Source organism: Aotus nancymaae, unplaced genomic scaffold (assembly GCF_030222135.1).
Source record: "Aotus nancymaae isolate 86718 unplaced genomic scaffold, 86718_ANA_hifiasm-v0.15.2.pri h1tg000046l, whole genome shotgun sequence".
Lineage (NCBI taxonomy): Eukaryota > Metazoa > Chordata > Mammalia > Primates > Aotidae > Aotus > Aotus nancymaae.
Window position 1 is genome coordinate 17,190,952 of NW_026988460.1, and position 72,089 is coordinate 17,263,040.

Here is a 72,089-nt window from a genome sequence, read left to right on the forward strand (position 1 = left end):
CTCATTAGAGACCAGGGGGCAATGACTGTGCGGATGGAATCTAACGTCTTTTCAGGGTGACTTCAATGCAGCAAAGCTCTTGCTGAGACACTTAACAATGAAATTGGGCATTGGGGAGGCAATGCCCCCTCTGAAATTAGAGGTCAGGAGATTTGGATTTCATTTCCAACCGTCCGCCCCTCAGTCAGCCACTCACATTCAAGTGACAAGCCTTAGGCCAGTCACTTTCTGTATCTGTTTCTCGACTTTTGCACAGCGGTTTCCGTGGGACGTAAGGCCCACTGGGAAATGATCCCTTTTCCAGCTCAGTGCCTGGGATTTTGAGCATACTTGTCAACGTGGACTTAGATACACCTATGATTTTCGACTAACTCTATTACCTCTGCTAGAAATTAACACAGAAATTTCACCGTTGATTGACAAGAATGAGAATCAGTTCTAAAGAGTCAAAATACCACCAAATCCTGTCTCACTGAAAGAATGCTCAACGCAAGTGGACACAGTTCCCCCATTCTAACGTCAAAACCTAGGCACCTAGAGGCAAGTTTTTCAAATTACACAGCTAAAACTGTCCCCGCTTTAAGTGCTGTAGCACTTAAAGCGGGGACAGTTTTAGCTGTGTATTTTCCAAAGGTTGTGTGCTCTACAGATACAAAGCTACTTTTGCTGTTATCTTTGGTCCGCAGGAGGAATGGGAGTCCTTTGCAGAGAGCATGGGAGACCCATGAGTCCTTTGCAGTCCTCTTTTCTGCCTCTGAGGGTGAAATGAGAGTGTGAAGCGCTTTGGTAGGTAGCCATTCTCCCAGTTCGGCTCGTGGCGCAGCATCGCTGCAGTCCTCCCTGTGTGGCTACATTCACCATGAGCCATGTCTGAAAGAATTGATCGCATTTCACGTGCTAGCATGCTTGTGAATTTGTTTGACTGTGCTGTTGTTTTAATGAGACCACCGATGACAATTCTGGAACCTGATAGCGCTGCCTAACTGCATTCTATGTAATAATGCGTGGGCTTGAGGAGGAGGCAGGTTTGGGGGAGAAGGAGGGAGGATGCACGTGTGAATTAGGGAAAGGCCTCTCCTTCTTTGGAGCATGGATGGGTTCAGTGCCCTCCTCATACTACTAAGTCTTTGGCTTGACACTACCAGTTGTGTGTCTAAAGTTTCTGTGTGTGTGTTTGTATGTGTGTGTCTGTCTCCAGGGCTGAGCTAGACCTCCACCTTCCTGTGGCAGCATGTTACTCAGAACCTTGCATAAATCGCAGCCCTCCTAAAAACACAATACATGTATATTCTTAGAAAGTTTTCTTAATGATTGGTGACAGAGAGGTGATCTAAAGGAGCTCACTTTCCGTTTCCCACTAAGGCCAGCTCCTCTTTGCTGAAGAGGGTCCTTGACTCTTACTTTGTAGCAGGAACTCCTAAGTATACCGACCCTTTTCAAAAGTTACAGGCTGAAAGTCAAGATCTCTCAGGTTAAACCCAATGTTGCACCTTTAACCGGGCAAATTCTCATTAGAGACCAGGGGGCAATGACTGTGCGGATGGAATCTAACGTCTTTTCAGGGTGACTTCAATGCAGCAAAGCTCTTGCTGAGACACTTAACTCTGAAATTGGGCATTGGGGAGGCACTGCCCCCTCTGAAATTAGAGGTCAGGAGATTTGGATTTCATTTCCAACCGTCCGCCCCTCAGTCAGACACTCACATTCAAGTGACAAGCCTTAGGCCAGTCACTTTCTGTATCTGTTTCTCGACTTTTGCACAGCGGTTTCCGTGGGACGTAAGGCCCACTGGGAAATGATCCCTTTTTCAGCTCAGTGCCTGGGATTTTGAGCATACTTGTCAACGTGGACTTAGATACACCTATGATTTTGGACTAACTCTATTACCTCTGCTAGAAATTAACACAGAAATTTCACCGTTGATTGACAAGAATGAGAATCAGTTCTAAAGAGTCAAAATACCACCAAATCCTGTCTCACTGAAAGAATGCTCAACGCAAGTGGACACAGTTCCCCCATTCTAACGTCATCACCTAGGCACCTAGAGGCAAGTTTTTCAAATTACACAGCTAAAACTGTCCCCGCTTTAAGTGCTGTAAAGCACTTAAAGCGGGGACAGTTTTAGCTGTGTATTTTCCAAAGGTTGTGTGCTCTACAGATACAAAGCACGTTTGCTGTTACCGTTGGTCCGCAGGAGGAATGGGAGTCCTTTGCAGAGAGCATGGGAGACCCATGAGTCCTTTGCAGTCCTCTTTTCGGCCTCTGAGGGTGAAATGAGAGTGTGAAGCGCTTTGGTAGGTAGCCATTCTCCCAGTTCGGCTCGTGGCGCAGCATCGCTGCAGTCCTCCTTGTGTGGCTACATTCACCATGAGCCATGTCTGAAAGAATTGATCGCATTTCACGTGCTAGCATGCTTGTGAATTTGTTTGACTGTGCTGTTGTTTTAATGAGACCACCGATGACAATTCTGGAACCTGATAGCGCTGCCTAACTGCATTCTATGTAATAATGCGTGGGCTTGAGGAGGAGGCAGGTTTGGGGGAGAAGGAGGGAGGATGCACGTGTGAATTAGGGAAAGGCCTCTCCTTCTTTGGAGCATGGATGGGTTCAGTGCCCTCCTCATACTACTAAGTCTTTGGCTTGACACTACCAGTTGTGTGTCTAAAGTTTCTGTGTGTGTGTTTGTATGTGTGTGTCTGTCTCCAGGGCTGAGCCGGACCTCCACCTTCCTGTGGCAGCATGTTACTCAGAACCTTGCATAAATCGCAGCCCTCCTAAAAACACAATACATGTATGTTCTTAGAAAGTTTTCTTAATGATTGGTGACAGAGAGGTGATCTAAAGGAGCTCACTTTCCGTTTCCCACTAAGGCCAGCTCCTCTTTGCTGAAGAGGGTCCTTGACTCTTACTTTGTAGCAGGAACTCCTAAGTATACCGACCCTTTTCAAAAGTTACAGGACGAAAGTCAAGATCTCTCAGGTTAAACCCAATGTTGCAACTTTAACCGGGCAAATTCTCATTAGAGACCAGGGGGCAATGACTGTGCGGATGGAATCTAACGTCTTTTCAGGGTGACTTCAATGCAGCAAAGCTCTTGCTGAGACACTTAACTCTGAAATTGGGCATTGGGGAGGCACTGCCCCCTCTGAAATTAGAGGTCAGGAGATTTGGATTTCATTTCCAACCGTCCGCCCCTCAGTCAGACACTCACATTCAAGTGACAAGCCTTAGGCCAGTCACTTTCTGTATCTGTTTCTCGACTTTTGCACAGCGGTTTCCGTGGGACGTAAGGCCCACTGGGAAATGATCCCTTTTTCAGCTCAGTGCCTGGGATTTTGAGCATACTTGTCAACGTGGACTTAGATACACCTATGATTTTGGACTAACTCTATTACCTCTGCTAGAAATTAACACAGAAATTAAACCGTTGATTGACAAGAATGAGAATCAGTTCTAAAGAGTCAAAATACCACCAAATCCTGTCTCACTGAAAGAATGCTCAACGCAAGTGGACACAGTTCCCCCATTCTAACGTCAAAACCTAGGCACCTAGAGGCAAGTTTTTCAAATTACACAGCTAAAACTGTCCCCGCTTTAAGTGCTGTAGCACTTAAAGCGGGGACAGTTTTAGCTGTGTATTTTCCAAAGGTTGTGTGCTCTACAGATACAAAGCACGTTTGCTGTTACCGTTGGTCCGCAGGAGGAATGGGAGTCCTTTGCAGAGAGCATGGGAGACCCATGAGTCCTTTGCAGTCCTCTTTTCTGCCTCTGAGGGTGAAATGAGAGTGTGAAGCGCTTTGGTAGGTAGCCATTCTCCCAGTTCGGCTCATGGCGCAGCATCGCTGCAGTCCTCCTTGTGTGGCTACATTCACCATGAGCCATGTCTGAAAGAATTGATCGCATTTCACGTGCTAGCATGCTTGTGAATTTGTTTGACTGTGCTGTTGTTTTAATGAGACCACCGATGACAATTCTGGAACCTGATAGCGCTGCCTAACTGCATTCTATGTAATAATGCGTGGGCTTGAGGAGGAGGCAGGTTTGGGGGAGAAGGAGGGAGGATGCACGTGTGAATTAGGGAAAGGCCTCTCCTTCTTTGGAGCATGGATGGGTTCAGTGCCCTCCTCATACTACTAAGTCTTTGGCTTGACACTACCAGTTGTGTGTCTAAAGTTTCTGTGTGTGTGTTTGTATGTGTGTGTCTGTCTCCAGGGCTGAGCCGGACCTCCACCTTCCTGTGGCAGCATGTTACTCAGAACCTTGCATAAATCGCAGCCCTCCTAAAAACACAATACATGTATGTTCTTAGAAAGTTTTCTTAATGATTGGTGACAGAGAGGTGATCTAAAGGAGCTCACTTTCCGTTTCCCACTAAGGCCAGCTCCTCTTTGCTGAAGAGGGTCCTTGTCTCTTACTTTGTAGCAGGAACTCCTAAGTATACCGACCCTTTTCAAAAGTTACAGGCTGAAAGTCAAGATCTCTCAGGTTAAACCCAATGATGCAACTTTAACCGGGCAAATTCTCATTAGAGACCAGGGGGCAATGACTGTGCGGATGGAATCTAACGTCTTTTCAGGGTGACTTCAATGCAGCAAAGCTCTTGCTGAGACACTTAACTCTGAAATTGGGCATTGGGGAGGCAATGCCCCCTCTGAAATTAGAGGTCAGGAGATTTGGATTTCATTTCCAACCGTCCGCCCCTCAGTCAGCCACTCACATTCAAGTGACAAGCCTTAGGCCAGTCACTTTCTGTATCTGTTTCTCGACTTTTGCACAGCGGTTTCCGTGGGACGTAAGGCCCACTGGGAAATGATCCCTTTTTCAGCTCAGTGCCTGGGATTTTGAGCATACTTGTCAACGTGGACTTAGATACACCTATGATTTTGGACTAACTCTATTACCTCTGCTAGAAATTAACACAGAAATTTCACCGTTGATTGACAAGAATGAGAATCAGTTCTAAAGAGTCAAAATACCACCAAATCCTGTCTCACTGAAAGAATGCTCAACGCAAGTGGACACAGTTCCCCCATTCTAACGTCATCACCTAGGCACCTAGAGGCAAGTTTTTCAAATTACACAGCTAAAACTGTCCCCGCTTTAAGTGCTGTAAAGCACTTAAAGCGGGGACAGTTTTAGCTGTGTATTTTCCAAAGGTTGTGTGCTCTACAGATACAAAGCACGTTTGCTGTTACCGTTGGTCCGCAGGAGGAATGGGAGTCCTTTGCAGAGAGCATGGGAGACCCATGAGTCCTTTGCAGTCCTCTTTTCGGCCTCTGAGGGTGAAATGAGAGTGTGAAGCGCTTTGGTAGGTAGCCATTCTCCCAGTTCGGCTCGTGGCGCAGCATCGCTGCAGTCCTCCTTGTGTGGCTACATTCACCATGAGCCATGTCTGAAAGAATTGATCGCATTTCACGTGCTAGCATGCTTGTGAATTTGTTTGACTGTGCTGTTGTTTTAATGAGACCACCGATGACAATTCTGGAACCTGATAGCGCTGCCTAACTGCATTCTATGTAATAATGCGTGGGCTTGAGGAGGAGGCAGGTTTGGGGGAGAAGGAGGGAGGATGCACGTGTGAATTAGGGAAAGGCCTCTCCTTCTTTGGAGCATGGATGGGTTCAGTGCCCTCCTCATACTACTAAGTCTTTGGCTTGACACTACCAGTTGTGTGTCTAAAGTTTCTGTGTGTGTGTTTGTATGTGTGTGTCTGTCTCCAGGGCTGAGCCGGACCTCCACCTTCCTGTGGCAGTATGTTACTCAGAACCTTGCATAAATCGCAGCCCTCCTAAAAACACAATACATGTATGTTCTTAGAAAGTTTTCTTAATGATTGGTGACAGAGAGGTGATCTAAAGGAGCTCACTTTCCGTTTCCCACTAAGGCCAGCTCCTCTTTGCTGAAGAGGGTCCTTGACTCTTACTTTGTAGCAGGAACTCCTAAGTATACCGACCCTTTTCAAAAGTTACAGGACGAAAGTCAAGATCTCTCAGGTTAAACCCAATGTTGCAACTTTAACCGGGCAAATTCTCATTAGAGACCAGGGGGCAATGACTGTGCGGATGGAATCTAACGTCTTTTCAGGGTGACTTCAATGCAGCAAAGCTCTTGCTGAGACACTTAACTCTGAAATTGGGCATTGGGGAGGCACTGCCCCCTCTGAAATTAGAGGTCAGGAGATTTGGATTTCATTTCCAACCGTCCGCCCCTCAGTCAGCCACTCACATTCAAGTGACAAGCCTTAGGCCAGTCACTTTCTGTATCTGTTTCTCGACTTTTGCACAGCGGTTTCCGTGGGACGTAAGGCCCACTGGGAAATGATCCCTTTTTCAGCTCAGTGCCTGGGATTTTGAGCATACTTGTCAACGTGGACTTAGATACACCTATGATTTTGGACTAACTCTATTACCTCTGCTAGAAATTAACACAGAAATTTCACCGTTGATTGACAAGAATGAGAATCAGTTCTAAAGAGTCAAAATACCACCAAATCCTGTCTCACTGAAAGAATGCTCAACGCAAGTGGACACAGTTCCCCCATTCTAACGTCAAAACCTAGGCACCTAGAGGCAAGTTTTTCAAATTACACAGCTAAAACTGTCCCCGCTTTAAGTGCTGTAGCACTTAAAGCGGGGACAGTTTTAGCTGTGTATTTTCCAAAGGTTGTGTGCTCTACAGATACAAAGCACGTTTGCTGTTACCGTTGGTCCGCAGGAGGAATGGGAGTCCTTTGCAGAGAGCATGGGAGACCCATGAGTCCTTTGCAGTCCTCTTTTCTGCCTCTGAGGGTGAAATGAGAGTGTGAAGCGCTTTGGTAGGTAGCCATTCTCCCAGTTCGGCTCATGGCGCAGCATCGCTGCAGTCCTCCTTGTGTGGCTACATTCACCATGAGCCATGTCTGAAAGAATTGATCGCATTTCACGTGCTAGCATGCTTGTGAATTTGTTTGACTGTGCTGTTGTTTTAATGAGACCACCGATGACAATTCTGGAACCTGATAGCGCTGCCTAACTGCATTCTATGTAATAATGCGTGGGCTTGAGGAGGAGGCAGGTTTGGGGGAGAAGGAGGGAGGATGCACGTGTGAATTAGGGAAAGGCCTCTCCTTCTTTGGAGCATGGATGGGTTCAGTGCCCTCCTCATACTACTAAGTCTTTGGCTTGACACTACCAGTTGTGTGTCTAAAGTTTCTGTGTGTGTGTTTGTATGTGTGTGTCTGTCTCCAGGGCTGAGCCGGACCTCCACCTTCCTGTGGCAGCATGTTACTCAGAACCTTGCATAAATCGCAGCCCTCCTAAAAACACAATACATGTATGTTCTTAGAAAGTTTTCTTAATGATTGGTGACAGAGAGGTGATCTAAAGGAGCTCACTTTCCGTTTCCCACTAAGGCCAGCTCCTCTTTGCTGAAGAGGGTCCTTGTCTCTTACTTTGTAGCAGGAACTCCTAAGTATACCGACCCTTTTCAAAAGTTACAGGCTGAAAGTCAAGATCTCTCAGGTTAAACCCAATGATGCAACTTTAACCGGGCAAATTCTCATTAGAGACCAGGGGGCAATGACTGTGCGGATGGAATCTAACGTCTTTTCAGGGTGACTTCAATGCAGCAAAGCTCTTGCTGAGACACTTAACTCTGAAATTGGGCATTGGGGAGGCAATGCCCCCTCTGAAATTAGAGGTCAGGAGATTTGGATTTCATTTCCAACCGTCCGCCCCTCAGTCAGCCACTCACATTCAAGTGACAAGCCTTAGGCCAGTCACTTTCTGTATCTGTTTCTCGACTTTTGCACAGCGGTTTCCGTGGGACGTAAGGCCCACTGGGAAATGATCCCTTTTTCAGCTCAGTGCCTGGGATTTTGAGCATACTTGTCAACGTGGACTTAGATACACCTATGATTTTGGACTAACTCTATTACCTCTGCTAGAAATTAACACAGAAATTTCACCGTTGATTGACAAGAATGAGAATCAGTTCTAAAGAGTCAAAATACCACCAAATCCTGTCTCACTGAAAGAATGCTCAACGCAAGTGGACACAGTTCCCCCATTCTAACGTCAAAACCTAGGCACCTAGAGGCAAGTTTTTCAAATTACACAGCTAAAAGTGTCCCCGCTTTAAGTGCTGTAAAGCACTTAAAGCGGGGACAGTTTTAGCTGTGTATTTTCCAAAGGTTGTGTGCTCTACAGATACAAAGCACGTTTGCTGTTACCGTTGGTCCGCAGGAGGAATGGGAGTCCTTTGCAGAGAGCATGGGAGACCCATGAGTCCTTTGCAGTCCTCTTTTCGGCCTCTGAGGGTGAAATGAGAGTGTGAAACGCTTTGGTAGGTAGCCATTCTCCCAGTTCGGCTCGTGGCGCAGCATCGCTGCAGTCCTCCTTGTGTGGCTACATTCACCATGAGCCATGTCTGAAAGAATTGATCGCATTTCACGTGCTAGCATGCTTGTGAATTTGTTTGACTGTGCTGTTGTTTTAATGAGACCACCGATGACAATTCTGGAACCTGATAGCGCTGCCTAACTGCATTCTATGTAATAATGCGTGGGCTTGAGGAGGAGGCAGGTTTGGGGGAGAAGGAGGGAGGATGCACGTGTGAATTAGGGAAAGGCCTCTCCTTCTTTGGAGCATGGATGGGTTCAGTGCCCTCCTCATACTACTAAGTCTTTGGCTTGACACTACCAGTTGTGTGTCTAAAGTTTCTGTGTGTGTGTTTGTATGTGTGTGTCTGTCTCCAGGGCTGAGCCGGACCTCCACCTTCCTGTGGCAGTATGTTACTCAGAACCTTGCATAAATCGCAGCCCTCCTAAAAACACAATACATGTATGTTCTTAGAAAGTTTTCTTAATGATTGGTGACAGAGAGGTGATCTAAAGGAGCTCACTTTCCGTTTCCCACTAAGGCCAGCTCCTCTTTGCTGAAGAGGGTCCTTGACTCTTACTTTGTAGCAGGAACTCCTAAGTATACCGACCCTTTTCAAAAGTTACAGGACGAAAGTCAAGATCTCTCAGGTTAAACCCAATGTTGCAACTTTAACCGGGCAAATTCTCATTAGAGACCAGGGGGCAATGACTGTGCGGATGGAATCTAACGTCTTTTCAGGGTGACTTCAATGCAGCAAAGCTCTTGCTGAGACACTTAACTCTGAAATTGGGCATTGGGGAGGCAATGCCCCCTCTGAAATTAGAGGTCAGGAGATTTGGATTTCATTTCCAACCGTCCGCCCCTCAGTCAGCCACTCACATTCAAGTGACAAGCCTTAGGCCAGTCACTTTCTGTATCTGTTTCTCGACTTTTGCACAGCGGTTTCCGTGGGACGTAACGCCCACTGGGAAATGATCCCTTTTTCAGCTCAGTGCCTGGGATTTTGAGCATACTTGTCAACGTGGACTTAGATACACCTATGATTTTGGACTAACTCTATTACCTCTGCTAGAAATTAACACAGAAATTTCACCGTTGATTGACAAGAATGAGAATCAGTTCTAAAGAGTCAAAATACAACCAAATCCTGTCTCACTGAAAGAATGCTCAACGCAAGTGGACACAGTTCCCCCATTCTAACGTCAAAACCTAGGCACCTAGAGGCAAGTTTTTCAAATTACACAGCTAAAACTGTCCCCGCTTTAAGTGCTGTAGCACTTAAAGCGGGGACAGTTTTAGCTGTGTATTTTCCAAAGGTTGTGTGCTCTACAGATACAAAGCACGTTTGCTGTTACCGTTGGTCCGCAGGAGGAATGGGAGTCCTTTGCAGAGAGCATGGGAGACCCATGAGTCCTTTGCAGTCCTCTTTTCGGCCTCTGAGGGTGAAATGAGAGTGTGAAGCGCTTTGGTAGGTAGCCATTCTCCCAGTTCGGCTCGTGGCGCAGCATCGCTGCAGTCCTCCTTGTGTGGCTACATTCACCATGAGCCATGTCTGAAAGAATTGATCGCATTTCACGTGCTAGCATGCTTGTGAATTTGTTTGACTGTGCTGTTGTTTTAATGAGACCACCGATGACAATTCTGGAACCTGATAGCGCTGCCTAACTGCATTCTATGTAATAATGCGTGGGCTTGAGGAGGAGGCAGGTTTGGGGGAGAAGGAGGGAGGATGCACGTGTGAATTAGGGAAAGGCCTCTCCTTCTTTGGAGCATGGATGGGTTCAGTGCCCTCCTCATACTACTAAGTCTTTGGCTTGACACTACCAGTTGTGTGTCTAAAGTTTCTGTGTGTGTGTTTGTATGTGTGTGTCTGTCTCCAGGGCTGAGCCGGACCTCCACCTTCCTGTGGCAGCATGTTACTCAGAACCTTGCATAAATCGCAGCCCTCCTAAAAACACAATACATGTATGTTCTTAGAAAGTTTTCTTAATGATTGGTGACAGAGAGGTGATCTAAAGGAGCTCACTTTCCGTTTCCCACTAAGGCCAGCTCCTCTTTGCTGAAGAGGGTCCTTGTCTCTTACTTTGTAGCAGGAACTCCTAAGTATACTGACCCTTTTCAAAAGTTACAGGCTGAAAGTCAAGATCTCTCAGGTTAAACCCAATGATGCAACTTTAACCGGGCAAATTCTCATTAGAGACCAGGGGGCAATGACTGTGCGGATGGAATCTAACGTCTTTTCAGGGTGACTTCAATGCAGCAAAGCTCTTGCTGAGACACTTAACTCTGAAATTGGGCATTGGGGAGGCAATGCCCCCTCTGAAATTAGAGGTCAGGAGATTTGGATTTCATTTCCAACCGTCCGCCCCTCAGTCAGCCACTCACATTCAAGTGACAAGCCTTAGGCCAGTCACTTTCTGTATCTGTTTCTCGACTTTTGCACAGCGGTTTCCGTGGGACGTAAGGCCCACTGGGAAATGATCCCTTTTCCAGCTCAGTGCCTGGGATTTTGAGCATACTTGTCAACGTGGACTTAGATACACCTATGATTTTGGACTAACTCTATTACCTCTGCTAGAAATTAACACAGAAATTTCACCGTTGATTGACAAGAATGAGAATCAGTTCTAAAGAGTCAAAATACAACCAAATCCTGTCTCACTGAAAGAATGCTCAACGCAAGTGGACACAGTTCCCCCATTCTAACGTCATCACCTAGGCACCTAGAGGCAAGTTTTTCAAATTACACAGCTAAAACTGTCCCCGCTTTAAGTGCTGTAAAGCACTTAAAGCGGGGACAGTTTTAGCTGTGTATTTTCCAAAGGTTGTGTGCTCTACAGATACAAAGCACGTTTGCTGTTACCGTTGGTCCGCAGGAGGAATGGGAGTCCTTTGCAGAGAGCATGGGAGACCCATGAGTCCTTTGCAGTCCTCTTTTCGGCCTCTGAGGGTGAAATGAGAGAGTGAAGCGCTTTGGTAGGTAGCCATTCTCCCAGTTCGGCTCGTGGCGCAGCATCGCTGCAGTCCTCCTTGTGTGGCTACATTCACCATGAGCCATGTCTGAAAGAATTGATCGCATTTCACGTGCTAGCATGCTTGTGAATTTGTTTGACTGTGCTGTTGTTTTAATGAGACCACCGATGACAATTCTGGAACCTGATAGCGCTGCCTAACTGCATTCTATGTAATAATGCGTGGGCTTGAGGAGGAGGCAGGTTTGGGGGAGAAGGAGGGAGGATGCACGTGTGAATTAGGGAAAGGCCTCTCCTTCTTTGGAGCATGGATGGGTTCAGTGCCCTCCTCATACTACTAAGTCTTTGGCTTGACACTACCAGTTGTGTGTCTAAAGTTTCTGTGTGTGTGTTTGTATGTGTGTGTCTGTCTCCAGGGCTGAGCCGGACCTCCACCTTCCTGTGGCAGCATGTTACTCAGAACCTTGCATAAATCGCAGCCCTCCTAAAAACACAATACATGTATGTTCTTAGAAAGTTTTCTTAATGATTGGTGACAGAGAGGTGATCTAAAGGATCTCACTTTCCGTTTCCCACTAAGGCCAGCTCCTCTTTGCTGAAGAGGGTCCTTGACTCTTACTTTGTAGCAGGAACTCCTAAGTATACCGACCCTTTTCAAAAGTTACAGGCTGAAAGTCAAGATCTCTCAGGTTAAACCCAATGTTGCACCTTTAACCGGGCAAATTCTCATTAGAGACCAGGGGGCAATGACTGTGCGGATGGAATCTAACGTCTTTTCAGGGTGACTTCAATGCAGCAAAGCTCTTGCTGAGACACTTAACTCTGAAATTGGGCATTGGGGAGGCACTGCCCCCTCTGAAATTAGAGGTCAGGAGATTTGGATTTCATTTCCAACCGTCCGCCCCTCAGTCAGACACTCACATTCAAGTGACAAGCCTTAGGCCAGTCACTTTCTGTATCTGTTTCTCGACTTTTGCACAGCGGTTTCCGTGGGACGTAAGGCCCACTGGGAAATGATCCCTTTTTCAGCTCAGTGCCTGGGATTTTGAGCATACTTGTCAACGTGGACTTAGATACACCTATGATTTTGGACTAACTCTATTACCTCTGCTAGAAATTAACACAGAAATTTCACCGTTGATTGACAAGAATGAGAATCAGTTCTAAAAAGTCAAAATACCACCAAATCCTGTCTCACTGAAAGAATGCTCAACGCAAGTGGACACAGTTCCCCCATTCTAACGTCAAAACCTAGGCACCTAGAGTCAAGTTTTTCAAATTACACAGCTAAAACTGTCCCCGCTTTAAACTTAAAGCGGGGACAGTTTTAGCTGTGTATTTTCCAAAGGTTGTGTGCTCTACAGATACAAAGCTACTTTTGCTGTTATCTTTGGTCCGCAGGAGGAATGGGAGTCCTTTGCAGAGAGCATGGGAGACCCATGAGTCCTTTGCAGTCCTCTTTTCGGCCTCTGAGGGTGAAATGAGAGTGTGAAGCGCTTTGGTAGGTAGCCATTCTCCCAGTTCGGCTCGTGGCGCAGCATCGCTGCAGTCCTCCTTGTGTGGCTACATTCACCATGAGCCATGTCTGAAAGAATTGATCGCATTTCACGTGCTAGCATGCTTGTGAATTTGTTTGACTGTGCTGTTGTTTTAATGAGACCACCGTTGACAATTCTGGAACCTGATAGCGCTGCCTAACTGCATTCTATGTAATAATGCGTGGGCTTGAGGAGGAGGCAGGTTTGGGGGAGAAGGAGGGAGAATGCACTTGTGAATTAGGGAAAGGCCTCTCCTTCTTTGGAGCATGGATGGGTTCAGTGCCCTCCTCATACTACTAAGTCTTTGGCTTGACACTACCAGTTGTGTGTCTAAAGTTTCTGTGTGTGTGTTTGTATGTGTGTGTCTGTCTCCAGGGCTGAGCAGGACCACCACCTTCCTGTGGCAGCATGTTACTCAGAAACTTGCATAAATCGCAGCCCTCCTAAAAACACAATACATGTATGTTCTTAGAAAGTTTTCTTAATGATTGGTGACAGAGAGGTGATCTAAAGGAGCTCACTTTCCGTTTCCCACTAAGGCCAGCTCCTCTTTGCTGAAGAGGGTCCTTGTCTCTTACTTTGTAGCAGGAACTCCTAAGTATACCGACCCTTTTCAAAAGTTACAGGCTGAAAGTCAAGATCTCTCAGGTTAAACCCAATGATGCAACTTTAACCGGGCAAATTCTCATTAGAGACCAGGGGGCAATGACTGTGCGGATGGAATCTAACGTCTTTTCAGGGTGACTTCAATGCAGCAAAGCTCTTGCTGAGACACTTAACTCTGAAATTGGGCATTGGGGAGGCACTGCCCCCTCTGAAATTAGAGGTCAGGAGATTTGGATTTCATTTCCAACCGTCCGCCCCTCAGTCAGCCACTCACATTCAAGTGACAAGCCTTAGGCCAGTCACTTTCTGTATCTGTTTCTCGACTTTTGCACAGCGGTTTCCGTGGGACGTAAGGCCCACTGGGAAATGATCCCTTTTCCAGCCCAGTGCCTGGGATTTTGAGCATACTTGTCAACGTGGACTTAGATACACCTATGATTTTGGACTAACTCTATTACCTCTGCTAGAAATTAACACAGAAATTTCACCGTGATTGACAAGAATGAGAATCAGTTCTAAAGAGTCAAAATACAACCAAATCCTGTCTCACTGAAAGAATGCTCAACGCAAGTGGACACAGTTCCCCCATTCTAACGTCATCACCTAGGCACCTAGAGGCAAGTTTTTCAAATTACACAGCTAAAACTGTCCCCGCTTTAAGTGCTGTAAAGCACTTAAAGCGGGGACAGTTTTAGCTGTGTATTTTCCAAAGGTTGTGTGCTCTACAGATACAAAGCTACTTTTGCTGTTATCTTTGGTCCGCAGGAGGAATGGGAGTCCTTTGCAGAGAGCATGGGAGACCCATGAGTCCTTTGCAGTCCTCTTTTCTGCCTCTGAGGGTGAAATGAGAGTGTGAAGCGCTTTGGTAGGTAGCCATTCTCCCAGTTCGGCTCGTGGCGCAGCATCGCTGCAGTCCTCCTTGTGTGGCTACATTCACCATGAGCCATGTCTGAAAGAATTGATCGCATTTCACGTGCTAGCATGCTTGTGAATTTGTTTGACTGTGCTGTTGTTTTAATGAGACCACCGTTGACAATTCTGGAACCTGATAGCGCTGCCTAACTGCATTCTATGTAATAATGCGTGGGCTTGTGGAGGAGGCAGGTTTGGGGGAGAAGGAGGGAGGATGCACGTGTGAATTAGGGAAAGGCCTCTCCTTCTTTGGAGCATGGATGGGTTCAGTGCCCTCCTCATACTACTAAGTCTTTGGCTTGACACTACCAGTTGTGTGTCTAAAGTTTCTGTGTGTGTGTTTGTATGTGTGTGTCTGTCTCCAGGGCTGAGCAGGACCACCACCTTCCTGTGGCAGCATGTTACTCAGAAACTTGCATAAATCGCAGCCCTCCTAAAAACACAATACATGTATGTTCTTAGAAAGTTTTCTTAATGATTGGTGACAGAGAGGTGATCTAAAGGAGCTCACTTTCCGTTTCCCACTAAGGCCAGCTCCTCTTTGCTGAAGAGGGTCCTTGACTCTTACTTTGTAGCAGGAACTCCTAAGTATACCGACCCTTTTCAAGAGTTACAGGCTGAAAGTCAAGATCTCTCAGGTTAAACCCAATGATGCAACTTTAACCGGGCAAATTCTCATTAGAGACCAGGGGGCAATGACTGTGCGGATGGAATCTAACGTCTTTTCAGGGTGACTTCAATGCAGCAAAGCTCTTGCTGAGACACTTAACTCTGAAATTGGGCATTGGGGAGGCAATGCCCCCTCTGAAATTAGAGGTCAGGAGATTTGGATTTCATTTCCAACCGTCCGCCCCTCAGTCAGCCACTCACATTCAAGTGACAAGCCTTAGGCCAGTCACTTTCTGTATCTGTTTCTCGACTTTTGCACAGCGGTTTCCGTGGGACGTAAGGCCCACTGGGAAATGATCCCTTTTCCAGCTCAGTGCCTGGGATTTTGAGCATACTTGTCAACGTGGACTTAGATACACCTATGATTTTGGACTAACTCTATTACCTCTGCTAGAAATTAACACAGAAATTTCACCGTTGATTGACAAGAATGAGAATCAGTTCTAAAGAGTCAAAATACAACCAAATCCTGTCTCACTGAAAGAATGCTCAACGCAAGTGGACACAGTTCCCCCATTCTAACGTCATCACCTAGGCACCTAGAGGCAAGTTTTTCAAATTACACAGCTAAAACTGTCCCCGCTTTAAGTGCTGTAAAGCACTTAAAGCGGGGACAGTTTTAGCTGTGTATTTTCCAAAGGTTGTGTGCTCTACAGATACAAAGCACGTTTGCTGTTACCGTTGGTCCGCAGGAGGAATGGGAGTCCTTTGCAGAGAGCATGGGAGACCCATGAGTCCTTTGCAGTCCTCTTTTCGGCCTCTGAGGGTGAAATGAGAGTGTGAAGCGCTTTGGTAGGTAGCCATTCTCCCAGTTCGGCTCGTGGCGCAGCATCGCTGCAGTCCTCCTTGTGTGGCTACATTCACCATGAGCCATGTCTGAAAGAATTGATCGCATTTCACGTGCTAGCATGCTTGTGAATTTGTTTGACTGTGCTGTTGTTTTAATGAGACCACCGATGACAATTCTGGAACCTGATAGCGCTGCCTAACTGCATTCTATGTAATAATGCGTGGGCTTGAGGAGGAGGCAGGTTTGGGGGAGAAGGAGGGAGGATGCACGTGTGAATTAGGGAAAGGCCTCTCCTTCTTTGGAGCATGGATGGGTTCAGTGCCCTCCTCATACTACTAAGTCTTTGGCTTGACACTACCAGTTGTGTGTCTAAAGTTTCTGTGTGTGTGTTTGTATGTGTGTGTCTGTCTCCAGGGCTGAGCCGGACCTCCACCTTCCTGTGGCAGCATGTTACTCAGAACCTTGCATAAATCGCAGCCCTCCTAAAAACACAATACATGTATGTTCTTAGAAAGTTTTCTTAATGATTGGTGACAGAGAGGTGATCTAAAGGAGCTCACTTTCCGTTTCCCACTAAGGCCAGCTCCTCTTTGCTGAAGAGGGTCCTTGACTCTTACTTTGTAGCAGGAACTCCTAAGTATACCGACCCTTTTCAAAAGTTACAGGACGAAAGTCAAGATCTCTCAGGTTAAACCCAATGTTGCAACTTTAACCGGGCAAATTCTCATTAGAGACCAGGGGGCAATGACTGTGCGGATGGAATCTAACGTCTTTTCAGGGTGACTTCAATGCAGCAAAGCTCTTGCTGAGACACTTAACTCTGAAATTGGGCATTGGGGAGGCACTGCCCCCTCTGAAATTAGAGGTCAGGAGATTTGGATTTCATTTCCAACCGTCCGCCCCTCAGTCAGCCACTCACATTCAAGTGACAAGCCTTAGGCCAGTCACTTTCTGTATCTGTTTCTCGACTTTTGCACAGCGGTTTCCGTGGGACGTAAGGCCCACTGGGAAATGATCCCTTTTTCAGCTCAGTGCCTGGGATTTTGAGCATACTTGTCAACGTGGACTTAGATACACCTATGATTTTGGACTAACTCTATTACCTCTGCTAGAAATTAACACAGAAATTTCACCGTTGATTGACAAGAATGAGAATCAGTTCTAAAGAGTCAAAATACCACCAAATCCTGTCTCACTGAAAGAATGCTCAACGCAAGTGGACACAGTTCCCCCATTCTAACGTCAAAACCTAGGCACCTAGAGGCAAGTTTTTCAAATTACACAGCTAAAACTGTCCCCGCTTTAAGTGCTGTAGCACTTAAAGCGGGGACAGTTTTAGCTGTGTATTTTCCAAAGGTTGTGTGCTCTACAGATACAAAGCACGTTTGCTGTTACCGTTGGTCCGCAGGAGGAATGGGAGTCCTTTGCAGAGAGCATGGGAGACCCATGAGTCCTTTGCAGTCCTCTTTTCGGCCTCTGAGGGTGAAATGAGAGTGTGAAGCGCTTTGGTAGGTAGCCATTCTCCCAGTTCGGCTCGTGGCGCAGCATCGCTGCAGTCCTCCTTGTGTGGCTACATTCACCATGAGCCATGTCTGAAAGAATTGATCGCATTTCACGTGCTAGCATGCTTGTGAATTTGTTTGACTGTGCTGTTGTTTTAATGAGACCACCGATGACAATTCTGGAACCTGATAGCGCTGCCTAACTGCATTCTATGTAATAATGCGTGGGCTTGAGGAGGAGGCAGGTTTGGGGGAGAAGGAGGGAGGATGCACGTGTGAATTAGGGAAAGGCCTCTCCTTCTTTGGAGCATGGATGGGTTCAGTGCCCTCCTCATACTACTAAGTCTTTGGCTTGACACTACCAGTTGTGTGTCTAAAGTTTCTGTGTGTGTGTTTGTATGTGTGTGTCTGTCTCCAGGGCTGAGCCGGACCTCCACCTTCCTGTGGCAGCATGTTACTCAGAACCTTGCATAAATCGCAGCCCTCCTAAAAACACAATACATGTATGTTCTTAGAAAGTTTTCTTAATGATTGGTGACAGAGAGGTGATCTAAAGGAGCTCACTTTCCGTTTCCCACTAAGGCCAGCTCCTCTTTGCTGAAGAGGGTCCTTGTCTCTTACTTTGTAGCAGGAACTCCTAAGTATACCGACCCTTTTCAAAAGTTACAGGCTGAAAGTCAAGATCTCTCAGGTTAAACCCAATGATGCAACTTTAACCGGGCAAATTCTCATTAGAGACCAGGGGGCAATGACTGTGCGGATGGAATCTAACGTCTTTTCAGGGTGACTTCAATGCAGCAAAGCTCTTGCTGAGACACTTAACTCTGAAATTGGGCATTGGGGAGGCAATGCCCCCTCTGAAATTAGAGGTCAGGAGATTTGGATTTCATTTCCAACCGTCCGCCCCTCAGTCAGCCACTCACATTCAAGTGACAAGCCTTAGGCCAGTCACTTTCTGTATCTGTTTCTCGACTTTTGCACAGCGGTTTCCGTGGGACGTAAGGCCCACTGGGAAATGATCCCTTTTCCAGCTCAGTGCCTGGGATTTTGAGCATACTTGTCAACGTGGACTTAGATACACCTATGATTTTGGACTAACTCTATTACCTCTGCTAGAAATTAACACAGAAATTTCACCGTTGATTGACAAGAATGAGAATCAGTTCTAAAGAGTCAAAATACAACCAAATCCTGTCTCACTGAAAGAATGCTCAACGCAAGTGGACACAGTTCCCCCATTCTAACGTCATCACCTAGGCACCTAGAGGCAAGTTTTTCAAATTACACAGCTAAAACTGTCCCCGCTTTAAGTGCTGTAAAGCACTTAAAGCGGGGACAGTTTTAGCTGTGTATTTTCCAAAGGTTGTGTGCTCTACAGATACAAAGCACGTTTGCTGTTACCGTTGGTCCGCAGGAGGAATGGGAGTCCTTTGCAGAGAGCATGGGAGACCCATGAGTCCTTTGCAGTCCTCTTTTCGGCCTCTGAGGGTGAAATGAGAGTGTGAAGCGCTTTGGTAGGTAGCCATTCTCCCAGTTCGGCTCGTGGCGCAGCATCGCTGCAGTCCTCCTTGTGTGGCTACATTCACCATGAGCCATGTCTGAAAGAATTGATCGCATTTCACGTGCTAGCATGCTTGTGAATTTGTTTGACTGTGCTGTTGTTTTAATGAGACCACCGATGACAATTCTGGAACCTGATAGCGCTGCCTAACTGCATTCTATGTAATAATGCGTGGGCTTGAGGAGGAGGCATGTTTGGGGGAGAAGGAGGGAGGATGCACGTGTGAATTAGGGAAAGGCCTCTCCTTCTTTGGAGCATGGATGGGTTCAGTGCCCTCCTCATACTACTAAGTCTTTGGCTTGACACTACCAGTTGTGTGTCTAAAGTTTCTGTGTGTGTGTTTGTATGTGTGTGTCTGTCTCCAGGGCTGAGCCGGACCTCCACCTTCCTGTGGCAACATGTTACTCAGAACCTTGCATAAATCGCAGCCCTCCTAAAAACACAATACATGTATGTTCTTAGAAAGTTTTCTTAATGATTGGTGACAGAGAGGTGATCTAAAGGAGCTCACTTTCCGTTTCCCACTAAGGCCAGCTCCTCTTTGCTGAAGAGGGTCCTTGACTCTTACTTTGTAGCAGGAACTCCTAAGTATACCGACCCTTTTCAAGAGTTACAGGCTGAAAGTCAAGATCTCTCAGGTTAAACCCAATGTTGCACCTTTAACCGGGCAAATTCTCATTAGAGACCAGGGGGCAATGACTGTGCGGATGGAATCTAACGTCTTTTCAGGGTGACTTCAATGCAGCAAAGCTCTTGCTGAGACACTTAACTCTGAAATTGGGCATTGGGGAGGCAATGCCCCCTCTGAAATTAGAGGTCAGGAGATTTGGATTTCATTTCCAACCGTCCGCCCCTCAGTCAGACACTCACATTCAAGTGACAAGCCTTAGGCCAGTCACTTTCTGTATCTGTTTCTCGACTTTTGCACAGCGGTTTCCGTGGGACGTAAGGCCGACTGGGAAATGATCCCTTTTTCAGCTCAGTGCCTGGGATTTTGAGCATACTTGTCAACGTGGACTTAGATACACCTATGATTTTGGACTAACTCTATTACCTCTGCTAGAAATTAACACAGAAATTTCACCGTTGATTGACAAGAATGAGAATCAGTTCTAAAGAGTCAAAATACCACCAAATCCTGTCTCACTGAAAGAATGCTCAACGCAAGTGGACACAGTTCCCCCATTCTAACGTCAAAACCTAGGCACCTAGAGTCAAGTTTTTCAAATTACACAGCTAAAACTGTCCCCGCTTTAAACTTAAAGCGGGGACAGTTTTAGCTGTGTATTTTCCAAAGGTTGTGTGCTCTACAGATACAAAGCTACTTTTGCTGTTATCTTTGGTCCGCAGGAGGAATGGGAGTCCTTTGCAGAGAGCATGGGAGACCCATGAGTCCTTTGCAGTCCTCTTTTCGGCCTCTGAGGGTGAAATGAGAGTGTGAAGCGCTTTGGTAGGTAGCCATTCTCCCAGTTCGGCTCGTGGCGCAGCATCGCTGCAGTCCTCCTTGTGTGGCTACATTCACCATGAGCCATGTCTGAAAGAATTGATCGCATTTCACGTGCTAGCATGCTTGTGAATTTGTTTGACTGTGCTGTTGTTTTAATGAGACCACCGATGACAATTCTGGAACCTGATAGCGCTGCCTAACTGCATTCTATGTAATAATGCGTGGGCTTGAGGAGGAGGCAGGTTTGGGGGAGAAGGAGGGAGGATGCACGTGTGAATTAGGGAAAGGCCTCTCCTTCTTTGGAGCATGGATGGGTTCAGTGCCCTCCTCATACTACTAAGTCTTTGGCTTGACACTACCAGTTGTGTGTCTAAAGTTTCTGTGTGTGTGTTTGTATGTGTGTGTCTGTCTCCAGGGCTGAGCCGGACCTCCACCTTCCTGTGGCAGCATGTTACTCAGAACCTTGCATAAATCGCAGCCCTCCTAAAAACACAATACATGTATGTTCTTAGAAAGTTTTCTTAATGATTGGTGACAGAGAGGTGATCTAAAGGAGCTCACTTTCCGTTTCCCACTAAGGCCAGCTCCTCTTTGCTGAAGAGGGTCCTTGACTCTTACTTTGTAGCAGGAACTCCTAAGTATACCGACCCTTTTCAAAAGTTACAGGCTGAAAGTCAAGATCTCTCAGGTTAAACCCAATGATGCAACTTTAACCGGGCAAATTCTCATTAGAGACCAGGGGGCAATGACTGTGCGGATGGAATCTAACGTCTTTTCAGGGTGACTTCAATGCAGCAAAGCTCTTGCTGAGACACTTAACTCTGAAATTGGGCATTGGGGAGGCAATGCCCCCTCTGAAATTAGAGGTCAGGAGATTTGGATTTCATTTCCAACCGTCCGCCCCTCAGTCAGCCACTCACATTCAAGTGACAAGCCTTAGGCCAGTCACTTTCTGTATCTGTTTCTCGACTTTTGCACAGCGGTTTCCGTGGGACGTAAGGCCCACTGGGAAATGATCCCTTTTCCAGCTCAGTGCCTGGGATTTTGAGCATACTTGTCAACGTGGACTTAGATACACCTATGATTTTGGACTAACTCTATTACCTCTGCTAGAAATTAACACAGAAATTTCACCGTTGATTGACAAGAATGAGAATCAGTTCTAAAGAGTCAAAATACAACCAAATCCTGTCTCACTGAAAGAATGCTCAACGCAAGTGGACACAGTTCCCCCATTCTAACGTCATCACCTAGGCACCTAGAGGCAAGTTTTTCAAATTACACAGCTAAAACTGTCCCCGCTTTAAGTGCTGTAAAGCACTTAAAGCGGGGACAGTTTTAGCTGTGTATTTTCCAAAGGTTGTGTGCTCTACAGATACAAAGCTACTTTTGCTGTTATCTTTGGTCCGCAGGAGGAATGGGAGTCCTTTGCAGAGAGCATGGGAGACCCATGAGTCCTTTGCAGTCCTCTTTTCGGCCTCTGAGGGTGAAATGAGAGTGTGAAGCGCTTTGGTAGGTAGCCATTCTCCCAGTTCGGCTCGTGGCGCAGCATCGCTGCAGTCCTCCTTGTGTGGCTACATTCACCATGAGCCATGTCTGAAAGAATTGATCGCATTTCACGTGCTAGCATGCTTGTGAATTTGTTTGACTGTGCTGTTGTTTTAATGAGACCACCGTTGACAATTCTGGAACCTGATAGCGCTGCCTAACTGCATTCTATGTAATAATGCGTGGGCTTGAGGAGGAGGCAGGTTTGGGGGAGAAGGAGGGAGAATGCACTTGTGAATTAGGGAAAGGCCTCTCCTTCTTTGGAGCATGGATGGGTTCAGTGCCCTCCTCATACTACTAAGTCTTTGGCTTGACACTACCAGTTGTGTGTCTAAAGTTTCTGTGTGTGTGTTTGTATGTGTGTGTCTGTCTCCAGGGCTGAGCAGGACCACCACCTTCCTGTGGCAGCATGTTACTCAGAAACTTGCATAAATCGCAGCCCTCCTAAAAACACAATACATGTATGTTCTTAGAAAGTTTTCTTAATGATTGGTGACAGAGAGGTGATCTAAAGGAGCTCACTTTCCGTTTCCCACTAAGGCCAGCTCCTCTTTGCTGAAGAGGGTCCTTGTCTCTTACTTTGTAGCAGGAACTCCTAAGTATACCGACCCTTTTCAAAAGTTACAGGCTGAAAGTCAAGATCTCTCAGGTTAAACCCAATGATGCAACTTTAACCGGGCAAATTCTCATTAGAGACCAGGGGGCAATGACTGTGCGGATGGAATCTAACGTCTTTTCAGGGTGACTTCAATGCAGCAAAGCTCTTGCTGAGACACTTAACTCTGAAATTGGGCATTGGGGAGGCACTGCCCCCTCTGAAATTAGAGGTCAGGAGATTTGGATTTCATTTCCAACCGTCCGCCCCTCAGTCAGCCACTCACATTCAAGTGACAAGCCTTAGGCCAGTCACTTTCTGTATCTGTTTCTCGACTTTTGCACAGCGGTTTCCGTGGGACGTAAGGCCCACTGGGAAATGATCCCTTTTCCAGCTCAGTGCCTGGGATTTTGAGCATACTTGTCAACGTGGACTTAGATACACCTATGATTTTGGACTAACTCTATTACCTCTGCTAGAAATTAACACAGAAATTTCACCGTTGATTGACAAGAATGAGAATCAGTTCTAAAGAGTCAAAATACAACCAAATCCTGTCTCACTGAAAGAATGCTCAACGCAAGTGGACACAGTTCCCCCATTCTAACGTCATCACCTAGGCACCTAGAGGCAAGTTTTTCAAATTACACAGCTAAAACTGTCCCCGCTTTAAGTGCTGTAAAGCACTTAAAGCGGGGACAGTTTTAGCTGTGTATTTTCCAAAGGTTGTGTGCTCTACAGATACAAAGCACGTTTGCTGTTACCGTTGGTCCGCAGGAGGAATGGGAGTCCTTTGCAGAGAGCATGGGAGACCCATGAGTCCTTTGCAGTCCTCTTTTCGGCCTCTGAGGGTGAAATGAGAGTGTGAAGCGCTTTGGTAGGTAGCCATTCTCCCAGTTCGGCTCGTGGCGCAGCATCGCTGCAGTCCTCCTTGTGTGGCTACATTCACCATGAGCCATGTCTGAAAGAATTGATCGCATTTCACGTGCTAGCATGCTTGTGAATTTGTTTGACTGTGCTGTTGTTTTAATGAGACCACCGATGACAATTCTGGAACCTGATAGCGCTGCCTAACTGCATTCTATGTAATAATGCGTGGGCTTGAGGAGGAGGCAGGTTTGGGGGAGAAGGAGGGAGGATGCACGTGTGAATTAGGGAAAGGCCTCTCCTTCTTTGGAGCATGGATGGGTTCAGTGCCCTCCTCATACTACTAAGTCTTTGGCTTGACACTACCAGTTGTGTGTCTAAAGTTTCTGTGTGTGTGTTTGTATGTGTGTGTCTGTCTCCAGGGCTGAGCCGGACCTCCACCTTCCTGTGGCAGCATGTTACTCAGAACCTTGCATAAATCGCAGCCCTCCTAAAAACACAATACATGTATGTTCTTAGAAAGTTTTCTTAATGATTGGTGACAGAGAGGTGATCTAAAGGAGCTCACTTTCCGTTTCCCACTAAGGCCAGCTCCTCTTTGCTGAAGAGGGTCCTTGACTCTTACTTTGTAGCAGGAACTCCTAAGTATACCGACCCTTTTCAAAAGTTACAGGACGAAAGTCAAGATCTCTCAGGTTAAACCCAATGTTGCAACTTTAACCGGGCAAATTCTCATTAGAGACCAGGGGGCAATGACTGTGCGGATGGAATCTAACGTCTTTTCAGGGTGACTTCAATGCAGCAAAGCTCTTGCTGAGACACTTAACTCTGAAATTGGGCATTGGGGAGGCACTGCCCCCTCTGAAATTAGAGGTCAGGAGATTTGGATTTCATTTCCAACCGTCCGCCCCTCAGTCAGCCACTCACATTCAAGTGACAAGCCTTAGGCCAGTCACTTTCTGTATATGTTTCTCGACTTTTGCACAGCGGTTTCCGTGGGACGTAAGGCCCACTGGGAAATGATCCCTTTTTCAGCTCAGTGCCTGGGATTTTGAGCATACTTGTCAACGTGGACTTAGATACACCTATGATTTTGGACTAACTCTATTACCTCTGCTAGAAATTAACACAGAAATTTCACCGTTGATTGACAAGAATGAGAATCAGTTCTAAAGAGTCAAAATACCACCAAAACCTGTCTCACTGAAAGAATGCTCAACGCAAGTGGACACAGTTCCCCCATTCTAACGTCATCACCTAGGCACCTAGAGGCAAGTTTTTCAAATTACACAGCTAAAACTGTCCCCGCTTTAAGTGCTGTAGCACTTAAAGCGGGGACAGTTTTAGCTGTGTATTTTCCAAAGGTTGTGTGCTCTACAGATACAAAGCTACTTTTGCTGTTATCTTTTGTCCGCAGGAGGAATGGGAGTCCTTTGCAGAGAGCATGGGAGACCCATGAGTCCTTTGCAGTCCTCTTTTCTGCCTCTGAGGGTGAAATGAGAGTGTGAAGCGCTTTGGTAGGTAGCCATTCTCCCAGTTCGGCTCGTGGCGCAGCATCGCTGCAGTCCTCCTTGTGTGGCTACATTCACCATGAGCCATGTCTGAAAGAATTGATCGCATTTCACGTGCTAGCATGCTTGTGAATTTGTTTGACTGTGCTGTTGTTTTAATGAGACCACCGATGACAATTCTGGAACCTGATAGCGCTGCCTAACTGCATTCTATGTAATAATGCGTGGGCTTGAGGAGGAGGCAGGTTTGGGGGAGAATGAGGGAGAATGCACGTGTGAATTAGGGAAAGGCCTCTCCTTCTTTGGAGCATGGATGGGTTCAGTGCCCTCCTCATACTACTAAGTCTTTGGCTTGACACTACCAGTTGTGTGTCTAAAGTTTCTGTGTGTGTGTTTGTATGTGTGTGTCTGTCTCCAGGGCTGAGCCGGACCTCCACCTTCCTGTGGCAGCATGTTACTCAGAAACTTGCATAAATCGCAGCCCTCCTAAAAACACAATACATGTATGTTCTTAGAAAGTTTTCTTAATGATTGGTGACAGAGAGGTGATCTAAAGGAGCTCACTTTCCGTTTCCCACTAAGGCCAGCTCCTCTTTGCTGAAGAGGGTCCTTGTCTCTTACTTTGTAGCAGGAACTCCTAAGTATACCGACCCTTTTCAAAAGTTACAGGCTGAAAGTCAAGATCTCTCAGGTTAAACCCAATGATGCAACTTTAACCGGGCAAATTCTCATTAGAGACCAGGGGGCAATGACTGTGCGGATGGAATCTAACGTCTTTTCAGGGTGACTTCAATGCAGCAAAGCTCTTGCTGAGACACTTAACTCTGAAATTGGGCATTGGGGAGGCACTGCCCCCTCTGAAATTAGAGGTCAGGAGATTTGGATTTCATTTCCAACCGTCCGCCCCTCAGTCAGCCACTCACATTCAAGTGACAAGCCTTAGGCCAGTCACTTTCTGTATCTGTTTCTCGACTTTTGCACATCGGTTTCCGTGGGACGTAAGGCCCACTGGGAAATGATCCCTTTTCCAGCTCAGTGCCTGGGATTTTGAGCATACTTGTCAACGTGGACTTAGATACACCTATGATTTTGGACTAACTCTATTACCTCTGCTAGAAATTAACACAGAAATTTCACCGTTGATTGACAAGAATGAGAATCAGTTCTAAAGAGTCAAAATACCACCAAATCCTGTCTCACTGAAAGAATGCTCAACGCAAGTGGACACAGTTCCCCCATTCTAACGTCATCACCTAGGCACCTAGAGGCAAGTTTTTCAAATTACACAGCTAAAACTGTCCCCGCTTTAAGTGCTGTAAAGCACTTAAAGCGGGGACAGTTTTAGCTGTGTATTTTCCAAAGGTTGTGTGCTCTACAGATACAAAGCACGTTTGCTGTTACCGTTGGTCCGCAGGAGGAATGGGAGTCCTTTGCAGAGAGCATGGGAGACCCATGAGTCCTTTGCAGTCCTCTTTACGGCCTCTGAGGGTGAAATGAGAGTGTGAAGTGCTTTGGTAGGTAGCCATTCTCCCAGTTCGGCTCGTGGCGCAGCATCGCTGCAGTCCTCCTTGTGTGGCTACATTCACCATGAGCCATGTCTGAAAGAATTGATCGCATTTCACGTGCTAGCATGCTTGTGAATTTGTTTGATTGTGCTGTTGTTTTAATGAGACCACCGTTGACAATTCTGGAACCTGATAGCGCTGCCTAACTGCATTCTATGTAATAATGTGTGGGCTTGAGGAGGAGGCAGGTTTGGGGGAGAAGGAGGGAGAATGCACGTGTGAATTAGGGAAAGGCCTCTCCTTCTTTGGAGCATGGATGGGTTCAGTGCCCTCCTCATACTACTAAGTGTTTGGCTTGACACTACCAGTTGTGTGTCTAAAGTTTCTGTGTGTGTGTTTGTATGTGTGTGTCTGTCTCCAGGGCTGAGCCGGACCTCCACCTTCCTGTGGCAGCATGTTACTCAGAACCTTGCATAAATCGCAGCCCTCCTAAAAACACAATACATGTATGTTCTTAGAAAGTTTTCTTAATGATTGGTGACAGAGAGGTGATCTAAAGGAGCTCACTTTCCGTTTCCCACTAAGGCCAGCTCCTCTTTGCTGAAGAGGGTCCTTGTCTCTTACTTTGTAGCAGGAACTCCTAAGTATACCGACCCTTTTCAAAAGTTACAGGCTGAAAGTCAAGATCTCTCAGGTTAAACCCAATGATGCAACTTTAACCGGGCAAATTCTCATTAGAGACCAGGGGGCAATGACTGTGCGGATGGAATCTAACGTCTTTTCAGGGTGACTTCAATGCAGCAAAGCTCTTGCTGAGACACTTAACTCTGAAATTGGGCATTGGGGAGGCACTGCCCCCTCTGAAATTAGAGGTCAGGAGATTTGGATTTCATTTCCAACCGTCCGCCCCTCAGTCAGCCACTCACATTCAAGTGACAAGCCTTAGGCCAGTCACTTTCTGTATCTGTTTCTCGACTTTTGCACAGCGGTTTCCGTGGGACGTAAGGCCCACTGGGAAATGATCCCTTTTTCAGCTCAGTGCCTGGGATTTTGAGCATACTTGTCAACGTGGACTTAGATACACCTATGATTTTGGACTAACTCTATTACCTCTGCTAGAAATTAACACAGAAATTTCACCGTTGATTGACAAGAATGAGAATCAGTTCTAAAGAGTCAAAATACAACCAAATCCTGTCTCACTGAAAGAATGCTCAACGCAAGTGGACACAGTTCCCCCATTCTAACGTCATCACCTAGGCACCTAGAGGCAAGTTTTTCAAATTACACAGCTAAAACTGTCCCCGCTTTAAGTGCTGTAAAGCACTTAAAGCGGGGACAGTTTTAGCTGTGTATTTTCCAAAGGTTGTGTGCTCTACAGATACAAAGCACGTTTGCTGTTACCGTTGGTCCGCAGGAGGAATGGGAGTCCTTTGCAGAGAGCATGGGAGACCCATGAGTCCTTTGCAGTCCTCTTTACGGCCTCTGAGGGTGAAATGAGAGTGTGAAGTGCTTTGGTTGGTAGCCATTCTCCCAGTTCGACTCGTGGCCCAGCATCGCTGCAGTCCTCCTTGTGTGGCTACATTCACCATGAGCCATGTCTGAAAGAATTGATCGCATTTCACGTGCTAGCATGCTTGTGAATTTGTTTGACTGTGCTGTTGTTTTAATGAGACCACCGTTGACAATTCTGGAACCTGATAGCGCTGCCTAACTGCATTCTATGTAATAATGTGTGGGCTTGAGGAGGAGGCAGGTTTGGGGGAGAAGGAGGGAGAATGCACGTGTGAATTAGGGAAAGGCCTCTCCTTCTTTGGAGCATGGATGGGTTCAGTGCCCTCCTCATACTACTAAGTGTTTGGCTTGACACTACCAGTTGTGTGTCTAAAGTTTCTGTGTGTGTGTTTGTATGTGTGTATCTGTCTCCAGGGCTGAGCAGGACCACCACCTTCCTGTGGCAGCATGTTACTCAAAAACTTGCATAAATCGCAGCCCTCCTAAAAACACAATACATGTATGTTCTTAGAAAGTTTTCTTAATGATTGGTGACAGAGAGGTGATCTAAAGGAGCTCACTTTCCGTTTCCCACTAAGGCCAGCTCCTCTTTGCTGAAGAGGGTCCTTGTCTCTTACTTTGTAGCAGGAACTCCTAAGTATACCGACCCTTTTCAAAAGTTACAGGCTGAAAGTCAAGATCTCTCAGGTTAAACCCAATGATGCAACTTTAACCGGGCAAATTCTCATTAGAGACCAGGGGGCAATGACTGTGCGGATGGAATCTAACGTCTTTTCAGGGTGACTTCAATGCAGCAAAGCTCTTGCTGAGACACTTAACTCTGAAATTGGGCATTGGGGAGGCACTGCCCCCTCTGAAATTAGAGGTCAGGAGATTTGGATTTCATTTCCAACCGTCCGCCCCTCAGTCAGCCACTCACATTCAAGTGACAAGCCTTAGGCCAGTCACTTTCTGTATCTGTTTCTCGACTTTTGCACAGCGGTTTCCGTGGGACGTAAGGCCCACTGGGAAATGATCCCTTTTCCAGCTCAGTGCCTGGGATTTTGAGCATACTTGTCAACGTGGACTTAGATACACCTATGATTTTGGACTAACTCTATTACCTCTGCTAGAAATTAACACAGAAATTTCACCGTTGATTGACAAGAATGAAAATCAGTTCTAAAGAGTCAAAATACAACCAAATCCTGTCTCACTGAAAGAATGCTCAACGCAAGTGGACACAGTTCCCCCATTCTAACGTCATCACCTAGGCACCTAGAGGCAAGTTTTTCAAATTACACAGCTAAAACTGTCCCCGCTTTAAGTGCTGTTAAAGCACTTAAAGTTAAGTGCTGTAGCACTTAAAGCGGGGACAGTTTTAGCTGTGTATTTTCCAAAGGTTGTGTGCTCTACAGATACAAAGCTACTTTTCTGTTATCTTTGGTCCGCAGGAGGAATGGGAGTCCTTTGCAGAGAGCATGGGAGACCCATGAGTCCTTTGCAGTCCTCTTTTCGGCCTCTGAGGGTGAAATGAGAGTGTGAAGCGCTTTGGTAGGTAGCCATTCTCCCAGTTCGGCTCGTGGCGCAGCATCGCTGCAGTCCTCCTTGTGTGGCTACATTCACCATGAGCCATGTCTGAAAGAATTGATCGCATTTCACGTGCTAGCATGCTTGTGAATTTGTTTGACTGTGCTGTTGTTTTAATGAGACCACCGTTGACAATTCTGGAACCTGATAGCGCTGCCTAACTGCATTCTATGTAATAATGCGTGGGCTTGAGGAGGAGGCAGGTTTGGGGGAGAAGGAGGGAGAATGCACGTGTGAATTAGGGAAAGGCCTCTCCTTCTTTGGAGCATGGATGGGTTCAGTGCCCTCCTCATACTACTAAGTCTTTGGCTTGACACTACCAGTTGTGTGTCTAAAGTTTCTGTGTGTGTGTTTGTATGTGTGTGTCTGTCTCCAGGGCTGAGCAGGACCACCACCTTCCTGTGGCAGCATGTTACTCAGAAACTTGCATAAATCGCAGCCCTCCTAAAAACACAATACATGTATGTTCTTAGAAAGTTTTCTTAATGATTGGTGACAGAGAGGTGATCTAAAGGAGCTCACTTTCCGTTTCCCACTAAGGCCAGCTCCTCTTTGCTGAAGAGGGTCCTTGTCTCTTACTTTGTAGCAGGAACTCCTAAGTATACCGACCCTTTTCAAAAGTTACAGGCTGAAAGTCAAGATCTCTCAGGTTAAACCCAATGATGCAACTTTAACCGGGCAAATTCTCATTAGAGACCAGGGGGCAATGACTGTGTGGATGGAATCTAACGTCTTTTCAGGGTGACTTCAATGCAGCAAAGCTCTTGCTGAGACACTTAACTCTGAAATTGGGCATTGGGGAGGCACTGCCCCCTCTGAAATTAGAGGTCAGGAGATTTGGATTTCATTTCCAACCGTCCGCCCCTCAGTCAGCCACTCACATTCAAGTGACAAGCCTTAGGCCAGTCACTTTCTGTATCTGTTTCTCGACTTTTGCACAGCGGTTTCCGAGGGATGTAAGGCCCACTGGGAAATGATCCCTTTTCCAGCTCAGTGCCTGGGATTTTGAGCATACTTGTCAACGTGGACTTAGATACACCTATGATTTTGGACTAACTCTATTACCTCTGCTAGAAATTAACACAGAAATTTCACCGTTGATTGACAAGAATGAGAATCAGTTCTAAAGAGTCAAAATACAACCAAATCCTGTCTCACTGAAAGAATGCTCAACGCAAGTGGACACAGTTCCCCCATTCTAACGTCATCACCTAGGCACCTAGAAGCAAGTTTTTCAAATTACACAGCTAAAACTGTCCCCGCTTTAAGTGCTGTAAAGCACTTAAAGCGGGGACAGTTTTAGCTGTGTATTTTCCAAAGGTTGTGTGCTCTACAGATACAAAGCACGTTTGCTGTTACCGTTGGTCCGCAGGAGGAATGGGAGTCCTTTGCAGAGAGCATGGGAGACCCATGAGTCCTTTGCAGTCCTCTTTACGGCCTCTGAGGGTGAAATGAGAGTGTGAAGTGCTTTGGTAGGTAGCCATTCTCCCAGTTCGGCTCGTGGCGCAGCATCGCTGCAGTCCTCCTTGTGTGGCTACATTCACCATGAGCCATGTCTGAAAGAATTGATCGCATTTCACGTGCTAGCATGCTTGTGAATTTGTTTGACTGTGCTGTTGTTTTAATGAGACCACCGTTGACAATTCTGGAACCTGATAGCGCTGCCTAACTGCATTCTATGTAATAATGTGTGGGCTTGAGGAGGAGGCAGGTTTGGGGGAGAAGGAGGGAGAATGCACGTGTGAATTAGGGAAAGGCCTCTCCTTCTTTGGAGCATGGATGGGTTCAGTGCCCTCCTCATACTACTAAGTGTTTGGCTTGACACTACCAGTTGTGTGTCTAAAGTTTCTGTGTGTGTGTTTGTATGTGTGTGTCTGTCTCCAGGGCTGAGCAGGACCACCACCTTCCTGTGGCAGCATGTTACTCAAAAACTTGCATAAATCGCAGCCCTCCTAAAAACACAATACATGTATGTTCTTAGAAAGTTTTCTTAATGATTGGTGACAGAGAGGTGATCTAAAGGAGCTCACTTTCCGTTTCCCACTAAGGCCAGCTCCTCTTTGCTGAAGAGGGTCCTTGTCTCTTACTTTGTAGCAGGAACTCCTAAGTATACTGACCCTTTTCAAAAGTTACAGGCTGAAAGTCAAGATCTCTCAGGTTAAACCCAATGATGCAACTTTAACCGGGCAAATTCTCATTAGAGACCAGGGGGCAATGACTGTGTGGATGGAATCTAACGTCTTTTCAGGGTGACTTCAATGCAGCAAAGCTCTTGCTGAGACACTTAACTCTGAAATTGGGCATTGGGGAGGCACTGCCCCCTCTGAAATTAGAGGTCAGGAGATTTGGATTTCATTTCCAACCGTCCGCCCCTCAGTCAGCCACTCACATTCAAGTGACAAGCCTTAGGCCAGTCACTTTCTGTATCTGTTTCTCGACTTTTGCACAGCGGTTTCCGTGGGACGTAAGGCCCACTGGGAAATGATCCCTTTTCCAGCTCAGTGCCTGGGATTTTGAGCATACTTGTCAACGTGGACTTAGATACACCTATGATTTTGGACTAACTCTATTACCTCTGCTAGAAATTAACACAGAAATTTCACCGTTGATTGACAAGAATGAGAATCAGTTCTAAAGAGTCAAAATACAACCAAATCCTGTCTCACTGAAAGAATGCTCAACGCAAGTGGACACAGTTCCCCCATTCTAACGTCATCACCTAGGCACCTAGAGGCAAGTTTTTCAAATTACACAGCTAAAACTGTCCCCGCTTTAAGTGCTGTAAAGTGTAAATACACTTTAGCTGTGTATTTTCCAAAGGTTGTGTGCTCTACAGATACAAAGCACGTTTGCTGTTACCGTTGGTCCGCAGGAGGAATGGGAGTCCTTTGCAGAGAGCATGGGAGACCCATGAGTCCTTTGCAGTCCTCTTTACGGCCTCTGAGGGTGAAATGAGAGTGTGAAGCGCTTTGGTAGGTAGCCATTCTCCCAGTTCGGCTCGTGGCGCAGCATCGCTGCAGTCCTCCTTGTGTGGCTACATTCACCATGAGCCATGTCTGAAAGAATTGATCGCATTTCACGTGCTAGCATGCTTGTGAATTTGTTTGACTGTGCTGTTGTTTTAATGAGACCACCGTTGACAATTCTGGAACCTGATAGCGCTGCCTAACTGCATTCTATGTAATAATGCGTGGGCTTGAGGAGGAGGCAGGTTTGGGGGAGAAGGAGGGAGAATGCACGTGTGAATTAGGGAAAGGCCTCTCCTTCTTTGGAGCATGGATGGGTTCAGTGCCCTCCTCATACTACTAAGTGTTTTGCTTGACACTACCAGTTGTGTGTCTAAAGTTTCTGTGTGTGTGTTTGTATGTGTGTGTCTGTCTCCAGGGCTGAGCAGGACCACCACCTTCCTGTGGCAGCATGATACTCAAAAACTTGCATAAATCGCAGCCCTCCTAAAAACACAATACATGTATGTTCTTAGAAAGTTTTCTTAATGATTGGTGACAGAGAGGTGATCTAAAGGAGCTCACTTTCCGTTTCCCACTAAGGCCAGCTCCTCTTTGCTGAAGAGGGTCCTTGTCTCTTACTTTGTAGCAGGAACTCCTAAGTATACCGACCCTTTTCAAAAGTTACAGGCTGAAAGTCAAGATCTCTCAGGTTAAACCCAATGATGCAACTTTAACCGGGCAAATTCTCATTAGAGACCAGGGGGCAATGACTGTGCGGATGGAATCTAACGTCTTTTCAGGGTGACTTCAATGCAGCAAAGCTCTTGCTGAGACACTTAACTCTGAAATTGGGCATTGGGGAGGCACTGCCCCCTCTGAAATTAGAGGTCAGGAGATTTGGATTTCATTTCCAACCGTCCGCCCCTCAGTCAGCCACTCACATTCAAGTGACAAGCCTTAGGCCAGTCACTTTCTGTATCTGTTTCTCGACTTTTGCACAGCGGTTTCCGTGGGACGTAAGGCCCACTGGGAAATGATCCCTTTTCCAGCTCAGTGCCTGGGATTTTGAGCATACTTGTCAACGTGGACTTAGATACACCTATGATTTTGGACTAACTCTATTACCTCTGCTAGAAATTAACACAGAAATTTCACCGTTGATTGACAAGAATGAAAATCAGTTCTAAAGAGTCAAAATACAACCAAATCCTGTCTCACTGAAAGAATGCTCAACGCAAGTGGACACAGTTCCCCCATTCTAACGTCATCACCTAGGCACCTAGAGGCAAGTTTTTCAAATTACACAGCTAAAACTGTCCCCGCTTTAAGTGCTGTTAAAGCACTTAAAGTTAAGTGCTGTAGCACTTAAAGCGGGGACAGTTTTAGCTGTGTATTTTCCAAAGGTTGTGTGCTCTACAGATACAAAGCTACTTTTCTGTTATCTTTGGTCCGCAGGAGGAATGGGAGTCCTTTGCAGAGAGCATGGGAGACCCATGAGTCCTTTGCAGTCCTCTTTTCGGCCTCTGAGGGTGAAATGAGAGTGTGAAGCGCTTTGGTAGGTAGCCATTCTCCCAGTTCGGCTCGTGGCGCAGCATCGCTGCAGTCCTCCTTGTGTGGCTACATTCACCATGAGCCATGTCTGAAAGAATTGATCGCATTTCACGTGCTAGCATGCTTGTGAATTTGTTTGACTGTGCTGTTGTTTTAATGAGACCACCGTTGACAATTCTGGAACCTGATAGCGCTGCCTAACTGCATTCTATGTAATAATGCGTGGGCTTGAGGAGGAGGCAGGTTTGGGGGAGAAGGAGGGAGAATGCACGTGTGAATTAGGGAAAGGCCTCTCCTTCTTTGGAGCATGGATGGGTTCAGTGCCCTCCTCATACTACTAAGTCTTTGGCTTGACACTACCAGTTGTGTGTCTAAAGTTTCTGTGTGTGTGTTTGTATGTGTGTGTCTGTCTCCAGGGCTGAGCAGGACCACCACCTTCCTGTGGCAGCATGTTACTCAGAAACTTGCATAAATCGCAGCCCTCCTAAAAACACAATACATGTATGTTCTTAGAAAGTTTTCTTAATGATTGGTGACAGAGAGGTGATCTAAAGGAGCTCACTTTCCGTTTCCCACTAAGGCCAGCTCCTCTTTGCTGAAGAGGGTCCTTGTCTCTTACTTTGTAGCAGGAACTCCTAAGTATACCGACCCTTTTCAAAAGTTACAGGCTGAAAGTCAAGATCTCTCAGGTTAAACCCAATGATGCAACTTTAACCGGGCAAATTCTCATTAGAGACCAGGGGGCAATGACTGTGTGGATGGAATCTAACGTCTTTTCAGGGTGACTTCAATGCAGCAAAGCTCTTGCTGAGACACTTAACTCTGAAATTGGGCATTGGGGAGGCACTGCCCCCTCTGAAATTAGAGGTCAGGAGATTTGGATTTCATTTCCAACCGTCCGCCCCTCAGTCAGCCACTCACATTCAAGTGACAAGCCTTAGGCCAGTCACTTTCTGTATCTGTTTCTCGACTTTTGCACAGCGGTTTCCGAGGGATGTAAGGCCCACTGGGAAATGATCCCTTTTCCAGCTCAGTGCCTGGGATTTTGAGCATACTTGTCAACGTGGACTTAGATACACCTATGATTTTGGACTAACTCTATTACCTCTGCTAGAAATTAACACAGAAATTTCACCGTTGATTGACAAGAATGAGAATCAGTTCTAAAGAGTCAAAATACAACCAAATCCTGTCTCACTGAAAGAATGCTCAACGCAAGTGGACACAGTTCCCCCATTCTAACGTCATCACCTAGGCACCTAGAAGCAAGTTTTTCAAATTACACAGCTAAAACTGTCCCCGCTTTAAGTGCTGTAAAGCACTTAAAGCGGGGACAGTTTTAGCTGTGTATTTTCCAAAGGTTGTGTGCTCTACAGATACAAAGCACGTTTGCTGTTACCGTTGGTCCGCAGGAGGAATGGGAGTCCTTTGCAGAGAGCATGGGAGACCCATGAGTCCTTTGCAGTCCTCTTTACGGCCTCTGAGGGTGAAATGAGAGTGTGAAGTGCTTTGGTAGGTAGCCATTCTCCCAGTTCGGCTCGTGGCGCAGCATCGCTGCAGTCCTCCTTGTGTGGCTACATTCACCATGAGCCATGTCTGAAAGAATTGATCGCATTTCACGTGCTAGCATGCTTGTGAATTTGTTTGACTGTGCTGTTGTTTTAATGAGACCACCGTTGACAATTCTGGAACCTGATAGCGCTGCCTAACTGCATTCTATGTAATAATGTGTGGGCTTGAGGAGGAGGCAGGTTTGGGGGAGAAGGAGGGAGAATGCACGTGTGAATTAGGGAAAGGCCTCTCCTTCTTTGGAGCATGGATGGGTTCAGTGCCCTCCTCATACTACTAAGTGTTTGGCTTGACACTACCAGTTGTGTGTCTAAAGTTTCTGTGTGTGTGTTTGTATGTGTGTGTCTGTCTCCAGGGCTGAGCAGGACCACCACCTTCCTGTGGCAGCATGTTACTCAAAAACTTGCATAAATCGCAGCCCTCCTAAAAACACAATACATGTATGTTCTTAGAAAGTTTTCTTAATGATTGGTGACAGAGAGGTGATCTAAAGGAGCTCACTTTCCGTTTCCCACTAAGGCCAGCTCCTCTTTGCTGAAGAGGGTCCTTGTCTCTTACTTTGTAGCAGGAACTCCTAAGTATACTGACCCTTTTCAAAAGTTACAGGCTGAAAGTCAAGATCTCTCAGGTTAAACCCAATGATGCAACTTTAACCGGGCAAATTCTCATTAGAGACCAGGGGGCAATGACTGTGTGGATGGAATCTAACGTCTTTTCAGGGTGACTTCAATGCAGCAAAGCTCTTGCTGAGACACTTAACTCTGAAATTGGGCATTGGGGAGGCACTGCCCCCTCTGAAATTAGAGGTCAGGAGATTTGGATTTCATTTCCAACCGTCCGCCCCTCAGTCAGCCACTCACATTCAAGTGACAAGCCTTAGGCCAGTCACTTTCTGTATCTGTTTCTCGACTTTTGCACAGCGGTTTCCGTGGGACGTAAGGCCCACTGGGAAATGATCCCTTTTCCAGCTCAGTGCCTGGGATTTTGAGCATACTTGTCAACGTGGACTTAGATACACCTATGATTTTGGACTAACTCTATTACCTCTGCTAGAAATTAACACAGAAATTTCACCGTTGATTGACAAGAATGAGAATCAGTTCTAAAGAGTCAAAATACAACCAAATCCTGTCTCACTGAAAGAATGCTCAACGCAAGTGGACACAGTTCCCCCATTCTAACGTCATCACCTAGGCACCTAGAGGCAAGTTTTTCAAATTACACAGCTAAAACTGTCCCCGCTTTAAGTGCTGTAAAGTGTAAATACACTTTAGCTGTGTATTTTCCAAAGGTTGTGTGCTCTACAGATACAAAGCACGTTTGCTGTTACCGTTGGTCCGCAGGAGGAATGGGAGTCCTTTGCAGAGAGCATGGGAGACCCATGAGTCCTTTGCAGTCCTCTTTACGGCCTCTGAGGGTGAAATGAGAGTGTGAAGCGCTTTGGTAGGTAGCCATTCTCCCAGTTCGGCTCGTGGCGCAGCATCGCTGCAGTCCTCCTTGTGTGGCTACATTCACCATGAGCCATGTCTGAAAGAATTGATCGCATTTCACGTGCTAGCATGCTTGTGAATTTGTTTGACTGTGCTGTTGTTTTAATGAGACCACCGTTGACAATTCTGGAACCTGATAGCGCTGCCTAACTGCATTCTATGTAATAATGCGTGGGCTTGAGGAGGAGGCAGGTTTGGGGGAGAAGGAGGGAGAATGCACGTGTGAATTAGGGAAAGGCCTCTCCTTCTTTGGAGCATGGATGGGTTCAGTGCCCTCCTCATACTACTAAGTGTTTGGCTTGACACTACCAGTTGTGTGTCTAAAGTTTCTGTGTGTGTGTTTGTATGTGTGTGTCTGTCTCCAGGGCTGAGCAGGACCACCACCTTCCTGTGGCAGCATGATACTCAAAAACTTGCATAAATCGCAGCCCTCCTAAAAACACAATACATGTATGTTCTTAGAAAGTTTTCTTAATGATTGGTGACAGAGAGGTGATCTAAAGGAGCTCACTTTCCGTTTCCCACTAAGGCCAGCTCCTCTTTGCTGAAGAGGGTCCTTGTCTCTTACTTTGTAGCAGGAACTCCTAAGTATACCGACCCTTTTCAAAAGTTACAGGCTGAAAGTCAAGATCTCTCAGGTTAAACCCAATGATGCAACTTTAACCGGGCAAATTCTCATTAGAGACCAGGGGGCAATGACTGTGCGGATGGAATCTAACGTCTTTTCAGGGTGACTTCAATGCAGCAAAGCTCTTGCTGAGACACTTAACTCTGAAATTGGGCATTGGGGAGGCACTGCCCCCTCTGAAATTAGAGGTCAGGAGATTTGGATTTCATTTCCAACCGTCCGCCCCTCAGTCAGCCACTCACATTCAAGTGACAAGCCTTAGGCCAGTCACTTTCTGTATCTGTTTCTCGACTTTTGCACAGCGGTTTCCGTGGGACGTAAGGCCCACTGGGAAATGATCCCTTTTCCAGCTCAGTGCCTGGGATTTTGAGCATACTTGTCAACGTGGACTTAGATACACCTATGATTTTGGACTAACTCTATTACCTCTGCTAGAAATTAACACAGAAATTTCACCGTTGATTGACAAGAATGAGAATCAGTTCTAAAGAGTCAAAATACAACCAAATCCTGTCTCACTGAAAGAATGCTCAACGCAAGTGGACACAGTTCCCCCATTCTAACGTCATCACCTAGGCACCTAGAGGCAAGTTTTTCAAATTACACAGCTAAAACTGTCCCCGCTTTAAGTGCTGTAAAACTTTCTAAGAACATACATGTATTGTGTTTTTAGGAGGGCTGCGATTTATGCAAGGTTCTGAGTAACATGCTGCCACAGGAAGGTGGAGGTCCGGCTCAGCCCTGGAGACAGACACACACATACAAACACACACACAGAAACTTTAGACACACAACTGGTAGTGTCAAGCCAAAGACTTAGTAGTATGAGGAGGGCACTGAACCCATCCATGCTCCAAAGAAGGAGAGGCCTTTCCCTAATTCACACGTGCATTCTCCCTCCTTCTCCCCCAAACCTGGCTCCTCCTCAAGCCCACGCATTATTACATAGAATGCAGTTAGGCAGCGCTATCAGGTTCCGGAATTGTCAACGGTGGTCTCATTAAAACAACAGCACAGTCAAACAAATTCACAAGCATGCTAGCACGTGAAATGCGATCAATTCTTTCAGACATGGCTCATGGTGAATGTAGCCACACAAGGAGGACTGCAGCGATGCTGCGCCACGAGCCGAACTGGGAGAATGGCTACCTACCAAAGCGCTTCACACTCTCATTTCACCCTCAGAGGCAGAAAAGTGGACTGCAAAGGACTCATGGGTCTCCCATGCTCTCTGCAAAGGACTCCCATTCCTCCTGCGGACCAAAGATAACAGCAAAAGTAGCTTTGTATCTGTAGAGCACACAACCTTTGGAAAATACACAGCTAAAACTGTCCCCGCTTTAAGTGCTACAGCACTTAAAGCGGGGACAGTTTTAGCTGTGTAATTTGAAAAACTTGCCTCTAGGTGCCTAGGTTTTGACGTTAGAATGGGGGAACTGTGTCCACTTGCGTTGAGCATTCTTTCAGTGAGACAGGATTTGGTGGTATTTTGACTCTTTAGAACTGATTCTCATTCTTGTCAATCAACGGTGAAATTTCTGTGTTAATTTCTAGCAGAGGTAATAGAGTTAGTCCAAAATCATAGGTCTATCTAAGTCCACGTTGACAAGTATGCTCAAAATCCCAGGCACTGAGCTGGAAAAGGGATCATTTCCCAGTGGGCCTTACGTCCCACGGAAACCGCTGTGCAAAAGTCGAGAAACAGATACAGAAAGTGACTGGCCTAAGGCTTGTCACTTGAATGTGAGTGGCTGACTAAGGGCGGACGGTTGGAAATGAAATCCAAATCTCCTGACCTCTAATATCAGAGGGGGCAGTGCCTCCCCAATGCCCAATTTCAGAGTTAAGTGTCTCAGCAAGAGCTTTGCTGCATTGAAGTCACCCTGAAAAGACGTTAGATTCCATCCGCACAGTCATTGCCCCCTGGTCTCTAATGAGAATTTGCCCGGTTAAAGTTGCATCATTGGGTTTAACCTGAGAGATCTTGACTTTCAGCCTGTAACTTTTGAAAAGGGTCGGTATACTTAGGAGTTCCTGCTACAAAGTAAGAGACAAGGACCCTCTTCAGCAAAGAGGAGCTGGCCTTAGTGGGAAACGGAAAGTGAGCTCCTTTAGATCACCTCTCTGTCACCAATCATTAAGAAAACTTTCTAAGAACATACATGTATTGTGTTTTTAGGAGGGCTGCGATTTATGCAAGGTTCTGAGTAACATGCTGCCACAGGAAGGTGGAGGTCCGGCTCAGCCCTGGAGACAGACACACACATACAAACACACACACAGAAACTTTAGACACACAACTGGTAGTGTCAAGCCAAAGACTTAGTAGTATGAGGAGGGCACTGAACCCATCCATGCTCCAAAGAAGGAGAGGCCTTTCCCTAATTCACACGTGCATCCTCCCTCCTTCTCCCCCAAACCTGCCTCCTCCACAAGCCCACGCATTATTACATAGAATGCAGTTAGGCAGCGCTATCAGGTTCCAGAATTGTCAACGGTGGTCTCATTAAAACAACAGCACAGTCAAACAAATTCACAAGCATGCTAGCACGTGAAATGCGATCAATTCTTTCAGACATGGCTCATGGTGAATGTAGCCACACAAGGAGGACTGCAGCGATGCTGCACCACGAGCCGAACTGGGAGAATGGCTACCTACCAAAGCGCTTCACACTCTCATTTCACCCTCAGAGGCAGAAAAGAGGACTGCAAAGGACTCATGGGTCTCCCATGCTCTCTGCAAAGGACTCCCATTCCTCCTGCGGACCAAAGATAACAGCAAAAGTAGCTTTGTATCTGTAGAGCACACAACCTTTGGAAAATACACAGCTAAAACTGTCCCCGCTTTAAGTGCTACAGCACTTAACTTTAAGTGCTTTAACAGCACTTAAAGCGGGGACTGTTTTAGCTGTGTAATTTGAAAAACTTGCCTCTAGGTGCCTAGGTTTTGACGTTAGAATGGGGGAACTGTGTCCACTTGCGTTGAGCATTCTTTCAGTGAGACAGGATTTGGTGGTATTTTGACTCTTTAGAACTGATTCTCATTCTTGTCAATCAACGGTGAAATTTCTGTGTTAATTTCTAGCAGAGGTAATAGAGTTAGTCCAAAATCATAAGTCTATCTAAGTCCACGTTGACAAGTATGCTCAAAATCCCAGGCACTGAGCTGGAAAAGGGATCATTTCCCAGTGGGCCTTACGTCCCACGGAAACCGCTGTGCAAAAGTCGAGAAACAGATACAGAAAGTGACTGGCCTAAGGCTTGTCACTTGAATGTGAGTGGCTGACTGAGGGGCGGATGGTTGGAAATGAAATCCAAATCTCCTGACCTCTAATTTCAGAGGGGGCAGTGCCTCCCCAATGCCCAATTTCAGAGTTAAGTGTCTCAGCAAGAGCTTTGCTGCATTGAAGTCACCCTGAAAAGACGTTAGATTCCATCCGCACAGTCATTGCCCCCTGGTCTCTAATGAGAATTTGCCCGGTTAAAGTTGCAACATTGGGTTTAACCTGAGAGATCTTGACTTTCGTCCTGTAACTTTTGAAAAGGGTCGGTATACTTAGGAGTTCCTGCTACAAAGTAAGAGTCAAGGACCCTCTTCAGCAAAGAGGAGCTGGCCTTAGTGGGAAACGGAAAGTGAGCTCCTTTAGATCACCTCTCTGTCACCAATCATTAAGAAAACTTTCTAAGAACATACATGTATTGTGTTTTTAGGAGGGCTGCGATTTATGCAAGGTTCTGAGTAACATGCTGCCACAGGAAGGTGGAGGTCCGGCTCAGCCCTGGAGACAGACACACACATACAAACACACACACAGAAACTTTAGACACACAACTGGTAGTGTCAAGCCAAAGACTTAGTAGTATGAGGAGGGCACTGAACCCATCCATGCTCCAAAGAAGGAGAGGCCTTTCCCTAATTCACACGTGCATTCTCCCTCCTTCTCCCCCAAACCTGCCTCCTCCTCAAGCCCACGCATTATTACATAGAATGCAGTTAGGCAGCGCTATCAGGTTCCAGAATTGTCATCGGTGGTCTCATTAAAACAACAGCACAGTCAAACAAATTCACAAGCATGCTAGCACGTGAAATGCGATCAATTCTTTCAGACATGGCTCATGGTGAATGTAGCCATACAAGGAGGACTGCAGCGATGCTGCGCCACGAGCCGAACTGGGAGAATGGCTACCTACCAAAGCGCTTCACACTCTCATTTCACCCTCAGAGGCCGAAAAGAGGACTGCAAAGGACTCATGGGTCTCCCATGCTCTCTGCAAAGGACTCCCATTCCTCCTGCGGACCAACGGTAACAGCAAACGTGCTTTGTATCTGTAGAGCACACAACCTTTGGAAAATACACAGCTAAAACTGTCCCCGCTTTAAGTGCTTTGTAGCAGGACATAGGCTTGTAGCAGGAACAAAAGTGTGTGTGTGCGTACATTTACATATGTGTACATATGAGCATAAACAAGAATGAGTGCACATGCACACACAGGACCACATTGCAGGTGGTTCAAAATTGCTTCTCTGTTTTTTCTTTAAAACATAGTTTGTTCATTTTTCAAGGAAGAAGACTTGCCTTGCCTCCCTCCCTCACTAAGCTGCTATGAATTTCTTACATAAATATCAGACACTAGTAAAGGATAATTGCTGTGTTTATTTTTTTCAATCTATGCTTTCAAATCCCTGTGTCTAGGGCACTAGCTTAGAACTATGGATGCCACATTTCACAGTAAAATCCCTGTCTTCCCTGTCCTGATGGACCACCTAGCCCACTTGGGCAAACAGGATGGAGATTCCTTTAGAGTTAAACAGCAACCTGAGAAATGAAGCACAAGTATAAGACTGCTTTATGTTATGTCTTCAAAATACTCCAGACCCTTCATGATCTGCTCTTTAGCTCCTTGTCCTGGCTTTTCTTTGACCCGCAAGACTCTCCTGCTAACCCCATCAGATATTTTAATTTTCTATAATTGTCATGACCTTGTTGACCTCAACAATTTATATTGTGTCATTGAGATTGCGGAAATCCTGCCCTTCAAAAGAGACTAAGTTTGAAAGCTTTCTGTGTATTTTCATCTGTGTATTTCATCTTTTGTTTTTGCATTATTTAAAAATACTCTCCCTCCTTTAAGCGTATTCTATGACTTTATAGGCTTCTTTTATAAATTGCATGCTCATGCCCTTTACCACTTTTATACTTTTTATTATTATTTTTTTCTGTTTTTAAAGTGTTAAGTCTGGCAACTCATTCCTATTCTCCAAAAGACCGTTAAAAAAATACCTGTTGATCAAGCAAAACTTAGCGTCTTAAGCCTATTGCGTAAGAGAGAAGGCCACATTGATAGAGTATCTGTCATGTCTTAGAAAAGAGGATTCAGGGGTAACAGTGTTTTAGGATCTGTCGTGAGTGATTTGAAGCTGATGTTGCAAGGTGAAGGACTGCATGAAATGGGACTGAGTTTATGACATAATGGCATTAGAGTTGTGGGCAAAGCAAGGTGAGTCTCCTGAAGTGACTATTGATGAGGAAGCTGTCACTATTGAAAATAATGCTATTTTACTTAGTTGAAAGCCTTATCTTTCAGAACTATATTTGCTGAAGCAAGGAGCTGAGTTATTGTTGCTAGTTATCAGTCTATTTTTACAGAGGGACTGTGAAAGTACATGATTAGTTTTATATGTCAAACCTAATAGCAATGGTCTTTATACATTTTATAAGAGTATACATTTCTTCCTTCCTTCCTTCCTTCCTTCCTTCCTTCCTTCCTTTCTTTCTTTCTCTTTCTTTCTTTCTTTCTTTCTTTTAGCTTTAAAAGCTGTCCCTCCAAAAGATGAGTTTGGAGACAAGGAGTCAACATGTTGTTTGTATTAAAAGTGATCCATTGGCCGGGCGCGGTGGCTCAAGCCTGTAATCCCAGCACTTTGGGAGGCCGAGGCGGGTGGATCACGAGGTCGAGAGATCGAGACCATCCTGGTCAACATTGTGAAACCCCGTCTCTACTAATACAAAAAAAAAAATTAGCTGGGCACGGTGGCGCGTGCCTGTAATCCCTACTCAGGAGGCTGAGGCAGGAGAATTGCCTGAACCCAGGAGGCGGAGGTTGCGGTGAGCCGAGATCGCGCCATTGCACTCCAGCCTGGGTAACAAGAGCGAGACTCCATCTCAAAAAAAAAAAAAAAAAAAAAAGTGATCCATTAGAGAGAATCTGAGTCTCAAGCAAAACCAGGGTTTAATCTTAAGTAAACCTGAGGGTAGCATGACCTTGGGAAACAGAACTTGCTATCTCAGAAAAAAAGAAGTCAGAAGATGGGTAAACTTGAACCATTTGGAAAGAAAAAGAGTTTGTGGGTGGGGAAGAGCAGTTGGGAATAAAAATAGGCAACTTCAGTGAAGCCAATTTGGCTCTGATGAAAGGAAACCCAGAGGTGGGGCAGAATGTAACCCGAGCCAGTGAGTCCGTCTCTTGGCCTCCAGAAGTGTTCGTGTTTTGCTGGAAATAAAACAGGGATGACCTGTTGGCAGGGTATTAGTCTTGTACAAGTTAATACTAACATCTTAGGAATAAATTTTGTACTTTCCTGAAAGGGTGTTTGAGAACCATGTAAATGAGAATCATGACATACATAGCCCACAGCTTGTCGATGTTGTTTGGTGTAAGCTGGCGATATTAGTAGTAATTTTCACCATGAATGTCTCTAATTGAAGTTCTAATTAAATAATTCTGAGGTTATCAAAGCATTTCATTAAATTGAATTTTTAAGTAATGAAGATATGTAATAATCATATAAAAACTTAAAACACTGGAAATTACCAATTGTTTAATTTTTTTTTTTTTCTAAGAGATGGGGTCTTGCTTTGTCACCCAGACTGGGATGCAGTGGTGCTATCATAGCTCACTGCAGCCTCAAACTCCCTGATTCAAGTAATCTTCCTGCTTCAGCCTCCTGAGGAGCTGGAACTACAATCACTCACCACCATTCCCAGCTAACTACCAATGATTTAACTCAAGCAAGGCTGTACAGGCTTCTGAATGAAATGGCTTCTTCCATCCTAATCCATATATTTGAGTTTTTATTTATTTTTAAAATGTATACATTGGTAGGAAAAGTTGTAAGGCCATATTTTTTCTTTCTTTTTAATCTAAGCATTTTGCATATCCACTTACTTTAAAATTGCATATCCACTCACACAAAATTCTACAGTTCATGGGCATTACATTTTCTTAAATGTTATGCAAGACCTAAGAACATTAACTACATATCAGGAATTCTCTTGTGAGTCCCTGACAAATTATATTTTGAATAGTTTAAGCACTGATTTTAAATATTAGTACCTCTTGTGTAAATTATATTTATAATATGGCATATGAATGTTAGGTGTTTTTAGTAGACACATTTGAAACAATCCCCAAATAGTGATACCCTTTCAGGTATCCAATTCAGTTAATTCAAGAATATCTTGTGATTGCAAATGTTTTCAAAAAAAAAAAAAAAAAAAAAAAAATAAGAGGAAAAAAAACTGTTACCATTGCCAAGGAACACTTTGAAAATCAAAATTTGCTTGGCCTTATACTAAAACAATAAACATAATAATAATTGGGGTGATGAGCCCAAAAGAAGCTTTTTATCAAAACACTCACATACAAAGTTTGGGTTTAAACTTTCCCAATTTTGTTACTAATTTAATAACAAAATGACATAATTCATAAATTATTTTATTCTAATAGAATACTATTTTTTTATTATTTTTAAAATATTAATTTTATTCTAATAGAATAAAATTTTCTCATGGAAGATTTTAATGAGAAAAAAACGCTATTGCAAAATTTTGAAAGATCATTGCACTTTGTGAAGAAGATTTCCACTGACTCCAACTCTTTGAGAGAAATCAATCCATAGAAAGGGATGTGCAAAAAGGCATGGAGAAAAACTTTCCATAGGGTGTGCCTCTGGTCTGGGCTACATGATCTCCAATATGTTTAAAACAGTAATCCTCAGGCTTACTGTCAATTGGAATTATTTCCAGGGGAGCATTTTAAAATATTGATATCTAAATCTCAACCCCAGAGGAATCTCAGTTCTTTGGCTTGGTAGACATACTAAATACGAGCACTTTTAAAAGCTCCCTAGTGACTCCAATGTGCAGACAAAGCTAAGAACCCCTGGTTAAAGGGGTATTAATTTTCAGTTTTGATGAGGCCATTCCATATGCTGAAACTTTATTTTCCATTTCTACTACAACCTCTGTGGAAGCAGAATGTTGTTGACCTTAAAATAATGACCAAAAACATAACATAATGTTAACATTTATTGATGCTTTCCAATTTATCTGCTCAGGATCCTTAGAAGGTAGTGACTACCAAATTTCACTGATTTAAAACATTGAGGCTCAGAGAGGTTTAAGAACTTATATAAGGTCACTCAGTTAATAAATACCGGTGCTTGGCTTTGTACTCAGGTATATTTATTCCATCTTAAATTCAGGTCACACGCTGCTATTTGATCTGAAATCATGCACAAGAGAAAACATTATTAGACAGTGCTTAACAAATAACAGAACTGGCTGATGGGTAAAAACAAAAGCCTGATCTTACTGAAAAGAAAGTAACTTGTTTTTCCTTAGAAACCCTGTACTTGAGCAAAGTACTTTTACCCATTAACTAATACCCAGAAGGCTCACTGGAGTATGTGTATCTGCTTGAGTTCTGATTTAGAAGGTGACCATGATAAATAATCAGCATTGACTACATGGCAGCAAATATTAATCAAGGCCTTCCATAATGCCTCCTAAGAGACTTTGTTACTAGTTTTCTAAGTACTTAGATTTTAGAAAGGGAGGGCTAATCAATATTACAAAAAGTCAATGCAACCAATATGTCTTTGTCTTAATGTAACAGCTAAACAGATATGCATTAAATCTGGCCTGATGATCTGGAAAGTAATATCATTCCCATTTGGCAGGACAGATTCCAGAGAAGTTAGAACAGATATGGTTTTGTCCATATCAGTGTCCAATTTTATCACTCTATTCTTTTGCCATCTGTTTCTCCACTTCCCTCACTCCTGTTGATTTTCCTTGAAAGTTCTACTTTTACTTCAGTTTCATTTTGAACTATTTTAGCTCTATATCTGAGGCTTAATCCAAAGGAGACTGGTATATGTGTGTGGGAGTGTTTTCCTCCTGTCAGTCAACACTGTCTATAAATTTGGACCCAAGGTTACTCTTCATTTTAAAGACTATATTTTAACCTCTGATCACTATTATGAGATTGGGAAAAGATTGAGTTTTTCCTTTTAATGACTAGTGATTCAGGACAGAAGAAAACAAAGTGATATTTTCCTTTCAATCTGTGGTCTTTGTGCACTGTTAGAACGACAGGGTCAGTAATTCTCGCAAGGACCTGAAGAATAGGAGTAATAAATCTTCAAAGAAAATCCCCTGTTATGAGGTTAAAGCCTGGGATTTCCCAGTCTTATGATTGGCTAAGATACAGGTTATGATTGTTTGACTACGGGTCAAATAGCCCAGAGATACTGAATTCAGATAGGTGTGACTGATTTATATGAGGATGATTTTGGTCTATCTGCTTCTTAGACCAAAATGAGAACAAAGAAACTGTAAAGCAAGTCAATCACATGTTGTTTGTCCTGCTCAGCTTGACTGTAACTGTCAAGGCCCTGCTAGAAAAGCCAATATTGTCTCTGTTTACATATTAGGGAATCTTTTCATCTGATCAATGCATTTGTCACTTTTCAAAGTCCTTGAGTAATCTAGAGAAACAAACTGATTCAAGATACATTATCATCTGAACCTCTATAGAAAGGACTCATGTCCTGGGTGGTGGTTGGCCATGTGAAATGGGCTGCTCAATGGCAATTCAGTACACGAGCAGATACCAGTAGTCATAAATCTACATGCATCATGAGCCAGGAGCCTAGCCAAGGCATTTAACCTCTCTGAGCTCTGGTCATGTAAGTTGAGGGATCTCCCCACAATCTACTTTCAGTTGATTACCTTATAAAAGAGAAACATGCTTTTCAATCTTATACAACTGAAAAGCAGTATTTTTTTTAGTAGAAACCTAATGAAATTCACCACATGATACATTTGTCTGTGAAAAATAATAGTAGCACTGCCACAGGATAGAATAGTGATATGGTTTGGCTGTGTCCCCACCCAAGTCTCATCTTGAATTATAATCCCTACAATCTTCACATGTTGTGGAAGGGACAAGGTGGGAGGTAATTGAATCATGGGTACAGTTTCTCCCATTCTGTTCTCATGACAGTGAGTGAGTTATCTTGAGATCTGTTGATTTCATAAGATCTGGCATTTCTCCTGCTGCCACTTACTGTCTCTCTTGCCACCCTGTGAAGAGGTGCCTTCCACCATGATTATAAGTTTCCTGAGGCCTTCCCAGCCATATGGATGTGAGTCTATTAAACCTCTTTCCTTTATAAATTACTTAGTCTCAGGTATTTCTTCATAGCAGCATGAGAACGGACTAATACAAATAGTGTGAATCTACTCAGCTAAGTTAAGAGTACCAAATGAAAGCAAAGGGTCACATTGTCAAGGCAAGTTATTGGCCTCAAGAAAACAGCTATTCACCTCTCTTCTCTCCTCCTTTGGGAAGCTCTGTTCAGGAAATGGGAAAATTGGCTTAGGAGGAAGGAAGTTTTGGATTTAATCTGACTAAGGTAATTGATTTGGTGTCTGCAGCTCCATTGCTAAATTGACATGACCCCCCCTGCCTTGTCTTTACAGATAAAGCCAAGATGTCAGGGTACGTTACCTCCATGGCTCCTTTTTGCTTTACAAGTTGAATTTAAACCATAATGCTTACAAGTGGAAAACTAGAAAGGTAGAAGGAGGACAACAAGTACTCTGCTCATCCTACCTTCCAGTCTTCCAAAAATACTGCGAAATAAAGTGAAGAAAATCCTGTTAAAACATTTTGACACAGGTCCCCTTCAATTCTGAATAAAAACAGTATTAGTTTCCTTTAAGTTGTAGGTTAAAAAACTGCATTGTTTCCTAAAAATTCAATAAAGAAGTAGCATTCACTATTTGAAAGAAAATATGAATATTTATAAACAATGCTTGAAGCTGTTTTTCCTTAAATAACATAGGCACTCATTCATTCATGAAGCTTGTTGCCTTGTAGCATATTAATTTATAGTCCACGTGCCTCGCTACGGGAGGATACAAAATGCTCTGCAGGAATTGGTGGTTTTCAATTACAGCATTAGTCAAGCAAATGATATGTATTTTTCAGTTTACCTTCTCTTGATTCTAACATTAGCCACATGAAGAGTATGCTAATACTACCTCATCGTTTCCCAAAGCACAGGGAATTTTTAAATGGAATTTTTTCTCATAATGTACACTGGATGGAAAGATTTTCTCCAAACAATTTTTACATTATTATCTTTCTTGGAGCCTTTGTAGTGCATGTGGCCAGAACCTCCCAGTTTTAAATCTAAACACTTTACAGAATAGGATACTTATAAAGCAAGGGAAAATGATTTTTTATTAATTTTTGTTGTTGTTGTTGTTGTTGTTTTTACTTTTCATACATATTGGCTAGACTGAAATGCTGCTCCAAGTTTGGTGTATGGCCTCCCTTTATTAGAAATTTCAGGCCCGGTTGTTAAAACCTAAAATTTCTGGGCCCGATCTCAGACTCAAAATTACAACATCTTAGAGTAGAGACTTAAAAAATAGCATTGTAAACAACGTTCAGGTAGTTCCAAGAACAGGGATGTTGCTGACAGCATGGGACTAAAAATAAAGACGATATGTAGATTGATTATGAAAGTTCAAAAACACAATAAAGAGGAAAACCTAGGGAACTTCTGGCCAGCTTCGTGGCTACTTCAGTGAGCCTAGAGAAATCCCTTCACCCTTTTGATGTTTTGTTTCCTCCTTTGTACAATGGCCGGCTAAGTCTAGATACATTGCTGTACTTATTTTTGCCTCTTATATGATGTCTGAGTGGCTGCCAGGCATTTTCCAGCCAGGCAGAGCTGCTATCTTACTATTCCCATGTGAAGTGGCCATTATCCTTACTCCTATTTCATAAGTGAGAGAGCTGAGAATAAGAGAAGTAAAGTGACTTGCTGAAACTTGCAGCTATTAGAACCAATGTCAGAGTCCATTGCTCTGATTCCCAGTCACATTCTTTATAATTCAACCATACTTCAGTGTTAAATACAAGGCTTATATTTGGGGAGGATTGCATGTTCAAAATTGTGTTTTATTGCAGAATTTTAAAATAGTTTTGTTTATAGACTTCCTGAACTGGAGGCTTACATTTTCAAATTACTGCTGGCGGATGTATTTTGGGAGAGTAAAACATAATCCTGAGAACATTATCTAGCAGCCCAATAATCCATAATGTGGTATTTAGGAAGTTGGAATTATGTACTTAGATACAAATTCTGTAGGACTTTCTGGAAGTTGTCTTTAGGAGAATTTGGTAGAAATGTTAAATCCGCAGAGTGATAAAGTCCCACGACTTCTGTGATCATTCTTGATGGAAAAACATTGGGATAGGTTTTTTGATCTCTAGGCAATAAATGATAGAAACTGAGTTCAACGTCACTTAGGTAAAAAGGGAGCTTTATTGGTTCACATGGCTTAAAAGCCACTGATTAGTTGGCTTCAGGTATACCTGGTATCAGGAATTCAAAGGATGGAATCAGAAATCAGTTCTATTTCTTGGTTGTAAGTTTTCTTTGCTTCATCAAATGAGTTATCCCTGTGATGTAAAGGAAGGCACGCCAGCAAGTCAGGTTTGTATCCTCCCTTTTGTCAAATTGAAGGAAAAGAGTGGCAACCTAGACCACTCTCACCAAGAAAGGATGAAGAAGGGATAATCAATGCTGGAAGAACAAGCACCCCAGATGACCAGAGCAAGTTTGCAGCCTCTATCTCGAAATAAGAGCTTATTCGATATTTAGTTACTATCATTACTGTCTTCAATGTTATCACCATTATTTTGCTAAAATACAATAACTATTGTTTTGTCAACTACTACCTTTAGAATACTGTTCATGTCTTACAGAAATAAACTATTTTAATAAAATAATGGAAAGGAAAAACTTTGGGTGTTGGTTTATAAGTGGTGAGTACACTTCGACTGGCATAATTAGATCTGTCACCAGTTAGACAGGAATTATTAGAATTGTAGTCAAATGTACTTTTTGAAACAAGGTCTCTCTAGACAAGGCTGAAGGAAGTTTGATTAATTTACTCTGTGACATCTGAGTTCTCTACCTCCTTTCAATTCATAAGAGGTGTGTAAAAATAGTGTATGCAAAATAAACTGATTGGAGAGACAAGAGAAAATTAAAATGCTTTGACATCACCCATATTTCCAAAACTTTTATTTTCTCATATCAAATTAGGCATAACTACTTCTCTTTTCAGATGAGAAAACCTCAGTGATATGGTTTGGTGGTGTCTCCACCCAAATCACCTGTTGAATTGTAGTTCCCATTATCCCCACATGTCGTGGGAGGGACCAGGTGGAGATAATTGAACCATGGAGGCGATTTCTTCCATCCTGTTCTTGTGATAGTGAGTGAGTTCTCACGAGATCTGATGATTTTATAAGGGGCTTCCCCCTTCACTATGCACTCATTCGTTCTCCTTCCTGCTACACTATGAAGAAGGACGTGTTTGCTTCCCCTTTTGCCATGATTGTGTGTTTCCTGAGGCCTCTCCACTAAGCTAAACTGTGAGTTAATTACACCTCTTTCCTTTGTGAATTACCCAATCTTGGGTATTTTCTTTGCTGCAACGTGAGAACGGACTAATACGCGCAGTGTTAAGAGACTTGCCTTCGTTCAGTCATTCAGCAACCATGTATTGAGCTCATCCTAGGTGGCAAGCAGGAAGCTAGGACTCTTCACTGTCTGCATATACTTATTCCTGCTCAGTCATGGACGTCTTAAGGTAAGAAAGTGGGTATCCAGACACCCAGACCTTTTTTCTAAATCACGTGGCCAGAAAGAACAAAATTTGGAGACTATTACAGGTTAATAGAAATCACTCTGTTCCCTAGAGAGGCTAGGTCTGTTTAGCGCTCCCTGACAGTGTCTCACAGGGACAATTCCTACCATAATCTCTTTAAGAATTAGTTTCGGTTGAATTCTGTGTTTGTTTCTTTCATCAGGGAACTAATGCAGAAAATTAGTCAATGCAGGTGGTGGTGTTGAGCTATTGATTCCCCAACTGCCAGGTGGAGAACATATCAGGTAGTATACCCAGTAGAAATTAGGAAGGAAGCAGGACCGCTGAAAGGCTTAATTCTGACAGCAGCTGTCTGAAGGAGCATCATGTTATTGAAAATATGTCTGCAAAAACAGGACATGCTACAAAAGGATTGTTGGGACATTCTTATATATCTAATGTGGAAAATAATCCATACAATGTGAATGATGCTCCCACATTATGGTATGCTTAGACGATTAATAATTTCTAAAGCCACATGCCTGGCTCTGTGCTGTTTTCCACGCCTTAGTTTATTTATCCCTACAGCAATCCTATGCATCGGTTACTTCTTTCATCCTATGAGTTGATGCCACTTTGCAGATGAGGAAATTAATGCACAGAGAGGCTGTGCAATTTTCTCAAAGTCATCTTTAGGAAGTAAAGCTGGAGATTGAACCCAGGCAGCTTGTGTCTGGAGCCTGAGCTCATAAACCATCCCGGAGTCTATCCCCTCCATCCCCCAACCAAGAAATAGGATATTTCTATTGTGATGTCAGTTTATGCAGACTTGGCTACATGCCATATTTTAAGTTTTCTTATGATTTGTTAAAATGTCTGATGTTAACAAAGGAGGTAAAAGATAGAATGTTAGAGTATTTCAATAGAATTTAAAAGAAACATATTTGGCCATGGTGATATTTACCTTAAACAATGCATCTTTTCTGGGCTATTTCAGATAATTCTGAGAAGCTTCTGCCTACCTTTAATTTATGAAGAAGCTAAGAGACTTCACAAAGCTACTCAGTTTTCTCATTATTTATTCAGCCACTATTTTTTTGAGGGATCTATTATATTACATGCAAATCATGATCATGACTGGGTACACAAAGATGGATGCATTTAATGGCTACCCTTAAGAATCAGTATAAGGAAGCTAAAGAGTCAAATTCAGAAGCAGAGGATAGAAAGGTGGTTGCCAGCAGTTGGGGTGAGACAGAAATAGGAAGCTGTCAAACAATGTCTTTAACATTCCATTATACAAAATGATTAATTTCTAGTGATCTGCTGCACAGCATAATACCTATTGTGAATAATATGACATTGTACCCTTAGAACAGGTTAAGAGGAAAGATCTCATGTTAAATTTTCTTAACAGAAAACAAAACACAAAAGGATACAGGAAAATTGGAGGAGATGGATGTTTAGTACTTTGACTGTGGTGATGGTATTATGGGTATATGTATCTACCCAAGCTCATCAAAATGCATTCATTAAATATGTGCACTTCGTATGTATCAACTACAGCTCAACAAAGCTTAAAAATTTAAAAAACATTAAAACATTTTAAAAACAAGCTTATGGCCAATGAGAAAGGGATGAATGTTCTGTTTGTATCTCTTAAAGGTATATACAAGTACACAGTGGACAGTGGGATTACATGTCTGTGAGCGTATTAGAAGGGTCTTATTTGTCTGTACCATGATATATGAATAGGTGACTCTAAAATTAAAGACATTTCTGGGTAAGGGGAGAGGCTAACAGTGGTGGGAAGGTGTCAGTGTGAATTTTGTAAGATGTTACATCAGAACTTGGCTGATAGGTGACCATGGGGTTTATCTCCAATTACAGAAAACAAGAAGTGTCTTGGAGGTGTGAAGCAGGAGTCATGTAGTAGATTATTAACTCTTATTTTTCATTTCCAATATCCTAAAATTAGACAACACAGAGCTAGAGATAGGCATAGAATTTAGACAAGGAGTGTGGGGCACCTGTTAATAGCTATTAGAAAGCTTGTGTTGAGAGTAAATAAGCTTCCATCTTGGGATGAGACAAAAAAAAGAAAAAAAAAAGACAAAGTGAAAATAAAGGTGTGTGTAACTAAGAAAGTATGTGTGTTGGTTTATTTTCTGTGTCAACTTGAGTAGGCCAGGGTGCCTGATTAAACATTGTTTCTGGATGTAGCTATGAGGGTGTTTCCACAGGAGACTGCTAAAGTGGAACTCCCTCTCCAATGTGGGTACCTATCCTCCAATCCATTGAGAGTCTGTCTAGAACAAAAGTAGAGGAAAAAAGAATTTGCCTTTTTCTCCTGCTTCACTGCCTGAGCTGGGCCATCTCATCTTCTTCTGCCTTCAGACTGGAATTTATAATATTAGCTTCCCTGATTGGCCTTGGTGTGAGTTTTCCTGGGTCTCCAGCTTGCAGATAGCAGATTGTGGATTTCTCAGGCTCTATAATTACATAGTAAGCCAATTTCTAATAATAAACCTTAATTTCTCTGTCTCTCTCTCTCTCACCTTTTTCCTTTTTATTTCTTTTCTTCTTATAATACATGTATATGTGTGTGTGTGTGTGTGTGTGTGTGTGTGTTTATTTCTTTAGAAAACCCTAATAACTGTACTGATCAGTAATTTTATTTTATTATTTCTCATGCTGTACATAAATGTGTTTGTTTTGTGTGACTATTGCTTTTGATCTGATTAGAGTAAATTGCTGTTTGCATATTCATTTTTTAGATCACATAAATTATAAGATACCTAAGTGAGGACAGAGCATTGAACATTGGGGTTAGAGAGGAAGATACGTCAGTTGAGGGCTTTGTGCACCTGCCTGTCAAATGACAATATCTGTAGCTGGCCCCTTCTTCTTCTCTGTGGTCCTGCTTTAATACACAGCCTCTGGACAAGCTGGTGAAGATGGGAATGGAACAGACTGCTCATTACATCTCTTTTTTTACTATCTTAACCCCTACCTGTGATACCCTAACACTCTTCAGAATTCTGAAAAGTTCTTTTTATATTATACTGTTATAAATCCATTGCTACTCGTAAGTACAGTTCAATTCATTATTGATTCATGAGGCAGGAGAGTGGAAGGTCTTTAAGTCAGCAGCTTCATAGTTGCTTACCCTCTCATTCTACACCTAATGTCACCTCTTGGTTTAGGTGACTGTCACCTGTGAGAAAATGCCTCCAGACAGGATGCATATATGATTTGCAGCTCATTAGAAATGACTGGTCTTTGCTGCTGATACTTAATGTTAGTATTTAGCTAATAGTAGATTTTGGGTGAATTTTTACTTTGCCATTGCTTGTGAGTTTTAAAACACCAAACATATGTTCTTGTTGTTTAAAGAGTTGCACTTTATAGTGAATTAATGAGAATTTTCACAATGCAATGTGGTAGTGTTTGGTGATGTCCCTGAAGTTGTCAAGACTCCGAAATAAAGCAAGTAAAAGGGACAGTAGTTGCCTAAATGTGTCTGGAATGGTGAGAAGTTATAGCATTTGTAGTAAGAAAAGAAAAATGTGAAAAATAATGTGTTTACACATATTTTCCAGCTTCAGAGGGGCTTAATACATGCCAAAATGAAGGATCTAAGTGTGTGATGTTTACTCTTTGGACAGTGTGTGCTGCAATTCACTAATGGGTCAAACACTGAAATGAAGATATCAGTGTTTCATATAGATGTGTTTCCCCATTTGAGAAGGTTATTAAATATGTATTATATGCCCATACAAACATGTCTTCTACCCTAGGAATCAGGAGAGCCAAATGGTGCTATCAATATTCTTCTCTCACCTCGATGTATAATTTTTAGCAATCAACTTATAATTGTTTTTCTAAAGTATAATTTTTTTACATGGTATATAAGGTCTTACATTGTCTAGCCTATTCAGCCATATGAAATTACTGCAGTTTTCCAGAATGTGTCATTCCTTCCTGAGATTCCTTTTTGTTGAACACTATGTTGTTGTTTGCATTGTTTTGCCTGAAACACTCTTTCTCAACTGCCTCATTAACTCCTTCTTAAGGCAACTTGGATATCCTCGATTCTTCTGGTGCCGCAGTACTCAGCCCATAGTTGTAGCCTTTCAAGATTCTGGATTAATTTAGAAAAGACAGAGAGGCTGGTCCCTTGGGAGACTTCATTGATGTTGAAAAGCATCCTTCCCTCATGAGTGGACAGATGATGCAATATCCCAAACCGGGCTCAGAAAAATACATTAATGACAAGATTATAAATGACCTCTTGCCCATTATTTCTATGGCATGCCCATTTTACTTCCATTACTATGACAACTTGCCTCCTGTGATAAGTAGCTGATCTTTAACAAAAGAGGCAAGAGGGGTGGACTCTGGTAATTGCGTTTTTCTGTTATTTTTGACTTCCAGTGAAGTCATATCAACCAATTTCAGTGTTATTTTAATTCACTGTCACGACCACTCTCACCAAAAATCCTACACAGTTTTTATAGGTAGGAAAATGTTTTATTGATTTTTGTTTTAATCCACTGAGATTTTGTATCATTGCATCATAATCTGCCCTGGGCTCACTGATACACCCAAATCCAAAAGAATGAGGTCAATAACTCTGTCCTTTTAAAACTCCTAGAAGGTTTACAGGCAAGAAGCAACTGAATTCTTCCAATGCATAAAAGGCTTGTCCAAGGACAAATACCAGCCTCATCATGGTTTAGAGAAAAAGTGTGTTCTCCTAATTATGAGCTCATTGCTTATATCCATATTTGACATTGGAATATAAAAGCTTTAATGAAAGAGGTACTTTTTTTCTTTTCACAAGAGAAACCTGAAAGGTCATGTTTAAAGGACTAGAACTCACCAATCCTTTAGGATAGGAGGGAAAGAGATTTGAGAAGAGCTATGGGTCTTAATTTTGATAGCACATTAGTATCACCTGGAAGGTTTTAAAAAATAGCATTGCACAGGTCAACATTACCTAAGATTCTGATTTATTTGGCAAAGGGTTTGGTACATTTCATAAATAGCATATGTACTCTGCAGGTCATAGAGTAGATTATTTAACTTCTTTATGCCCTCATTTCTTCATCTGTAAAATAGTGATTATAAGAATAACAACCTATTAAATGATTGTAAGAAATGAATGAAATAATTTCCATAAAGTCTTTGAACAGTGGCTGAAACAGAAAAAATACCCAATAAAATGTTAGATATTGTGATTAATACTATTATTAATAATTTTCCCAATTTTCCATTTGTTGAAATAGTCCCTTAGAAAGAGGGTTGACAGTTTAAATTCAGTACATACTTCAATGAGGATTTAGTTTCATCAATCAGAGTAAATGTTAAGGTTTTTAAGAGCGGGGGCAATGGCTTACTTATTCCTGTATTTTCCTAGCGCCTAGCCCGGGGTGAATACTGAAGGATGCTCAATGGATACATATCAGACAACTAGATGAACCAAGAAATCAAGGCATAGCTAACATCACTGAGCAGTTATTCAAAATCATATCAGGATGGAATCTGGAGAGAACTAATATTTGAAAAGTACAAATGCCTATAACACCAGAAAGGACTTAAAACAAATACTAGCTCTGGCCGGGCGACATGGCTCATGCCTGTAATCCCAACACTTTGGGAGGCCGAGGCGGGCGGATCACGAGGTCAAGAGATCAAGACCATCCTGGCCAACATGGTGAAACCTCGTCTCTACTAAAAATACAAAAAAATTAGCTGAGCGTGGTGACGCGCATCTGTAATCCCAGCTACTCGGGAGGCTGAGGCAGGAGAATTGCTTGAACCCGGGAGGCAGAGGTTGCCGTGAGTCGAAGTCATGCCACTGAACTCCAGCCTGGTGCTGGTGACGGAGTGAGATTCCATCTCAAAACAAAAACAAAAACAAAAACATATACTAGCTCTATGTTTTCACAATTTTGCAAAAGGAAATAGGTCAGATAGACAAAAGTTCAGCTAGACAAAAACAAGGAACATTACTTGGTCTATTTAAAGAAAAGAGAGAAAACAAGTGTTTTGAGTGGACCACTGGTAGATACGGAAAAATAGCATGGAAAAAAGCCAGAAAGTAGAAAATCACTGAGGCAACAAAAAGCCTCAGATTTGAATTGCTAGAAAAGTTGAATTTAAATTCTGATTCTATCACTTACTTGCAGAGTGGGAAAATATAACAAACATTGACATATATAATCATATTTAATCATCACAATATGTTAACATGTCTATTTCAGTGCCTTAAATATTATACATCTAAAAACTTTTAGTTGAATCTAAAGTATATTTAAATTCTTCTCAATTATTGTAAGACTTGCCAGTGTTCGATGTATTGTCATAAAAATATAATTTTTTGGCAATAGAAAGAAAATTTTAAGGATTAGAGCTGCCCAATAGTTAAAGAGCTGTTTTAGATTATATTAATTTCACTCTTCTTATACGGAAAGTGTTCAAGTAAATTTCCATTAAAAAGTATTCTTATATCTCTAATAGTTCTTTTGCCATCAGTATTCACAGTGCCTCCTCCTCCAAAAGGCTCCTTCCTGCATTTGGCATGGAGGAAGGGTATGCCACATGCAGAGTGGCCCTACCTCAAGTAGAACATGTAATTTGGTCAATGAGTGTCTCAGTGATGATCAGAATGGGTCACTGACAAAAGGTCTCTTCTTTGTTCCCTTTGGATACATAAACAATGGAGAAATGTTACAACTTAAGAGAGAAAGAAGATGTCATAAACATAATGGATAAATAATGAGGAATATTTCTACTGTTATGGTGCACTCTTCAGAATATGTTGTTAATTTTAAAAATCTGAAGTTACAGTATAACACTTTTCATAAAAATGAAAAAAAAACACATACATTCTAATCAGTGTAATACACATAAGTACACAGAGTGGTTTAGTCATTGTGTTAAGGAAGAGATAATTGAAGAAAAAATAATGTAGGGGGAAGAACAGAGAGTGTGCTGTGGTTTTAGGTACAATGGTTCAAGAATCTTGAGATGTGGCATTTAAGCTGACTTGTGGACCAAGTAAGCCAGTAAGCCAGGTGGTTAACAGGGAGAAGAGTATTTCTGGATAGGGAACTCTGGGATGTGCTTAAGCTCATGAGGCTGAAAGGGAAGGGTTCAAAGATGAAGTGAAGTAAGATACATTTGGAGAGGTGGGTGTGTCATTCACTTGAGGCCTTATGAGCCAGCGTAGGGGTTTGCATTTCCACTGGAAGGTTCTGACCAGGGACTGGACATGAACTAACTAATTTATATTCTGAAAAAGATTCCTTCTGGCTTTTGAGTGCTGAGGACTCTATAGGGCCTGTCAGTGCTCCAGGCCAGAGACTGCTGTAATTTCCACAGGAGACACGATATTGCCTCAGAATGGGAATCATGGGTAAAAAATATGGTAGGATATGATAGTGTTTTAAAGATGGAGTGTCAAACTAGAAGTGCTCTGTGAGAAAAGAAGAGGAATCAGTGAGGACTCTTAAGACATTTTTGTGGAAAGGCACCTCTGGGTAAATGGAGGTGCCTTTTATTGAGATGGAAATGAGTTCTGGAGATGCAAGAAGAAAATAATCAGGGATAACCGTATCTGTATTTTTTTTTTTTTTTTTTATTGCATTTTAGGTTTTGGGGTACATGTGAAAAACATGCAAAGTTGTTGCATAGGTGCATTCATGGCAGTGTGATTTGCTGCCTCCCTCCCCCTCACCCATATCTGGCATTTCTCCCCATGCTATCCCTCCCCAACTCCCCCCCCGCTCTCCCCCCCCACTCCCCCGCAACAGACCCCCGTGTATAGTGCTCCCCTCCCTGTGTCCATGTGTTCTCCTTGTTCAACACCCTCCTATGAGTGAGAACATGTGGTGTTTGGTTTTGTGTTCTTGTGTCAGTTTGCTGAGAATGATGGTTTCCAGGTTCATCCATGTCCCTACAAAGGACGCGAACTCCTCATTTTTAATGGCTGCATAATATTCCATGGTGTATATGTGCCACATTTTTCCTGTCCAGTCTATCATCGATGGGCATTTGGGTTGTTTCCAGGTCTTTGCTATTGTAAACTGTGCTGCAATGAACATTCGTGTGCATGTGTCCTTATAGTAGAACGATTTATAATCCTTTGGATATATGCCCAGTAATGGGATTGCTGGGTCAAATGGAATTTCTATTTCTAGGTCCTTGAGGAATCGCCACACTGTCTTCCACAGTGGTTGAACTAATTTACACTCCCACCAACAGTGTAAAAGTGTTCCTATTTCTCCACATCCTCTCCAGCATCTATTTTCTCCAGATTTTTTAATGATCGCCATTCTAACTGGCGTGAGATGGTATCTCAATGTAGTTTTGATTTGCATTTCTCTAATGACCAGTGATGATGAGCATTTTTTCATATGTTTGTTGGCCTCTTGTATGTCTTCTTTTGTAAAGTATCTGTTCATATCCTTCGCCCATTTTTGAATGGGCTTGTTTGTTTTTTTCTTGTAAATCTTTTTTAGCTCGTTGTAAATTCTGGATATCAGCCCTTTGTCAGATGGGTAGGCTGCAAAAATCTTTTCCCATTCTGTTGGTTGCCGATTCACTCTATTGACTGTTTCTTTTGCCGTGCAGAAGCTGTGGAGTTTGATTAGGTCCCATTTGTCTATTTTGGCTTTTGTTGCTAATGCTTTTGGTGTTTTGGTCATAAAGTCCTTGCCTACGCCTATGTCCTGAATGGTTTTGCCTAGGTTTCCTTCTAGTGTTTTTATGGTGTTAGGCCTTATGTTTAAGTCTTTAATCCATCTGGAGTCAATTTTAGTGTAAGGTGTCAGGAAGGGGTCGAGTTTCTGCTTTCTGCATATGGTTAGCCAGTTTTCCCAACACCACTTATTGAACAGGGAATCCTTTCCCCATTGCTTGTTTTTATCAGGTTTGTCAAAGATTGGGTAGTTGTAGATACGTTGTGTCGCCTCCAATGCCTCTGTTCTGAACAGAGGCATCTGTATTGTTTATTTGTACCATAAATATTCACCAGAAAAAAGTGTCATCAATGGGGTTTTGCTCATTTTTGTTTTTTGTTTTGTTTTGTTTTGTTTTTGGTGGTGGGAGGAGATTCAAATTATTGCCACAGCATAATAGTTTTATTGGAATCAAACATTTTGAAAGTACAGGGCCTTCTCAATTCTACCCAATTTAAAAATATTTGGTAATTAGTTCATACTTATCACTGCCTGACAGCCTTTGTAACTTTTTACAATTTCCATAGTAAGTTTTAAAAATAATAGCAAGGCCTCTTTAAAATATTTCACTTAAACATACAAGGCATGCATTTATATTTGAAAAATTTCTGTCCTATTAAAAAAATCAAATCAGAGCCCTGGTTTAAGATTTTTGTTTGTTATTTTGGTTGTTTAATTGCATCTGTAATTTAGATAGATAGGTTTTTAAGCTCAGTTTGATAGTCCAAGAATAATTAGCAGCATTCACAGAAAGACACATTCAGTTTTCTCCCCATCCCAATATGTATATTGACTATAAAATCCTCTCCGTCCTCCAAAATAATTGTATTCTTTTGTAAGTCAGTTGGAAAACCTATTTTTAAGTTGCAACATTCTCAAGATTCTCTATTGTAAAAGTATATTAAAAGACTAAGCCTCAGGAATCTCTGAACAGAGAGTCAGCTAGGCCTGAACAAAAGTCTCATCGAAACCCTCTTAACAGAATAGAGAGATGGGAAGAGCCTCTTGCAAGAGCTATTAGTTGCTCTGGCCTAGAATTGATGTGTCTTTTCTGCTTACAAACCATTGGCCAGACTTAAACAACAACCACTTATTTTGCTCTCAATCTTCAATTGGAACATGACTTGAAGAAATGATTCCTCTCCTCTTCATGTAGTATCAATCCCAGGAGCTCACCTTGGCTGGAGAATCCACTTCAAGATAGCTTACTTAGATGGCATTCAATTTCATGTTGGTGGACAACTAGGGAATATTTTCTCCATGTGGGCCTCTTCACATCACTTATTGGACTTCCTCTCAGCGTGGCAGCTGGGTTCCAAGACTGTGCATTTGAAAAGACAGGAAGCAGGTATTGCCACTGTCTTAGGACATAGGTCCAGACGCCGGCATTGCATCATTTCTACTGCGTTCCATAAGTCAAAGTAGTCACACAGCCCACCCAGATTCACATAAAGAAGGTATAGGCTCCCATTCTTGTTGGGTGAAATGTTAAATAGTATGTGGCCATGATAAACGCAGGTTTCAAGTACAGTTTTGATATCTCTAAACATAAGGATAAGAAACAACAGAAACAAAAATTGACAAGTGGGACCTAATTAAACTAAAGTGGTTTTGCACAGCAAAAGAAATTATCAATGGAGTAAACAGACAACATACAGAATGGGATAAAATATTCACATATTATGGGTCCAATAAAGATTTAATATCCGGAATCTGCAAGGAATTAAAAAATTTAATAAGTAAAAAACAACCCCATAAAAAGTGGGCCATAAACAGGAACAGATGTTTATCAAAAGAAGACATACAAGGGGCCAACAAACATATGACAAAATGCTCATCACTGCTAATCGTCAGAGAAATGCAAATCAAACCACAATAAGATACCATCTCATAGCAGTCAGAATGGCTTGTGTTAAAAAGTCAAAAACAATACATGCTGGTGAGGCTGTGGAAAAAAGGAAATGCTTATATTATTCAGCCATTAAAAAAAAAACAAAAAAACAAAAGCATACCCTTTGCAGCAACGTGGATGCAGCTGGAGACCATTACCCTAAGTGAATTAACACAGAAACAGAAAACCAAACATCACATGTTCTTACTTATAAGTGGGAGCTAAACATCCTAAACTCACAGACATAAAGACTGGAACAACAGATACTGGGGTTAGGGAGGGAAGGGGGTAAGGACAGAAAAACTAACTCTTGGGTACTATATTCACTACCTGCTTGACAGGATCAGTCATACCCCAAACCTCAGTGTCACATAATATACCCAGGTAACAAGCCTGCTCATGTACCCCCTGAATCTAAAATAAAAGTTGAAATTATTTAGAAAAATAAAAGATTTAAATAAAAGATGATCACACGAAGTCCCTTTTATCTCATGTATTTATTAGGCAGAGTGGAAATGTTTGCCAAATTGCTGAACAAAAACATTGTATTAGTAGGTGGATTAGTGGGGGAATTGTATTGATTTGGTCTACTTTGGCGTGTGAATTTTCAAATAATTTTGAAGGCCATTTGGATAAAAGTGGCCACACTATGAAACGGTTGTCTCTTCCTGTGATGAAGCAAAACTTGCTCTCATCTCTTTAGCTCTGAGTGATGTTACATTGCCAACCTCTATTTCTGGAAGTTTCGTATCCTCTCCTGATGATAGTCTCAGAACTAATTCTTCCTGCTATAATGCAGCATTTCAACCCTAATTTCAAAGGAAAAAAGTAAACATCTTACTGAAATGCTTAAATAAACCCCTGTGTTTTTGATTTGATACAATCATGAGCATGCATTTTACACTAGAAGGGCTTACCTTATATGCATTTCTATCTGCTTGAAGAAATAGCTTGAGTTATTTCTAAGATTCACAAATTACATAGAAAAAAACACAAGTGTGCACTCTGTTTACTTGGTCGATTTTTAAAAAGTTGATAAACTATGTAGATGTTGCATTTATATGTTTGACTTCTCTTTGTCCGTTGAATTTTAACTTCATCAAACCAACTACCTGCCTGTCATCTTCTCTTAGTGGTCATAAAGGCACATGAACTTAATAGGTTCTAAATTAAACACCAAATTTTTCATGAAAATTTAGTCCTTTTTAATGTGGTGGGTTTTAAGTTGTGGTCATCAAAAAGGCATGTCTATATCCTAACATCCACAACCTATAAACATAAGCTTATTTGGAATAAAGGTCTTGGCAGATGTAATCAAATTAAGAATTTTGAGACGGGGTAATCTAGAATTATCTGGGGGGGGGGGACATAAATCCAATCAAAAGTGACCTCATAAAAGACAGCAGGGAGAACACACAGTCCTACTGAGAAGATCATGTGAAGACAGAGGCAGAAATTAGCATTCTGCTGTCACGACCAAAAATGTCTGGAGCTGCCAGAAACTGGAAGAGGCATGGAAAAATTCTCCCACGGAGCTTTTGGAGGGAGGCTTGCCTATACCTTGACTTTTGACTTCTGGTCTCCAGAACTTCAAGAAAACAAATTTGTTGTTTTGAGTCACACAGTTAGTGGTAATGTGTTATAGGGGGCCTAGAACACTAATGCATCCTTATCTCAGTAAATGTCCTGGGAGCCACCATTTTTACATTGCTTATGTTCATCTCACACTCCATGAAAGGATAAATCACCAAGTTCTCTTTATTTTGCCTTCTAAATATATTTCTTTCGTTTTTTAAGGTTTTTTTTTTTTTTTTTTTTTTTTAATCATTGTACTTTAGATTCTGGGGTATATGTACAAATCATGCAGGATTGTTGCATAGGTACATACATGGCAATGTGGTTTGCTGCCTGCATCCCCCCGTCACCCGTATCTGGCATTTCTCCCCATGTTATCCCTCTCCAATCTCCCCACCCCCTGTTGTCCCTTCCCTAGCCCTCCCAAACAGACCCCAGTGTGTGATGCTCCCCTCCCTGTGTCCATGTGTTCTCATTGTTTAACACCCGCCTATGAATGAGAACATGTAGTGTTTGATTTTCTGTTCTTGTGTCAGTTTGCTGAGAATGATGGTTTCCAGATTTATCCATGTCCCTACAAAGGACATGAACTCACCATTTTTTATGGCTGCATAGTATTCCATGATGTATATGTGCCACATTTTCCTTGTCCAGTCTATCATTGATGGGCATTTGGGTTGGTTCTAGGTCTTTGTTATTGTAAACAGTGCCTCAATAAACATACGTGTGCATGTGTCTTTATAACAGAATGATTTATAATCCTTTGTATATATACCTAGTAATGGGATTGCTGGGTCAAATGGAATTTCTATTTCTAGGTCCTTGAGGAATGCCACACTGTCTATCTACTTTTCTCTATCTCTGTGGTTCATGAGCTCTCACCTCACACGTGGAATATTGCAGTCATCTTATTGGTGATTTATCATCACCTCCACTCTACACACCTGCCAAACTCTTCTGCACAGAGCAGGCAGTATTACTTCTCTGAAACACAGATTGGATCATGCTGCCCTCCATGTCTCTGACAATGCCTTTACTAGTCCATTGAGGAGTAAGACAAAATTCCTTACAGTCTAAAATATCTGGCATGATCTAGTCTTTATTTTTCTAGTCTTGTTGCTTTTCATTGATAAACTTTAGTTTTTTAGAGCAGTTTTAGGTTCACAGAGGAATTTGGCAGAAAGTACAGAGAGCTGCCATGTACCATTTTTGTCCCACCCATCCTATCACATAGTTTTCCCTATAATTAACATCTTAAATTAGTGTGGCACATTTTTACAATTGAACCAATAATTAGACATTATTATTAACAGAATTTCACAGCTTATGTTAGAGTTCATGGTTTGGGTTACAGAGTTCTATGAATTTTTGACAAATGCGTAATGCCATGATCCACACTTACAGTATTATACAGAACAGCTTCACTGCCCTATATCTCTGGTGCTCACCTTTTCATCTCTTTTTTCTCTCAGAATCCTGGCAACCACTAATCTGTCTACTGTCTCTACAGTTTTGCCTTTTCCAGAATAGCGTATGGTTAGAATCATAGGTAGCTTTTTCAGATTGGCTTCTTTTGATTAGTAATATGCATTTAAGTTTTCTTTGTGTATTTTTGTGGCTTGATAGCTCATTTCCTTTTTTCATTGAATAATATTTAATTGTATGGATATACCAAAGGTGGTTTATCCCTTTGCATATTAAAGTACATCTGATTGCTTCCAATTTGGGACAGTTATGAATAAAGCTCTTATAAATGTTTCTGTGCATGTTTTTGAGTGGGCATAAGTTTTCAACTTAAACTTGAATAAATGTCAAGGAGTATGATTGCTGGGATTCTGTGGTAAGACCATATTTTGCTCAGTAGGGCACTTCCACACTGTCTTCCAAACTGGAAGATTTTGTACCATCTTGCACTTCCATCAGCAATGAATGAGAATTCCTCTGCAGTCTGTTGGCACTTGATGTTTTAAGTGTTTGGAATTTTAGCCATTTTAATAGGTATACGTGGTATCATGTTGTTTTAATTTGCAATTCCCTAAGGACATATAATGTTGTCCATCTTTTCATGTGCTTATTTGCCACCTCTTTGTCTTCTTTGGTGAGATGTCTGTTCAGATCTTTTGAACATTTTTAAAATGTGTTGCTTTCTTATTGTTGAGTTTTAAGAATTCTTTGTATGTTCAGAATAAATTCTTTATCAGATGTGTCTTTTGAGAGTATTTTATCCCAGCCTGTAGCTTATCTTTTAATTATCTTTTTTTTTTAACTTTTACTTAACAATGTTTTTCAGAGCAGAGTATTTTAATTTAGTGAAACCCAAATTATTAACTGTTCTTTCATAGATCCTACCTTTGGTGTGCTATCTAAAAAATCCTCACCAAATTCAAAGTCACCTAGATTTTCTCTTTTGTTATCCTCTAAAAGTTTTATAGTTTTACATTTTACATTCAGGTCCATGATTCTTTTAACTTAATTTTTGTGAAAGGTATAAGTTCTTTGCCTATATTTATTTATTTTTAATGTAGATGTACAGTTCTTCCACCACTATTTGTTGAAAAAACTGTATTTTTTTTCATGGAATTGCTTTTGCTTTTTTGTCAAAGATAAGCTGATTTTATTTGTGTGAACCTGTTTCTGGACTCTCTCTGCTGTTCCACTGATCTATTTGTCTGTTTTTTTCACCAATACCGCCTGTCTTGATTACTGTAGTTGTGTAGTAAACTTTGAAGTCTGATAGTGTCAGTCCTCTGATTTGTTCTTCTCTTTCACTATTACATTGGCTGTTCTGGGTCTTTTGCCTCTTCATATATACTTTAGAATCATATTTTCAATACACACGAATTAACTTTCTGGGATTTTGGTTGAGCTGGCACTAAATCTACCGATTAAATTGGTAAGAAGTGACATACTGACAATATTGAGCCTTCTTAATTATGAATATATAATAGCTTTCTATCTATTTAGATATTCTTTGTTTGCTTTTCTTGAGTTTTGTGGTTTTTTCACATATATATTACGTACATATTTTGTTAAATATACATATTTTGTTAATTATTTGTGTGCTAATGTAACTAATGCATTTTAAGCTTTAAATTCCAATCACTCATTGCTGATAAATAAAAAGCAATTGACTTGCATATATTTCCTTTTTTATGTCACATTATTTTATGTTTTCTCTCTCTTCTGTTTAATGCTCATGAACCTTTTTTACTGTAGTAATATATACATAACATTTACCACTTTAACCTTTTTAGGTGTATAGTTCACTAGCATTAAGTAAATTCACATTTTTGTACAACCAACAGATTCAATTCCAAAAGTCTTTTATATTTTTATTTTTTAATAGTGGTGAAATATACATAACATAAACTTTAACCATTTTTAAGTTTACAGTTCAGTGGCTTTAGTACATTCACATTTTTACATTATTTTGCAACTATCAACATCATCCTTCCAGAACTTTTTCACCTTCTTAAACTGAAACTGCACATCCATTAAGCAATAAGTCTGCATTTTCCTCTTTTCCCAACCCCTAACAACAACCATTATACTTTCTGTATGTATAAATTTGATCTCCTTAGTTATCATATGAGGTCTCAAATCACACAATATTTGTCTTTTTGTGACTGGCTTATTCCACTTGCCTATTATTTTCAAGGGTCCTCCATGTTGTAGTGTGTTTTAGAATGTCCTTCCTTTTTAAAATGGAATAATACTCCATTATATGTGTATCTGCTTTTGGACTTGGGTCACATCCATCTTTTAACTATTGTGAGTAATGCTGCTATACACCTGGGTATGCAAATATCTATCATGTGCTCTTATGTCATAAAGCTTTAAAGATCTTCAAAGTGAAAACTTAATCTGGTATAAATGGCATAATTTGAAGGAATATACCTTTGCTACTTAGTTATTACACCTTTAAAAAATACATAGTAGCTCATCTAGGTCTGGTTACACTGCGGTCCAATTTTTCCATTCCCTTTTACTTTGTTTAGCTATTTTAAATTTCAAGGTCTTTCTTTGTTTTAAGGACATGAGTGATGTTAATGACAATATGTAACTGTTTTGAAAAGCAAGAAATATTTGGAAATGTTTAACTATTCAGTATGACTGTTACATAATATGGTATTGTTACATTTTTAAGTGGGAGAAAATAAAGTTGTTAAGACATAAAATAATGCTAATAGAATCTGCTCATATTTCTAATTCCCACTGTTATTACCCTAGGTCAAGCTATTAGAGCCTCTGTAATTGTTCTGACTTCCTCCACTGCTGGACCTTTATAACCAATTGATGTTTTAAGAGGATTAGTAAATAACATTCCTATTCTCACAGAAAACAGGCATATCAGGATAAAATTGCCACTTTTTATTTGCTGAGGAGATGATTGGAGATGGGAGTTCTATGCCATCTTTGGTTTTAATTTTGTATTTTATATTATTCAATTTTTCTCCTCTCTTAGCCTGCATTTCTTTTTAAAATAATTTAGTGGTCGTCCTAGAGATTGTAGTTGCTGTAGACTGAGTTATGTCCCCCAAAATGCGTATGTTGAAACATTAACCACTAACTTAATGATATGTGGAGTTGGACCTTTGAGAGATAATTATATTTAGATGAGGTATTGAGGGTGAAACCATCACGATGGGATTAGCATCTTATAAGGAGAGACACCAGAGCTCTGGTTCTCTCTGTCTCTCTGTCTGTCTCTCTCTCTCTCTCTCTCTCTCTCTCTCTCTCTCTCTTGCACACATAAGCACTGTCTCTGTCTCTGTCTCTCTCTGCCACATGTAAATGCATCAAGAAAGCAGTTGTCTGCAACACAGTAAGAGAGTCCCTACCAGAAGTCAATCATACTGACAACTTTTTGGACAGCTAGCCTCCAGAAGAGTGAGAAAACAAATTTCTGTTGCTCAAGTCTTTTGTTATGGAAGCCCTAGCTGACTAAGACATTAATATATATTTATAACTAATGTATACATATTTCTAATATATATTTATATTATATATTTCTAATATATATTTATAACTTTCATTTTAGAATCAGGGATTTTATGTGCAGATTTGGTACAAAGGTATATTGCATGATGCTAAGGTTTAGGATGTGATTGAACCTGTCACCCAAGTGGTGAGCATAGTGCCCAATAGGTAATTTTGTAGCCTTTGTTCCCTCCCTCTCTGCCCTCTCTAATAGTGCCAAGTGTCTGTTGTTGCCATCTTTATGTCCATGTGTATCCAATGTTAAGCTCTTACTTATGAGTCAGAACATGTAGTATTTGACTTTCTGTTTCTGCATTAGTTTGCATAGGATAGTGCTCTTGAGATACATTCATGTTGCTGCAAAGGATGTGATTTTGTTCTTTTTTATGGCTGCATAGTACTCCATAGTGTACATGTACTGCATTTTCTTTATCCAATCCACCGTTAATGGGTACCTGGATTTATTTTATGTTTTTGCTATTGTGAATAGTGCTACAATGAATATACAAGTGCATATGTCCTTTTAGTAGACAATTTATTTTCCTTTGGGTTTATAGTCAGCCATGGAACTCCTGGATCAACTGATAATTCATCTCTTAGCTCTTCAAGAAATCTCCAAACTACTATCCACAGTGGCTGGACTAATTTACATTCTCACCAACAATATATAAATATTCCCTTTGCTTTACAGCCCATCAGCATCTATATTTCTGTTGTTGTTTACTTTTTACAAAAGCCATTCTGACTGGTGTGATATGGTATGTCTTTGTGGTTTTCTCATTGTGGTTTACATGTGTAAGTAAAAAAATTTTTTATTTAATGTGTCAAATAAAAAGAAAAAGTTTGCAATCCCAGTTACAATTACTACAAAAAGAATAAAATACCTAGGAATACATTTAACCACTGAGATGAAAAATCTGTACAAAGAGAACTATAAAACACTGCTGAAAGAAATCAGAGACAACACAAATAAATGGAAAAACCTCCCATGCTCATGGAATGGAATAATCAATATTATTAAAATGGCTATATTACCCACAGCAATTTACGGACTCAACACTATTCACATCAAACTACCAGCATCATTTTCATGGAACTAGAAAAAAAAAAAAACTACTCTAAAATTACTATGTAACCAGAAAAGAACCCAAATAGCCAAAGCAATCTGAAGAAAAAAGAACAAAGCCAGAGACATCACATTATTGGACTTCAAACTATACTACAAGGCAACAGTAACCAAAACAGCAGGGTACACAAACAGAGACATAGACCAACGGAATACTATAATTTTACATGTGTACTGCATGTGCCTCTAAAAAACAGTTCCCACTTTCTCCTTCCTATCCCTTAAATATTGTTGTCATTCATTTTACTTACATAAGCTATCAATCATTGCCCTGTAGGTTGTTGCAATTATTACTTTGAACAAACTCTCACCTTTGAGATCAAGTAAGAATAAAAAAGATTTCTTTTTAAAAATTCGTTCTCTAATGCTCTTCCTTTCTTTATGTAGATCCGTGTTTCTGACACAGCATTTTTCTTATTTCTGCAGAACTTCTTTTATCAGTTCTTAAAGATAGGTCCACTGGTAATAATTCCCTCAATTTTATTTGTCTGAAAAAGTACTTTACTTTTCTTTTTGAAGGATCATTTCACTGTGTGCAGAATTATTATTTGGTGTTTTGTTGTAGTAAGTGATGTTATTTTCTTTTAATTTTATTTTACTTTACGTTCTGGGATACATATACAGAACATGCAGGTTTGTTACATGACTAAAAGTGTGCCATGGTGGTTTACTTTTCTTTTCTTTCATGCTGCAAATATGTTACTCCACTCACTTTTGATTTCATAGTTTGTAAAAGATAGTCCAATGTAATTCTTATCCTTGTTCATCAATAGGCAACATTTTTATAACTTATTTATATAAAACTTTTTGTCTGAGTGTTGGCAGTTTGAATATGATATGTCTAGGTATATATATATATTTTTGGTGTGTTTAGGTATTTATCTTGATTGTTATCTGAGGTTCCTGGAGCTATACTTTTATTAATTTTGGAAAATTCTTGGCCATTATTTCTTCAAATATTTTCTCTACATCTTTTCTTCTTCCCCTTTTAGTATTCTCATTGTGCATATGTTACACCTTTTGTAATCATCTCACAGTTCTTGGATATTAAGCTCTATTTTTTTAAATTTATTTTTAGTTTGCTAAGTTTTAATTGACATAAACTTAAACTCATAGAATCTTTCCTTGGCTATGTCCAGTCTGTGGATCATAATTAAAGGCATTCTTCATTTCTTTCTTTTTTTTATTGCATTTTAGGTTTTGGGGTACATGTGAAGAACATGCAAGATTGTTGCATAGGTGCATATGTGGCAGCGTGATTTGCTACCTTCCTCCCCTTCACCTATATCTGGCATTTCTCCCCATGCTATCTCTCCTCAACTCCCCACCCCCCACTGTCCCTCCCCTATTTCCCCCCAACAGACCCCAGTGTGTAGTGCTCCCCTCCCTGTGTCCATGTGTTCTCATTGTTCAACACCCGCCTATGAGTGAGAACATGCGGTGTTTGATTGTGTGTTCTTGTGTCAGTTTGCTGAGAATGATGGTTTCCAGGTTCATCCATGTCCCTACAAAGGACGTGAACTCATCGTTTTTGATGGCTGCATAATATTCCATGGTGTATATGTGCCACATTTTCCCTGTCCAGTCTGTCATCGATGGGCATTTGGGTTGGTTCCAGGTCTTTGCCATTGTAAACTGTGCTGCAGTGAACATTTGTGTGCATGTATCCTTATAGTAGAACGATTTATAGTCCTCTGGGTATATACCCAGTAATGGGATTGCTGGGTCAAATGGAATTTCTATTTCTAGGTCCTTGAGGAATTGCCACACTGTCTTCCACAATGGTTGAACTAATTTGCGCTCCTACCAACAGTGTAAAAGTGTTCCTATTTCTCCACATCCTCTCCAGCATCTGTTGTCTCCAGATTTTTTAATGATCACCATTCTCACTGGCGTGAGATGGTATCTCAACGTAGTTTTGATTTGCATTTCTCTAATGACCAGTGATGATGAGCATTTTTTCATATGTTTGTTGGCCTCATGTATATCTTCTTTTGTAAAGTATCTGTTCATATCCTTCACCCACTTTTGAATGGGCTTGTTTGTTTTTTCTTGTAAATCTGTTTTAGTTCTTTGTAAATTCTGGATATCAGCCCTTTGTCAGATGGGTAAACTGCGAAAATTTTTTCCCATTCTGTTGGTTGCCAATTCACTCT